At 36.0% G+C, this 72,089-nt stretch overlaps 1 protein-coding gene and 1 pseudogene across 2 annotated transcripts; both read right to left on the bottom strand.

The window, feature by feature from the left end:
* Nucleotides 1-13,735: 13,735 nt before the first annotated feature.
* Nucleotides 13,736-17,365, bottom strand: LOC143612358 (uncharacterized; annotated as a pseudogene). Its single transcript, XR_013149933.1, has 5 exons — nt 17,064-17,365; nt 15,418-16,337; nt 14,806-15,330; nt 14,250-14,714; nt 13,736-14,124 (listed from the first exon to the last, which is right to left on the bottom strand). The product of XR_013149933.1 is annotated as an uncharacterized LOC143612358 (transcript).
* An 890-nt stretch (nt 17,366-18,255) lies between these two features.
* Nucleotides 18,256-21,464, bottom strand: LOC143612361 (E3 ubiquitin-protein ligase AIRP2-like). The gene is made up of 5 exons (XM_077086365.1): nt 21,388-21,464; nt 20,607-20,757; nt 20,456-20,522; nt 19,232-19,466; nt 18,256-18,451 (listed from the first exon to the last, which is right to left on the bottom strand). The coding sequence occupies exons 1-5, from the start codon at nt 21,450-21,452 to the stop codon at nt 18,256-18,258; spliced, it is 714 nt and encodes a 237-aa protein (XP_076942480.1). The 5' UTR covers nt 21,453-21,464.
* Between the last annotated feature and the right edge of the window lie 50,625 nt (nt 21,465-72,089).

A 72,089-nucleotide genomic window follows, 5' to 3' on the forward strand; every position in this document is an offset into this window, starting at 1 on the left:
ATGCCTTAACTTCATCGAGTGTTTGGCGGGGGAGTCTTGTTCGTTTCTCTAACTGGGCATCGGTGAATCCCAGTGAGCGATTATTTACTGCACTTGCCCCAGCTTGAGTAGCTGGGGTAGTGTTCGTAAAATTTACTTCACTTGCCCCGGCTTGGGTAGCCGGGGTAGTGTTTGTAAAAACTGTGTTGCTGGTACTCCCCCCAGTAGCTGGGGTTGTGGTTACCGGAATTTCTTTAACCATCTTAGAAGTTTGAAAAAACTGGAGAAAAATGGAGTTCTAGCTTTATGCACGGATGGCGCCAATGAAGAAACACTAACTGGACCCCGGGCAGATTACTGGTAACCTGGGGGTTAGATAGCTGTTTCCCACGAGGGGTTAGACCCTGAGAAGATGGTTCTTCTGATAACCTGCAAAACAGACACCGTGAGCTTGTCATTGAGAAGGGGGGGGGGGTTCCTCCTTGTGACCACCCTCCGGCGTGAGAATCAGACTAGATTGCTCTTTAAATATAAGTGTATATTAAGAGATTGCTAGAGCAGATATCAGGTATAATATGATGATAATATGTTAAGATCAGATGGTCATACCATTTGTGGTATTTATAGCCGAAGGTAGGTTTCCAAGGAGGTGTGGCCGGCTGCTACAGTGTTCCTGTTCCACCAACAGTGGCCTACGCACGTGCCCTGCTGGTAGTTGGTGGGTAGGCAGCGGCTGATAGTGACCAGGCCTGCTGTGTACTATTCCTTTTCCACCAACTGCCGGCTACGCACGTGGTATGGTAGTAGTTGGTGAGTAGGCAGCGGCTAATAGTGACACAGTACAGGAGCATGCTGCTCGCCATACTGTTGTCAATAAGCTGTCGTATCTTTAGTCAGATCTTTTTCCCATACCTCGTCAGGTACAGTACAGAAGATCTTCCTGTATCGTACGGACTGGCTTATTTGGGCGGGAGTATTCCCCCTCCCGCCCTTGTGCTGGATTGTTCCCGGCTTTGCTCATTCCTTCAGGTGACACTGAGTGATTGAGAGTTAAGTGCCTTGTGCGTGTAGCCTTGCTGCGCGGGTGGCCTTCCCTGATGGCTTGTATCCGAAGCTGCGGGAACAGGCGGAGTCCTTCACCATCGGGAGGCATTTCCTGCGGGACCAGCTTGCGTACCGCGCGTAAGGACGTCACGTCTCTGAGCTTGGTTGGTCCTGCGGATCCAGTTGGTTTCTGCGCAGACGTCCCTCTTCAAGGTGAGTCTTGCGGGTCCAACTGGGCTCTGCTGGGACCTACCTCTTCACACGTGAATAGTTAAACTTAAACGTGTAAGCACATGTATTTCTTGCTTCTTTGCATCAATACAAGGGTATTTTTGTCTTTTCACACTTCTTATAAAAGATTTGTCAAGGGAGAGCATAAAATGTTGATGTGATCTTGCCAACATAAACCGTGGTCATTGGTTTCTCAGTTTGAGCTATGGCTAACTTACAGGTGGCCTCGCGATCGTAGGGACTGCTGGGCTCTGGAAGCATTTGCGGATATATTAGATAAGGTCATTCTGGCATAAACAAACTATGCAAACTTGTTAGATAAGGTCAAAGAAATGAGTCCTTTTACAAAAGTCTTAAATTCAACAAAATAAAACACCCGTTAAAGGGAAAGTAGACTACTAACAAGATCCTACCAAAAGATATTATGATGAAGAAAGATAGGCAAAATGAAAAAGATCTGTAGTCTCAAAATAGGTTTGAAATGAAAATTTGTATAAAACGTTGTGTGTGTATTTGAGAAGTTGCATATAAAATTCCAATCCAGTTAGTTAATCTGGCAAATAAATAAAGTGTCAGCCTTCAACACCAAGAAAGAAAACATCTTATTAGTCATCGCTACTAGCTCCCTACACAATTGCTATTGACCAAAACTTATAATAATAAATCCACACACAAACGTATCATATAATTGGCCTCTGAATCCACAACAACAATTAAAATATGCTACATTCCAAATAAACACAATCAACAAATTAGATCAAAGGCGGCGGCATCATGACACCTGGCGGCGAACTAGTGCCGGAACCACGGCGGTGGATGTGGTTTTGGATTTGAAAGATCGATCAATGTTGATGAACAACTTTGATCACTTTAATCCAAACCTCTACACAACCAATGACCAATGTAAAACTTGGTGGCTTTACTGTAAAATTAATTAAATGGTTTTCTTATCTTATGTTATCTTTTTTGTTTATCTGCTAGGGTGTGCGGGTATATATTTTCAAAACTAATTTACTAATTCATTTGGTATTGGTTCGATTCATTATAACTATTTATTTCATAACATTGCTCTGATCTTTTAAGCACAGATAATGATACTTAAGGGTAGGTTTGCGTTCATGTCGTGTTTGACGGGCTCGTTTTAGGTTTTCGAGTTCGTCTCAAGTTGGACACGCGAGCGCGACCCTTTAACACCCCAACTACCAGCACATCAAAGAAAAACTCTACATGTCCAACGTGTCGGTCTAGGTTCAGCTCGCGAATGCACACTTCCTTTTAATATAGTTGCATAGAAAAACTGCATAAAATATCTTGCAGAAGTCTATACATCTTATTTATGTTTATATTTAGTGAACTTATAACATTAATCATAAATCAAAATCTAAAAACTAATATACCAGGTTTTCCAGGCTCGATCTTCTCTTTCTTGTGGTTTCATTCAGAGTTATACCTGCATGACAAAATTTCATTTATTTCAATGGTAGACTAGGTTAGAGCCTGTGTTTCACATGAGTGAAAATATAATAAAAATAAAAAATTATTATATGTAATATTTAAATTCAGTTATTTCATATTTTAATATTTATTTATGACTTTTTTAATATGTATTTGATATATTATACGCTATAATTTTTATGTTGAAAACAAAAGGTTGGTGTTAGATTTATTTTAAAAATAAAATATTAATACCGATGTTGTTAGATTAAATATTGTGTGTATCTTATTTTTATGACAAAATTTGTCATAGATTTAAAAACTAAATTTACGAAGACTAAGGTTTGGTTGTAAAAGAAAATAAATAAAAATATATTATATTTTAAGAATAAAGTTAAAATACAAAGTACAACAAAAATAAGAAGGGTAAGAAGTAATCTAATCCATTGATCTTAAATTTAGATAGTGGAGATTAATTTGATAATAAAAATGATAAGAAGGGCATTAAGGTAATAACCCATTTATGATGACTTTCTCTCTCCACATGAAAGACACATGTCAATTCTCCCATCATTTTAAAACGTCCATAACTTTTTTATACAACATTTTAAAAAAAAAAATTCACCATAATAACAAGCGTTTTTTTATCTTTAATATGAATATCATATTGTTATATAAAAATGGAAAAAAAAATTAGTGGGTTTTTTTATATTGTGTTATTTGGTTGTTCATTGTGTTTTTTAATTGGGTTTTTCTATGCATTGTGTTATAGATTTTAATTATTGTGTTTTCAATTGGTGCTCATATAAAAGATAAGAATTAAAACAAAGATTACGTCATTGTGTCTTTGTGCTCAACATATGTCTTTCTATTTATCATTGTGTTGTAGTCATTGTGTAATACGTTCATGGTCTTTTTGTTCAAGTCATTGTGTTTTACGTTTCAGGTAATTGTGTTATATGTAATGATCATTGTGTCTTATGTTTCAGGTCATTGTGTTATACGTATTCATCATGTGTTATGTTTCAGGTTATTGTGTAATTGTGTTTTGGGTATTAGATAATTTGTTGTTATTTTATCATTATATTTACATATTATTATTACACAACGGTGTTATTAGTATTAAAAAAAACACAATGATGAGTTGAAAGACACAATGACAAAAAAAAGACAATGGCAAACAAAAAGAAAGACACAATGACGAAAAAAGACACAATGGTAAGCAAAGACACAATGACATAATTTTTTGTTTTAATTTTTATAAAACAAAATGGTACTCATAGTAAAGATAAAAAAACGTTTGTTATTATGGTAATTTTTTTTTTTTTAAATATCATATGAAAAAGTTATAGATGTTTTAAAATGATAGGGGAATTAATATGTGACTTGCATATGAAGAGAGAAATGTGTAATATTACTTTTATACCCTTTTTCCTTTGATCCCCACTTGACACATGTTAATTAACTATAGCTTCTCACACTTTTCATTTTTGTCGGCCTTTGTAGAATAACTCAACCCTATATTTTAAAATGAAAAGAGAAATGATAAACAATCTTAAATGGTTGTGTTAAAGAGATATGGGAACACAATGTGATATTGTGAATTATGGAAATGTTAACAATTAAGTATAATTTTGGTTAAGTCAGAAATTCTATAGTGTTAAGTCAACAATTCTTGCACAATTATCACTTTAGCAGGGTTGGTAAGCACATTTGATTTGAAACATGAGGTCTTGGATTTGAAACCTGTATCACACAATAATTTATTTTTCAAAACTTTATAAAGCCTTATGGGTTATAGGCTATAGTAGGTAAACGGGTCATGTGTCATGATATAATAGGAAATTGTGACATGGCATCTACTTGACATCCTATGGCTTAGTTAAATAACATGTAAACAACTTGTTTTGCTTTAATAATATAGTTAGATGCTAAATTATGTAAATGCCCTTGGCTTTAAAGAATCTCTATATTACCTTATTTGAGGATATTCTAGTCCATGTTCACCTTTTCAAGCTCATAACCCAACCCGTATTCAACCTATCCGTTCCACCTAAATAACCCATAGTTGAACGATTCAGTCTTTGGGTTAGATTTCATTGCGACCCGTTAATGAGACTAAACCAAAAAACCCGATGATCAAAAGCTCACCCCGATTGACACCCGCTCGCTCTCAATTGCCCAATTTCCCAAAGTCACCTGCATAAATCAGAACAATCATAAAGGAAACTGTTAACCTCTAAAAAATCAAAATTGGCCAAATAGAAAATTTTGACAAAGAAAAAGGTCAAAGTTGTTTAAAAATAGATTTGAGCTAGAAAAGGCGGAGGTCAAATCCGACCAGCAAATCCATAATGATCAGTAACATTTCAAATTCTTAAATTCCAAAATTCTCATGAAATCAATTACCAAAGACATTGGTGGTAAATGAGACATGTTCGAATAGTATTTTACCTCATGCTCCTAACTTAGCTCCAAAATATCGGCTAGCTCATTCAGGTGGTGCTTTAATAACCAAAGACGATATTAGAGTATGAAAGACCTGAGTATGCAAACATAAAAAAAAAAGTATTAGTTGGAGTTAGCAAGATTCAATAAAGACATGTGGTCCATTTTGGTGCTTAAGTTGAGTTCTAGGCCCTAACCGGTTCAGGTTGAAACCAGGTTTGTTAAGTCAAAGAAAGTCAAACATGGTTTTTTCTCAACCGCTTAGTGTTGAAACTAGTTTTTGAAAGGAAAATGATCGGGTTTGCCCAGGTTAAAATCTGTCCTGCTCCGGTTTTACCAGGTTGAAACAAGTCTGGTTCGGTTTTGACCATGTTGAAACTGGTTCGGTGCGGGTTTGACCGGTGTCAAAGTATGTGGTGTTACGAACCGGTAACAACCTTGCGGTTCGTTTTGGTTTCAGGGCTATGAATCAAATACGATTTCCTTATTTTGATAAAAAAAAACCCTAAGGATAGACTCCTATAACTCAAAGCAAATTTACAATTGCATATTTACTTAAACCACTATTTAATATTTTCAACATGAAAACCAATTTTAAATTTCTAACCACACACACAAAGTAACTGAGGATAGTGATCAGTGAATTGAATACCTGTGGAGCAGCACTAGTTTAGAGTTACTTGCTTACCAATTTCTCATTGACAATTGAAGGTACGTTTTCATAGGGGACATCAACTAAACAACGAACCTCGGTGTTACTAATAGGATAAAATAACATGGTTCTCCAAAATCAAGCCCGCAAAGTAAGATGTTACTCTTACCTGTTACATTATATAAACATGTATAAGAAAATAAAAAGAAATATTAATGATGCTAGCAAATTATAAATACCTTAGGCTTGTACATGCTGATTAGAAAAGCAATCGTCTGAAACTCGGTCGATACACAACCCGCACATTGCAACAGGGACACAACTAGAACTCTACATCGGTTCGATTCGATACGGAATGCAATCCTAAATGATATAATACAACATAAGGTTCTAAGTATTTATAAATTACATCATAACAATAAAAATTTAAAAAACATGCATAAATATAGATAATATGAAAACTTTACATTTTGATTTTTGAAACATATACAAGCTGATAGTTCAAACAATAATAACAAAATATAACTATGTAACACAAGTTCTTACGAATTAACCATAAGGGGAAAGTTAACATACAAATGAAATTAATACGCTAATTGTGAGAAACAAGTAGAGTAATTATGTAATTACATTATAGAGTAATTATGTGGGGTCCACAAGTGGCGCGCATAAAGTGTAAAGGGTGTTTAGTAATGTGAGTGCACACAAACATGGAAAGTTGTTCAGTTTATCTATGAGTGCTGAAACTGATAACATAGATCAACTTGAGATGTTGCTGGAATCCTACTTTGTTGGAATCGATAGCACTCTAAACCTACTCCTAGAACCACTAGTACCCCATATGCTCAAACCGGTGTTCCTAATACCCGTGCTTGCTACCATTGTGGAGATCCTAGTCATCTTCGCAATATGTGCCCTCAACTAATCCATGTTCACCAAGCTCAAACTAGGACTGCACCTTGCTACACTACCAATGCTTATCAAGTCTAAACCTATCAGTCTTACATTCTCCAAGCTCTTCCTGTCAACCAAGATCCTTCTTACTTAGCTCAAATTTATCAAAGCCCGTACCCGCAAGCTCAAGTCTACCAAGCTTACACCACTCAAACCTCACTAGTGTCATCCTTTTGAGCCAACCTACCCAAACTATTCCAAATCCACCTGCATCGACTGCTCAAGTTATTATGGATCCAACTACCTCAAGTTCTCCAAGTCAAGTGAATCAAGTCAACTACAACTGAAGCTGCTTGAAGACTCTAAATATTTTGCTTTCGTTATTCATATCTTAAGTTATCTTATCTTTTTCGTTTATGCATTGCATAGACTCTTTAGTTATTTGTGATATTGGATGTTCTCAATTTGAACTATTTTGAGCGTTTCATCTCATGAATAAAGTTTCTCATATCAAAGTTAATTAGGACCTTGTATCTCTATCTTATCTCCTTATTCTCGATTATCACAATTCATAATAACATCTGCTCCAAGAAATATGTTTCCTTTTCATCTCCAAATTTTTTTTTATAAGCAAAAATGTGTTTTAGAAATTAAACAGATTTTTCAAACCCGTATTCCTTTACATATAAACCGTCCCGAGAACTTATTTGGATCCTTATTATTAATAATAACAATTATTTCAAAGTATTTAAAGTTTAGTATTTTCATTTTATACCCCTTACCTCTTCTAAGTTGTTTATTCTTTGTTTTAACTTTAAAATAAACAAGAAATATATATTTATGAAACTACAGGGACTAAACTTAAAAAAAATAAAACTTTCCTTCCCACACCCGGGGCGCCGCGCGGCCAAGACCCACCCTCACAGTCGCGCGCCGCCACCATTACTCTGCACAGATTTGTTTAGTTTATATGTTTTCGAGTTCGTTTTTGGCCCGAAATCGTTTATTTAAGGACTAAATCGAGTGTTTTAAGCCACAAGAAAAGGAATATAGCTAAGATACATGTCCATATTCATTACCCCTTGATCAAGCACGAAATTTACTGCATATAATATTGATTTCATCATTAAATGCTTATTCGGTTTCTTAAACGAGTAAATAACCATAAGTAGTTCGTTTTAGTGTTTCTTATATAAAAAACTCTTGTTTTCTCTGCCCTAAACTTTCTCTAAACCCTAATTCACATTACCCAGCCGTCACCTCCTCTGTTCATCAAAATCTTCGGTTTTTGCATTATTGTTGAAGATACACGTTTAATCGATTGACTTTGCTTGCACATCAACCTTTGACTCTTCGTTCTGGTTGATCCTTTCACTTTCCGGGTAAGTTGTAAACTAAGAAATCGTTCGTATATATTCCCTAGTCAATAACCTTCAATCAATTTCGGTGGTTGAAGGGTGTTGACTGGTCAATTCGTTTAAAACTCGTTAAACAGTCAACAAGTTTGACTTTACGTTTTCTCATACTTCTGGTCGGATTCAACGTTCGGTCCAAAAGACTTTTATTCTCGTAACGAAATTGTAAGACTACTGACCAAAACCCGACTTCCGACTCGCTGTTAGGATTCCAATTTTGTCCCCCAAACTTAATAATTCTAAAAATGTCATCTTCTAACTCATCTTTGACCATGCATTAGATAAAAATAAGCATGTCTCGTCCGTATATTTGAAATAATATAAAACTCTTATATTAGAAACTATAAAAAAACAAATATAAGTAAAATTAGTTATAATAATAGTATAATATTAAAAAAACAAACAAACGACTAACATGTCTTTGACTATATGTTTGATGCTAACACGTCGTTGACCATGTGTTTAGAGGCCTAACTCATCTTTGACGATGCGTTAGGAAATCCAACACGTCTTTGACGACGTGTTATACTAGCACATCGTTAAAAACGTAGTCAAAGATGAATTAGAAGATGTCATTTTTGAAATTATTAAATTTTGGACAATAAAATTGAAATCTCTTCTAAAAAATGTGCCATTCCAATATATTTATCTAACAAAAAGGATTTTTATTTATTTATTAAGTCCTTTCCTGCTTATTATTTTTACTATATATTGCTGCGTTCCCAACCTCCCCAAAACAAAACCCTACCTTACCTAATCGAAAACAATTGGTAGATCTAGAACGAACGAAGAGATGTTTGGATTCATAAACTACGTAATTAAGGATGAGTCTGCAAAAATATAATAATATTTAACCTACCCGTTCCAACTAGAACTAATTATTTACAAATATAATATACAAGTATATAAGCCAAGGTTACATGCATTGTCGTATAACTCATGGTTCACTAAGCCACTAAGGCTTGGGTTCAAACATTCTAGGTTTAACCATTCCCCACGGGTTCCCTCAAGATAGTAGGTTCTTTCAAAAGGGGGTTTTGGGTGGTGGGGTTGGGGTTGGGGTTGGGGTTGATTAGGGTTCTCATGTTTCTAATGTTAACGCAAAAGTTGGCCTTTTGCATAACCAGGGTTCACGCAAAATCATGCTCTACAAAAAAAAAAACGATTCTCGCATCAACCAAGTTCTCGCAAAAAGACTAGGGGGTGTTTGGTACAGAGAATGGAAAAGGAGAGAAAATAGAAATGGAAATGGAATTGTAGAGAAAGAGAATTGGTATGGAGAATGAGAATCATTTCTCTTGTTTGGTACACGAGAAAATAAACAGAGAACTCTACCATACCCAACCCCACCTCCACCCAACCTGACACCACCCACCACCACAGCCCCACCACCACAGCACCACCACCACCACAGCACCACCACCACAGCCCCACACCACCAGCACCACCACCACAGCCCTTTCTTCAACCACAGCCCACCACCACCGGCTGCCGCCACCAAATCCCCTTCTTCAACCACAGTACACAAGAAATTAAAAAGATTCAAATTTTTGGAACATAAGATATAGAAAAAGGAGGCTCAGATCTGTCATCACTGCCTCTTTGGAGATTTTGTGGTGGTGGTTGTGGTGGCGATGATGATGATGATAATCAGAAGCCACCTGCGACCACCGCCGATTTCCACCACCACTGTCACCCACCTGAGACCACAATCACCCGACCATCTGAAAACCCTAACCTACCACGAACCACCACTTGAAACCCTAATCTCCGTTCACCCGTACCACCTGCAACCTACAACCGGTTACCATCTCTGTGTTCACCACTGCGAACGGCGGAGACGGGGTGGTGGTTGCAGACTTGGAGACGAGGTGGCGGTTGCAGACTTGGAGACGAGGTGGCGGCCGGAGACGGGGTGGTGGCCGGAGACGGGGTGGTGGTCGGAGACGAGGTGGTGGCCGGAGACGAGGTGGTGACATGCTATGAGGAGGCTGCTGAGAAATGGATTTCTCTTTGTTTTAAAGAGAAATGGAATTCTCTAGTTTTAGAGAAATAGAAAGAGAAATAGAAATGAAAAGTGGAAAACAAACAAAAGAAATATTTCTAATTCCATTTCTCCCCAATCAAATCCCTCTACCAAACACCCCCTAGGTTCAAAAATTAGACATCTTGGAGCGTTATATGGTGTCCATCTTTTAGAGGTTGAGGGCTCGACTCAAGTCCTTTAGTGAATTGCGGGGCAAAATCATGAGTAGTTTAATCGAACCATTTAATAAACCGGTTAATCAAACCGACCCGAATCTGAAATTCGAATAGAAACCGAACCGGTTTGAAATCATTATGCAGTAACCGGTTTGGAACATATTGAAACCATAGGTTCGAAACCGGTTTGCAATTTTCTCCACCAAAACCGGTTCTAAACCGGTTAACCGAACTGAAACCGGCCACAATCAAGCAAAAACCGGTCAAAACCCGACCGAAGCAAATCAAAACCCGAACCGAAACTGATTGTAACCTAGTCAAGATACCGGTTTCAACCTAAACCGAAACCAGTTGTAAACCGATTTTGACTTTTGTTGACCAAACCAAACCGGTTTTGAGCTTTAAACCGATTTGTGCACCTCTACTTCTATCCACTCCTGACAATCTACTTGTAAATTTTTTTCATAATTCTTTTATCTAATATTGATGTACGTTTATTTCTTGCTATGATTGTAAGTTAAATTAACCATATTAATGTTTGATGAATGTGAAATAACTTTTATCTAATTTATCACTTAGGTCTATCTCTTGTGGCTTAGTGATAGGAAAACTGGTTCTTCAGTAGAGACCCGAGTAATTTTTTATGGATTATAGCAATTAAGGATTTTAGCTAACTCTTTTGAGGTTGTTAGTTTGAATCACGAGCCCACCCATGTTTTCGTCCCACCGTGTGTTACGCTAGAGAGTTCTATTGTTGTGGGTTCTTTAGTAGAGACCTAAGTTCGATTCCCATGTCACTTTTGATGGATCATGACAATGAAGGATTTGAGCTAGGCCTTATGATGTTGTTAGTTTGAAGCCCGAGCCCGCCCAGGTTTAGTCTCATCGTGTGTTACGCCAGAGAGTTATGTTCTTGTGGCGCCACAAGAATTGTCAAGTGGCAGCCGGCGATATGATTTTCCGAGTGAATAGTCAAACCAAACTTTGAAGCTAGCATGAGGCCGGTTATAACAATATAGTCTGACCAGAGTGGGTTCAAAATCACGATCAGTTCCTTTTTCTAGGCGAATACGATATTGAGATTTTTTCTCGGAACGCAGAGACCTGTGTTTTTGGTAAACAGTCGCCCGGGCCTGGTCACTGTGACCCCCTTTGTGAGGCCACAATTGCTGCGAGCAAACATATTAATGACGAAGAACGCGTTTTTGTTATGCTACTAATACGGCTTTCAACAAAAGGGTACTTGTACCCGAAATCGACACAGGTGGGTAGGTAGAGAATACGCTTCGGTCGTCGGCTCCCCTGTCATCAGGTCACCAACTTCCTTGACCTTCCGACGGGTATATTGGGATCTCGAAATATTTTGTGATGAATGTACAGGAAAACCCTCTTTGGATTTGCCCAAGATCTTTGGAATACATTTATTTCTTGCATGTGTGGCTTGCTTTGGTTTCGACTCATATTCCCCAAAAAGTGGATCCCGCTCTAATAGCTCCGAATAAATTAAATACGTGCATTAAGATGCGAAGGCTCCTCTTTCACTGTAAAAAAAATGACTTCGAGATTCATGAGCATTAGCTCTCCCTGAAAAGGTGATCCAGCCGCACCTTCCAGTACGGCTACCTTGTTACAACTTCACTCCAGTCACTAGCCCTGCGACAACGGTATGATAATACGATATGATGACAATGCTACTTGTGATTGATCAAGAAGGAAATCCAAAAGGAACTCGAGTTTTTGGTGCGATTGCTCGAGAATTGAGACAGTTAAATTTACTAAAATAATTCATTAGCTCCCGAGGTATTATAAAACGAGACTTTTAATAGATTTGTATATGACGAGAAGAACATGACTCTCTAATTTGAAGAGTGCAGTAGCCTCCAAACACACACATAAAAAAGTAATCGTTTTAAAAAAATCTAATTTATTTCTTAAATATATTTTTCGAACAAGAAAAGTTATATATATATATATATATATATATATATATATATATATATATATATATATATATATATACATAGTAAAAAATTGGTTTAGCTTCCAAAGTAAAGACTACAAGTCCCGAAGTTTCTTTGCCCACTTCTTGGCATCTAGAGCTAAAGATCTTTAAAGAACTTAATACTTTTTAGATGACCCTAAGAAAAGAACTTAATACCATCATATCAAAGCTTGTTATTATCCTAACGTCACTACATTGGACTTTATCAACCTCATCATGCATATATGTTTGTTATGTGTTTCTTATGGACGCGTCTCTTCATCAAGGTCGACAAAGCTAACAAAATGCACGAAGAACTATACAATCTACAAAAGTTGTAAGGGTAGTGTCCACGGTAACAATTTACAAGTAGGAGATGTCTCGACCTCCTTATATCAACAATATTACTAAGACAATTCATCATGTTATTTTTGGAGGACACTTACGTTCACAATGTTGGACTTAATTGGGTTTGTTCACATGTGAAATCATTGTGAAACAGGCTGGTGCAAGTTAATTGGTGTACAAGGCTGTTAAGGGCCGAATTTGGTTGATCCGGTTTCGGTAAAAGAGCCTTAAAGAGTGTTTAGTAATTGATTGCAGTTTTATCAAAGATCCTAACATTATATTTCATACTATTTTCGTTTAACAAATATCAAGGAAACATGAAATTCTCACACCAATTTTTTTCTTGCTTGCACCCTCATATTAACCTTTATTTATGCCCTAATATCAAAACAAACAAACAAACAACCAACCAACCAAGTATATCAATAAGTCCCCATAGGTTAAAAAGATAGCAGCAATGGCAAGACCTACCAACCAATGGTCTTGCATAGCCATATTAGCTCTTATTATAGCCTCAATGTTCGCCATGGCTCATGCGGTCAAACCACTTCCTAAAACCACCAGACTGCATAACCTCCAGATGGACACACATAGCAAACCTGAAACCACCAACTTGCAAGCAAGTGACTCGAATAGTAAACCCACAGTTCAACCCAACCCCTCACGAGTGGATAATACTAAAGTTAGTGCTAGCGGTTGCAGTTGCGGTTGCGCTAGTGGCGGGGCAATCTATGGAAGTGGCCATGGCACTGGCGGCACCTCCTTCGGGTTCCAAACAATTTTCCCGTTTCCTGGTTTCCCATTTGGCATACTCGTCCCACAGGTGTCCACATGGGGTGAGGGTGATGGGTTTGGTGGGTCAAATAACAATCTGGATATGGGTTTGGATTCTACCTGTCATTGTGCCAATAATGGGTTTCCAATGCACTATGTCCTTACTCCCATCTACTTTCATCACTCGGCCCCTGCCACCCTAAATAATATGAGACGACAAAGTCCCACCAACGTGGCTTCAGGCCCGTCAAGTAACTAGTATGGATGCTTCATCGTTTTCCTATGAATAAAGTTTAAGGGGTATAGTATCGTGTATCGTACTATCTTTTATAGAGTTTCCATATAAATTTATTAAAAAAAAGTAACAATTTTAGAATTATATATTAACAAGAATTGTACATATGGTATATTCATTTGATGTAAGCAACTGTACAACCATAGTTAGTTGGACTTTCCTGTTCAAACTTAAGAACACGCGGGTGTTTTTTTAATATTTGTAATGCAGACTCCTTCACGACACCAGTACCCATCCCATGAATAATAAAGAGAACCGAACCTGGCCCGGACGTATTAATAGCCAAGTTAAGTTCGTGAGACGCTTCCTCGACTCGCATACCGCGTAAATCAACCGTGTTTTTCGATGTCTGCACCGCTGGTCCATACAAAACCTCTTCACTGTTCTTAATCTCTGATAGATTCTTAAGGCTTCTTATCCTCTGTCCCTAAAAAAACACATAAATAACTGTCAGCTGTTTTGCTAATTTGAGTATTAATATTATTATTATTATTATTATTATTATTATTATTATTATTATTATTATTATTATCATCATCATCAACTTACTACCTGCTTTTTGATTTGTGATTGTGAATTTGGTGGTGGTGTCATTGTGTCACTGCTTTGAACAGCTCTCATACTGCTTGCATTCACTCGAACCCTAATTTTACCATATTGAACAAGCGCAGTGCCATCAGTGCCAGGTGGCTCAACTATAGTGGCTAACTTATTACCAAATCCCCTCACAATGATTTGGTCCCCAAGTGTCACTGAAAGGGAAGAACCATCTGCTTGTGTTGCGGGTGAGACTTCAGTATAACAGTGAGCTTCTATGACTGACAAAATGGCTGACTCAGATTCCTTAAGAAGTGCATTAACTTGATCAATACTAGCAGTTGTAATTTTAGCTTCATATTCCTTCACTATTGTATCTAACTGTAATTTCACGGTTAGTATTTCTTTTCGGGTTTTTTGAGCTTCTTTTGCCTTTAAAGCTGCCTCACGCCTCGAAAGATCATTTGCCTCGTCATTAATCTTCATAACCGATTAATATAAAACAGTAGACAGATATGTTAATGATTCATGATATAAACAAGTTAATAGATTAACATAAAACAAGTCATACCTCATTATAAAGATACATAACATTTGTATATATATGTTCGGCTCGGTTTGCTTGAACTTCTAATCGGTTCTTTTCTTCCATTAACGACTGGTAAAGCAATCCTCTGCGCTTCTCAGCCATATTTGGCATCAACCTTTTAACCCATGTTTCCGCACGTTTAACAACCTTTTCATCAAAGCCTATTGATTTAGCAATATTCAATGCATTTGATTCACCGGTGCTTCCCCAAAGTATCCTGTAAGTAGGCTGTAAAGTCTTTAAAGAAAACTCCATTGCTGCATTCTCGTATTGAGAATCCTTTTCTTTCAAGAGAGATAAATCTGCATAATGTGTAGTTGTTACTGCTAAGTTGACTCTGTTTTTAAGATACTCTAATATGCTGGTAGATAGTGCCACGCCTTCTGACGGGTCAGTCCCACTTCCGATTTCATCAATCAGAATGAGTGATTGTTTTGTGGTCACTTCTAACATCTTGCAAATCCTTAAGAGGTGGCCACTAAAAGTTGAGAGGCTTTGTTCTAAAGACTACAATAAAAGGATAATATTATCAGGTTGTAATGCTAAAAAGTTTTTATATTTTTAATAAAAGAAGTTAAAAAGTAAGAGTATTACCTGACTGTCACCAATATCTGCCAGAATCAAATCAAACCATGGAAGTGTAGGGTGATTTCTAGCAGGTAAATACATGCCAGCCTTCAACATAATAGATGCAACTCCTAATGTTTTCATGGAAGCAGTTTAGCCACCAGTGTTAGGTCCCGAGATCACAACAACCCTTGTTTCATGGTCAACTTTGATGTCAATAGGAACAGGAAAAGTCAAAGGTTGACCCGTCACTCCATTTCCCTCGCACCACATAATCGAGTTGTTAGATTTTGATGTCAAATGACCGGATAAACTTCTCAAAGAGGTTTCAAGAAGCAATGGATGCTGAATACCTTCAATATTTATCGATAAACCATTATTTTTAAAGCCATTTGAGCTTATAACTGGACATACTGCACTCATCCACTGAGCATGAGCAGCTCGTGCAATTGCAAGATCAACTTCTAGAACCCTGTCTAATAAGCAGTTAATATCTGAACCCGATTGTGCAATTTCAGATGTAAGCAAGCCCAAAACGGCTTGCTCCGCGGCCCGTTCTGCATTTGAAAGTTTGACTTCCATGTTGTTTAAGTCAACTGCAGCTTTGGGTTCCATGAAGTATGTTGCTCCAGAGCTACTAACATTCAAAACAACACCATTTGGGAGCAATGACTTATGAGAAGCCTTGATACCAACACACATTCTCGACCGCCGTTTGGTCACCAACGGTTTGTCAATACCACCAGCTTGAAAAATCTTAGTGGATATATCTTTTAGGAGAGTCAAGATCATCCATGTTACTCTTCCTTTCTAACCTAATAATCTCCAAATCCTCACTTGCTCTATCGAGTATAACCGAGAACTTACAATCTATACAATAATCTATTTTCCGGTCCAGCTCCGTTAAGAAATTGCAATTCTGAAGAATTTCAAGCAGAGGATAGTACCTGTGTTAATGCAATCAAGATGATATCCAATGAAAATATCTGAAGCTTGAACTGAAACTGTTATTGCATATAGTTAGTTATACTCTGAATTCAATGATTCATTCAAACAGTTATTTAGGAGTAACGTAAATTGACTAGAAGTGTAAAGGAGCCAAGCCGCCTGCGAGGTACTCGAGACCGGCTCGCCAAAAGCTCCAATCGAGCCAAGCTTAAATGAGCTCGAACCTAAAAATAAGCTTATTTAATAAACGACCCCAAGCCTGAGCTTCACTTATTGAGCTTGAGCCGGCTAGCGAGTCTAAATGAACCTATTAGTTATATAGTTCTTATTTAATATATATTTATTTAATAATTATAATTATACATAAAAATTAAAATAAAGGTATCTCAATAATACATATTAAGTTATATATTAATAGTAATTAAATCATATATGAATATATATATATATATATACACACATATACATATGTGAATTAATCTAAATTAAATAGAAAAAAATACGCGAGCCGAGCTCGAGCCTACAGCTGACAAAATGACAAACTAGAATCAAATTCTGGAGGTGCATTTCGTACTTTAGAGAAATGTTCTCCAACTAAACAAGGCAAACCGCTGGCGAAAAGCTCGAGCCTAAATATAAGCTCTAAGCTTCACTTATCGAGCTCAAGTTGGCCTGTTAATTATATAAATTGGCAGAAAATAGAATAAAATTGACGGCAGGCATACCTTTCGGATTGCAGACAGATTTTGTGCAAGTGTTGAAACAAAACCCTAGCAGCTCGCAACGTGGCACAAATCTCCCTAACCGAAAGCAGCTGTCCGGACAGCGATGACTGAACGAGGTCCGAAACATCTTGAATTCCAGAGAAATCCGGCGGCAGAGGGAGCAAAATGCAGCAGATGTTTGATCTAGCAGCTTGCGACTCTCCAGGGGGGTCCGTCCAATAGGAAGGAGGGCGTTTCGGGCGGCAGATAGGCCCATGGTGGTGGAGGTGAAGGCGGAGATTTGAGTGCAGATGGATGGCCATTCCAGGATGTTTAAGGTTTCGTGTTGGAGTGACTCGGCGTAGGAAGTTGCAGAGCATTTGCATTTGGCGGTGGTGAGATTTGAAGATGATTGGGGTTTTATTGGAGAAGAAGAGGAGGTTCATGGTTAAGTTTTAAGATAAGAGACCCATCTTTCGTTGTTAATGCTTCTACTATCTAGTCTAGTGTTTAACATAGGGCTGGCGACGAGTCGAGTCAGGGTGGTTTTAAGCTCGGGCTCGAAATTAAATGTGGCAAATTAGCTAGACTCTAGCTCGATTTTGAAGTTAAACGAGCTTAAGATCGAGCCAACGAGCCAAGCCATGACTCGAGCTGAGCCTGGGTTGATTTTGGCTCGGTTACAAAAATGATCCAAATCAGCTCAGGATGTTTCAAATCAACTTTTTATAGCTAGTTTTATTCGAGCGAGCCTCGAGCTTTTTAATCATATGTTAAACTTTAACATATGCCCACAGGCCACTACTCCACAAGGAATGTATGCCAAAATATAGTTTTTATGAATTCTTAATATGATTCCAAACCAAACCAAACCAAACCAAACCAAACCATCATATACAATTACTATTGGATTGGCAAGAGTAGGATTCAAGTTCATAATCTCCAGGGCCAACAAATGAGATAACACTTTAGTATTCCAGCATATACATATATATTTACTACATACAATTACCACAACCATCAACATCACCACTTAATCTTGCAAATAAACTATCTGAACAAACTTCAAGCTCGGGCTGGGTTTATCTAAACGACAAACCATTTGATTTCTAAACAAACCCAAAAGAATCTCAGGTTCTCTTCATTTGACCAACGGGGTAAATTAGCGCGAATGCAGGGGTTAATTATATAATACAGTCACATCAAATGCGAGTCATGTGTCAAAATGTGAATCAGGAATAATAACCAGAGGCAGCTTGTCTATGTACATGAATAATCGTTTCAGATTCTCTCTTGTTATTGTGGCCATGTCAATTGCTTCTTTGTAGTCAACATACACCCACAGCTCACTCGAGTCAACTCTCTTTAGGCTGACCCGACAAAACGGGCATGAGAGGGATCTTGTACGCCTGTCATAAAGTGTTATTTGTGAGAAAAACATGAAATCTTTATGCTTATAACAGCTAAGTAATCCTGCTCATCTTAATATATTGTTTTTGGCAATTGCCACAGGTCCAGAAGCACTCTTTACAGTCCCTCTTGATTCGTTAAGCCAATATGGATTGCTGGGATTTATCTCCAAACTCCGTAATCCTTCATATGGAAGATGATTAATGTTAAGGAAAACCTTCTTCATTCACATGTGGGAAGACATCCCTCATCTTCTTGCTACCAATCAGAGAAACAATTATCACATTTACATCACCAGAAGGTTGGTTTGAAATGTAACCAAGAATTGAATTTGGTGATGTGGAGATTCTCCAAGAGTTAAATTAAGTTGTTGATTAAATCTGTCAGCTCGGCTTTCTAATCAAAACCAAACCAGTGGGCATGCAAATGTAATGAATGTTTCTCCGATTGGGAGACAGAAGAGGAAGGACATGTTCCCACATGAGAATATAGATCATGCCTGCTTAAAAGTCAATCATCCTCCATAAGAGTGATTACTGAATTTGGAAGTGAATACGAGCAATTCATACTGGTTAAACGAGTTCATAGGAGTTGTGAGGAACACTTGTGGACATGTGACAACTGCAAAAGCAATTAAGAAGATAAGCAAGGCTACTACAAACTAGCTCTTTAAAAGGTTAAAGTCAGATGGTGAAACACTGAAACACTACAAGAATGTAAAATTTAAGCATATTACAAAGAAGAAACTTCAATTGCCGATAAAAGATAGACGGTCATACCAGTCATTATAGCAACTTGAGCACATGGCGTGGTTACACTCAGGTAAAACGAGTTTGCTATTCATCTCCATGCAAATACCACATTCTTCTTCGCGTTCAATATCAATAGCAGAACGATGATTAAAATCTCCATCTTCTCGTTTTCTATATCTTTCCATGCATACTTTCTTTTGTTTTCTTTCTTCCGAATCAGTCACACCACTTTGAAGTTGCATTAAAGATGGATATATGATGCCTATTCGTTACATCATCCTAAATATTAATCCCCTTGAAACAATAACAAAAACGATATATATAATGGATCCGATGATCCCCTCTTACAGCCAACTAGGCCTTTCAACAAAATATTAGTGGATTAATTGACTATTCTCAACAAGTCATTTGATATATAGCATCATATTCTTGACTCATGTGTAAACATTATCTGATGATAATTATATTTTGTAGGCTGTAAACGAACCGAACGCTCAGTGAAGAGTTCAGTGGGAGGCTTGTTCATGTTCGTTTATTTAATAAGCGACAGAACATGAACGGAACATTTTGTTCATTTAATTAAGCGAACGAACATGAACACATGTCTTGTTCGTTCATTTATATTCGTGAACGTCCGTTCGCTTATGTTTGTTTTAAGCTTGTTCGTTTATTTAACAAGCGAACGAACATGAACGGAACATTTTATTCATTTAATTAAACGAACGAACATGAACACATGCCTCGTTCATTCATTTATATTCGTGAACGTCCGTTCGTTTATGCTTGTTTAAGTTTGTTCGTTTACGTATTCATGTAATTTGTTAGGTCCCTTACAATTTAATCTACTTTCACTAAACTGAAATATCACCTGTTACAATTTAGTCTAGTTTTATTATTTTTTAAGACCCAAGTTGGGTCACCCAACAGATTGATATTCACGTTAACTTATAATTTGTGTTTGCTCAGTTATGTTCTTTTATATTAGTCCATCCATGTCAACTATATCCATTCGCTTACGCACATGAACCCGTTTAATTGTTTGTGCTTGATCATTTGTTTGTTAAAGTTAAGCGAACGATATGCTCCATTTGTGTTCGTTCGTTTACAGGCCTAATATTTGAATGACTTTATGTGTGTGTGCTTAGTTCCACATAGCATAATTTAGAACAATGAAATAAGGCAACACTTGAATCAAGAATTGATGTTTGACTTATGCAGAAAAGTCAAACTGTTTGGGCCTTTGGATCTTACCATAGAATTCTCTTATGCTTGCCTTCCTTTCGTGTGTAGACATGGTGGTGGTGCCATCTTCATAAACCTGTAACAAGTGCAAGTCAGAAACTTTATCAATAAATACCAAATCGTAGAAACAATATTACTCGAACAAGTTTGACTTTTTCACCTGAAAAATGAGAATCCTCAGGAGTCCAAGAGCACCCGCGAGATGGTAATCAGACCACTGAACAAAGAAAAGAAAAAACTGTGCAGCCGGGCTATATGACATCCTCATCTGCACACACGCACCGTCATACTCCCTTGGAAAATCAGATGCCCTACATCAAACATGCATAACAATCACAACATAATCATCATAAAAGTCTTACAAAAAGATCATCTTCAATCTTGATTACACCACAAAAGTCCAAAGTGTATATCTATACATACTACACTAACAGGATTCAAGAGCTCATGCTCTTGCTGTCAACCTCACTCTTTCACAATAACATAACGCATAACATAAATGTGTGTTTGAATCTACTCAATAATGACTATAGACTATAGTTTTTTAGGTTTTTCACCATGTTCATGGGCGAAGCTTCCACGGGACATCTCCCCCGAAACAGGGTCCGTGACTTTCGGCCCCCCCTATATCCTGAGTCTATGGTATAGTCCGAGTATCCACAAATTAGACAACATAGGATCTATGCTAATCAATATAAGTTAAAAGAAAATAATCTAAATTTATGAAAAAAACACCTTAGAAATTCAAAATTGAGGGTATTAAATTAAGAATTCAGAAATCAGATTGAATTAAATACCCCCCAAAAAAAAGAAAAAAGATACCTTTATCGCTAATAGAAGGAACCAGTAAAGTCAAAATACACAATTTATAGGAAAAAAGAAACCCTAGAATCGTGAATAGATGATGAAATTGAAGGAAAAAACATGAAAGGGGTTCTTACAGGGTATTCGCGTGTTGAAGATCAGCTTCAAGAATTTTAAGGGAATCCTTGAACGATTTTCTCATCGATCCCAATACAATTATAATATTTCTTCTTCTTCTTCTTCTTCTTCTTCTTCTTCTTCTTCTTCTTACGCAAATTATTATTCACACACCATCTACTCACTGATTCTCTCTAGAAATAGAAATAGAATAATTGTTCTCTCTTTAGAGATTGAATAGAAACAATGTTGCTGTTCGTCTCTGTTCTCGAGAGAACTAAAGAAGAAGAAGAACAACAACTGTGTCACTGTCAAGCTGACACGTGGACAACAACCTCCTTAAAAGATTTGTTTTTAATATCATCTAGTGGTGATTTTTTTTTTTTTTATGTCAGACTTGCAAAAGTTGTCCCTCAAAAGTCAAAATTATAGCAGTAAGAGAAAATGTTTTTGTGATTAGGTTATGATGAAGTGGGTATCCTACCGATCTATAAGTTAAAGAAGCTTAAGAATAAAGGAACAATAAATACAAGCTTATAAGCAAGGAAAGTTTGTGAACAAGAAAGCAATAAGCATAAGCTTTCAGACGGGAAGCTTGACACTTGCCCAGCAAGGTTTTTAGATTGACCAGGAAACTCCTGCTACAGTAATGTCAGATAAAGTCATGGCTGACAAAAGCTGATGCCTGTCATAAAGTAAAAGTAACAAGAAAACAAATAAAAGCTGAGCAAAGCTTATATGAAAATGACATACACCCAGCCTGCATAAGTTGAAAGGAAAGTTGACATTTTTCTCTTAAGAGGCTTCAGTTTCCCCTAGAGAAGCTTCCGACTGCCTATATAAGGAACACTTCACCGAAGGTATTCTCATTATATCTTTACTCCATCTTCTCTTAACTCTCTCTTCATACTCCTACAACCTTATAATTAGGGATGTTCTTCGGGTCCGTTTTTCGGGTTTCGGGTTTTTCGGGTCGGGTTCTTTGGGTTTCAAAGTTTTAAATCTTAACCCGAAACCCAACCCAAATCTCTCACGGGTTTTTCGGGTTCAGGTAATTCGGGTTCGGGTTTTTTTGGGTTAATCGGCTTTCGAGTATCATGAAAATGAAATGAAAAACAAAAAAAATTAAAAAACTTAAATGCTAAAATTAAAACAACATATTCTTCTTTGCCCATAACGCAAATAATCAAATAATAAACAAACATTACTTGATAAAGTCATAAAACAATTCAAAAAAAAAGTAAAATTAAGTAACTAACTCGAACCATAACCGTCTTCAATTTGATTTGATTTGGTTATTCGATTACAGTTGCTATTAGTAATAAACGGAAAACATAATTAGCAATAAACAATCGATCCATAATAGTTGGAATGACAACAGTAGATTAGACTCGGATTCTGGTAAATTTAGTGGCTAAGACTAAGCCTATTATACCTAAAAATATATTTAATTTCAAGATTAAAAGTTTATTCGGGTTGACCCGAAACTTATAAACCAAACCCGAGAACCAACCCGAATTACTTCGGTTAGGGTTCGGGTTAGCCTTTTCTCGGGTTTGGGTTTTTCGAGTCGGTTTAGTTCGGGTTCGGGTACGGGTTTTTTCGGGTTGGGTTTCAGGTAAAAGTGACAGCCCTACTTATAATCATATCATATCACTGATTCTCACGTCGGAGGTTGATTATAGGAGACCCCCTCCTATGGTGAGACTAACCGGTTGTGTTTTCGTTGTTGATAGCAGGTATAGTGGTTCGGATATACTCTTGGACGACCCATATTCTTGTTGTTAGCTACATCGTTGTAGCAACAGGTTATTTTTGTCATTTTCATTCAAAAGTTATTTTCTTCATTTTCATTCTTATGGTTTTATTTTTTTGTCAGTTCAATTCAATTCAATTCAATTCAATTCACTAACTCTGTTAAATATTTTTGTAACTAAAGAGCTTTTAAGTCTTTCTAAACTTATGTACAACTTCTTAATGCATATGATACAATCACATATATAAATAATTAAAAGAAATATTAAAAAATAAAAACAAAAATCTCTCTCTAACCTTCTCTTCGCCATAATCTGCCCCATTCTCTTACTAGCCCTTATCAGCATCCCCTTCACATAAAGGCAAAATCTTCAATGCCCAAAGTGATGTCCAACTACATTGAACATCTCCATAAGCTTCCAACCCCAAACATTCGAGTCTACCTCTCTTAGTAGGAGTAATAAAATTAGCAAAAAAAAAAAGAAGAAAAACTTGAAATCATATGTGGATCTAGGGATAAGCTCAGTACAGAAAGTCTCAATCCCAATTTTTTCAAAATCTTGGTACCGGTATTGAAAATATCGATTCGGTGCCAAAGGCAAAAATTCATGAAATAACAGTACCGAACGACCTATATTGGTACCCTATAGAACCCGAAACATCAAAAAGTCGGTACATAACCATCTTTAGAGAGAAAACTTAAAAACTCCTAAATAATTATTTTTAATTAAAAATAAAAAATATTTTTAAATTTCTGCTTTTGACATTATTCTTATATTTTCTTACCCTTTACTCGAAAAAATAAAAAAAACAAAAAAAAACCCGCTGTAATGTACATACGTATTACTGTACGATACCCTTGTATTACACATGTGCATTACTATGTATTTTTAAGTTAAATAGTGTTTAATTGCATATATTCAATATTTATATATTGTATATGTGTAGTAGTGTTGTATTATATGCAAAAATAATAATAAAATAAAAGTTGATATAGTGCACATGTGCGTTAATGTTGTATTACACATACGCACTAATGTGTATTCGATGTGCGTATTAGTCTTATATTGTATGTATACAATAGTGTTGTATCAAATCTGTGTAATAGTGTTGTATTCTATGCAATACAACACTTTTGCATATATGCAATGCACACTATTACATATGTGTACTACACCAACGAGGTTGCCGACAAGTTTTTTTTTGGAACCAATAACAACATATAAGAATAATGGAAAAAAAGAAATTTAAAATTCTTTTTTTTTTTAAAGTTAAAAATAATTTTTTAGGAGTTTTTTAAGTTTTCTCTTTATAAGGGTGGATTAAAATAAAAAGAGATAGCTTTCAAGGAAGAGTAAGAATAGATCTAGGCCCTTGGATTTAGTATCTAGTGGTTGTGATTAGTAGTTTTCAAAATACCAAATAGTTTCCTAGGATCTTGGATTTAGTCTACATAGTTTCCTAGATATGCTCAAATAGTTTCTTAACTTCAAATTTTACGCCCTTCTTACGATTCGTAAGAAATTATTTATTTTTATTTGAACCCTCCTCTCTTTCTCTCTATATCTATCTATCTATCTATCTATCTATATAGCATCACATGTCCTTAATTGTTTCTTAACTATCTCTTTGGGTTCTTTGATGTGTGAATTGAATTTTGATGTGTTCGATCCTAGGACGGTGGTCATGGATTCTCTTGAAGTTGGCTGCGACCATGGTGACTTCAGTTTTGCGTTCAATAATAGTAATTTCTCCGATGGTGTTCTTCGCATCTATATATTTTCCGAGTCTACACAGTTCCCATCAGGTATCCCTTATTTTTTTGATTTTCATCAATGATTTAAAATAAAAACTTATTCTAGCAAAACCTTAGTTTTTTTTTCATGAAAAAACATTAAAATCATGAGCTATGTCTTGAAATACACGAAAGTAACTAGGGTGACATTTTTTTACATGAGTTGAAATACACAAATAACTAGGTTCTTGGTTGTCGTGTCTAACCCTGTTAACAAAACTGGTTGTCTTCGGGTTTACATGTTTAATACTACCTACCGTTATCTCTTATTTTTTGGTTTGCATTTGATGTATGTTTAAATTTTGACTCTACTTTATTTGATCGAATTGCAGTAAGAGTTAAAACGTTACATATTAGCTCTCCAATATTAGCTGCAAGAAGTCCATTTTTCTACAAGGTGATTTCTCCTAGATTCTAACTATTATTTCGTAATTTTTTCAGTTTCTCGTTGTTTCTTCATGCAGCTCTTTTCGAACGGGATGAGAGAGTCAGAACAACGTCATGCAACCTTGCAAATCAATGCCTCTGGTTTCTAGTCGTCTGTATTCCGTTTCTAGTAGTTTCTTGTTCCAATATTACAGTTGTTTGTATTTTGTAAGTTTAAGCGTTTCACATCCGGTTTTTGAACAGAGGAAGCTGGCCTCATGGAACTATTGAAGTTTATGTACAGCAACAATTTGCGAGTTACAAGTGCTAATGCTATGCTTGATGTACTAATGGCGGCTGACAAATTTGATGTTTCTTCATGCATGAGACACTGCAGCCGGTTAATAAGAAATCTACTGATCACCACCCCCGAATTTGCACTCATTTTTCTTGATTTCCCTCCCAATCTTTTAATGGCTGAAGCCCTGCAACCACTAATCATTGCCGCAAAGCAGTCATATGCTGTCCATTACAAAGACATTACCAAGTAAATAAGTTTCCTCATAATGTTAGTATACAATATAATAGAGTGTTGACCACTTGGCTTGTCAAGAAAGCTCTGCAGCATGTTGTCTAGTGTTGCAAATTGTTTAGTTTTTTCATAGTTTCTTATATAAATAGGACCTTATTGAAAGAGTGAAGTGCAAAATATTTCTCCCCGGTTACTGGGTTCACAACAAACGTTTGATTATTAGTGAATAATCTAAACTTTTTTAATAATGCCAGGTTTGAAGATGAGATTCTTAGCTTGCCACTTGATGCTGTGGAGGCACTTATAGCTAGTGACGATCTCCAGGTCACATCTGAATACGCTGTTTACTTGTTTGTCCTCAAATGGGCCTGGTCTCGGTACCCTAAAATTGAGGACCGTCGTGAAATCATCATGGCCCGACTTGCAAAGTTTATTCGTTACTCTTTCATGACATATGGAGAGATTAAGGAAGTTTGGAACAGCAATGAGCTTGAGATCACTTTTGCTATTCTTGTACTAAAAGAAGCAATTGCTTTCAAGAAAAATGCCCTAGACCCAGATTATATCATGGATGATGACGCCCATAGGTTTGTAGAACGAGGGGCCTACAAGTTTGTTTCCATTGGGAGTCGTTTATTACGAGCCCTTTAGATTTGGTGATCATGGGTTTAACTTGTATGATCACCGGTTTATCATGGGTGATCCAAGAAATAATTGAATGAGGGAATGCAAATGAAACTATAATTTATTTTGTATCTTTTATTTTTTATTTTTATGTTTGTTAAGTAACTAGGGCTACATATATTCTTTTAAATGCTATTAACCATCATCATCATCGTCGTCGTCGTCGTCGTACTCAGTATATCCCACCAATAGCAAAGCTATGGTAGGGTCTGAGGAGGGTAAGATGTAGGCAGCCTTACCTCTACCCCGTAGGAATAGAGAGGCTGCTTCCGGTGAGACCCCCGGCTCGATAAATGCTATTTGAATTATACTTAACAAATAATATTTCATGTAAATTTGTTTAACTTCTTTTTTTCAAAGTTTACTAGATATAAATTTCTATATTTGACCTAAACCTATCTTAGGAGAAAGCACAATGCAGGAATGCTTTCATAAAAATTTTCTTCTTCAGGTGATATTCCTTCGTTCCATGTTTGGTTTCAAATTATTCACTGTTAGGCTGTTAGCCATTAGGGATGAGCAAATGGTACCGGTACCGAAACATGTTCCATTAGTATCGATTCGGTAAGCTTGTTTGATGATTGGGTACTGGTATCTACCAAATTTTTGCCTATAGCACCGTTACGAAGAGCATTTGGTTTTCTGAAAATTGGGGTCGGTACCAGTATGCTACCAAACTAATTTTTTATCATCCATTGCTATCTTCGTCTTCTTGCTTGGAATGTATTGATTACTCTTGTCTTCAGTTAGGGGTTTTTTGTGTAACATATTTTCCAATATTAGGGGTCCATGATTTTAGCTTTTGGTACTTTGTTTTTTATATTTCTATTGCAGGACGATGTTCCCTAAACGCGTTAGTGAAATAGTTGCCTGTGGATCTCCAAGAGAATAGATTCCACACATAAAAAAAAATAAAAAAATAAAAATTTTGCGACCTCTTTGTAGATGTCCACACAAGATAAAACACAAAATACAAGCCCTTACCACAACAAATTCAGCATTGATATGATCCGGTTATTGATACCAACGAATCACCACGTGAGCCGACCCACAACGGGCCCGTTTCAAAGACTCTAAAATTCTTAAAGGGATAAGTTGCATGATTTAAAAGTCCTATTAGCTTGCGATCCTTTTCTTGAATGAAATTTGATAAATCTAACATTTCTAAAGATGAAACAGGCCTGTAGAACATGTTGCATCTTTATATGGAGAGTTGAAGAATAATAATAACTGTTCGATTCAAACAACAATAACAGTCGGAGCTGTGCTAGTTAATCGGCATTTTTGTTTTATTGTATTTATAAAATAATAGGTTGAATTAGTTAAACTAGTTTTATACCCGTCAGTTTAATTTCATAATAACATAAATATAGATTTCTTTAAAAAAATTATATTTTAAACAAAAAAAACATGATTTGTTGAAAGTGATGTTTTGGTATGAAAGGAGATATAACAACCAAATATTAATGATTCGATAATTTAGATTGTTAGTTATCTCAACTTAATAAAACGAATGCCAACTCATCTCAACCTTTAGCACATAACTAAAAATGACGTGTTTAAAACTGAACCATTTGACCCATTGATAGGCCCACTAAATCAACCAATCTCACAATAAGAAGTGAACTTAACTAAAAAGTGGTATACATATCTTGAGCTCATTGATTAGCTAAAGGGCTGGTCCAGCCAATGAGCCATCTGGTGCACTCATGTTGTTAGGGTCAAGAACAAAGAGACCCGATATTCTTACCCGGTTCAGGCATTATCTAGGCAGGTTTGACATTACTAACAAACGTTATTGGATGGCAAGCTTTCTTTGTGAATTGTGATCAACAGTCTAGGGATATTTTAGGTTTGAGTTTTTTAATTGAAACTTGTTAAGACATTGCTTGTAAGCTTTCTTTGTGAATTGTGATCAACAGTATAGAGATATTTTAGGTTTGAGTTTTTTAATTGAAAGTTGTTAAGACATTGCTTGTAAGCTTTCTTTGTGAATTGTGATCAACAGTAAAGGGATATTTTAGGTTTGAGTTTTTTTAATTGAAACTTGTTAAGACATTGTTTGCAATCTGTAGGATTTACAGGAGCTGGTGCTTTTGTTCTAGGCTTCTTATGGTTTGTGTTCTTTGGGTTAGCCATGATCAAGCATCTTTGTTGTGGAAGGAGATTATATATTAAAGGCAAAAACTCCCAAATTTCCCAAATAATATGTTTAATTTTACTTCTTATACTCATATGTGCAACGTAAGTATCTCAGATCTCATATTTCCCAAAGGGCAAAATAAAATGGCCATTGATACTTTACCAAGGCAAAACAGACCAACTACAAATAAAAATGACCATTGTACTACTTTGACTTTTTAAAGTCAAACACACAAACTACAAAATAAAATGACAATTGTACTGCTTTGACTTTTAAAGTCAAACACACAAAACACAAAATAATATGAACATTGTAGATCCATCAGTAGTAACAAACAACAAACATCCATTCATAAGAAATTTCATGCTTTGCGACCCTGATGCTTCATGCCATGCATTGTTGCATAATAACACAAATAAAACAATTTGTATATATAAATAGGACCATTCTAAACTCTTACCGGACAAACTGAAAAAGTAAGTAACCTATTTTCACTTCATTCATAATTTTGTCATTTTAGATATTCTAGTAAAATTACCCAAAATAATCAATTTGAAAAAGTATAGTGATTTAGGTGCTGTTTGTTTTTGCAGACATAAACTGTCTGCAAGCTGATTTCATCTGTTTTCATGTCTGCAACTGAAGATGTGGTCTGAAGATCTGCAAGCTGAAAATATAAGACTGTTTGTTTTTATAAGCTGATACTGTCTGCATAACTGTCAAACTTATCTCACAAGATAGAAGTCATTTATTCAAGTTACATAGAAAATATAATAATAAAATTGTGGCGGCGGACGGTGGGTAGTGGCGATGGATGGTGGTGGTGGACAGTGGGTGGTGGTAATGGACGGTTTTGGTGGGTGGTGGACGGTGGTAGTTGACGGTGATGGCGTCCGACAGTGGGTGGTGGTGGTGATGAACGGTTGTGGTGGGTGGTGGACGGTGGTGATTGGTGGTGGCTGTGATGCATGGTGGTGGTGGTGGTGGTGGCGGACGATGGGTAGTGGTGATGGATGCTGGTAGTGGCGGCGGACGGTGGGTAGTGGCGGTGGATGGTGGTGGACGGTGGCAGTGGGGGATGGTGGTGGTGGCGTACGGTGGGTGGTGGTGGCGAACGGTGGTGGGAGGAGTGGATGAGAGGGTGGCTTCAAAGGGATAAGAGTATGATTTTTTTGCGAAGATGTTTTAAGCAAGATTTCTTTGCTTTTCTTTTAAGATGAAAGAAGATAACTTAAGATCTGTTTTAAGAAAAAAAAACAAACAGTCTTCAAGGGTAATGTCTGCGCGCGTGCAGACATTAGCTCCCTTGAAGATGTTTGAAGAAAAAACAAACACCCCCTTAGTAACAAATTTTGAAGTATAACAACCAAATTGTAAGTTTGCAACCAAGTGATAACTGACAACACATTAAGGTGGTAATAAGTTATGTATAATAACCTTCACTCCACTCTCTTTTCCAATGCATTCAGCAAGGTTCATTTTATTGATCTTCTTCACCTAAACATCAAACAAATCTCTTTAGTTAAGCATCGCACAAAAGAACACTGTTACTACAAGAGAAAGAAATCTCGACAGGTTTGCTTGTAAAGGAGCTAATTTAACTTTATTTATGAATGGATGAAACCTCCTAAATCATTTTATTCAGAAAACGGATAATTATTGAAATAATAAAAACTTTTGGTAATCATATTTAACACAGTAAAGTTACCCATTTTGCCCAAACCCAATTTGGCCCAGATCTTTATCTAACCCACCCGCTTTCCCACCTCCAGCAAAACGTTTCTTCATGAAATTGTAGAAATTTAAACTTTAAATTACCCTTATCCATTCTTCTTGTAGCTCAAAATATGATGCATATTCTCTAAGACCGGGTAAGAGGTTAATATCACAAATCTAGAATTCTATTCCGAGAGTGCATAGAGAGGGATTGCTTACAACAATCCAACGAAGCCAAAGTGCAAAAAATAAATAAATAACAACAATAATAATAATATGCCAACATATTAGCTATGAAACAATTCAAGAAAAAAAACATATTAGCTATGGAATATTATTTGAGTTGCTCCATACGTTTTGTACAAGAAAAGTGAGCAATAGCGGTGACACATCCAGATACGTGCCAAGACTTATTCTGGCCATCGATCTGAGATGAATCTAACAGGCAGGGCTTCATCCTACATAATATCTACCATGGTCGGTGTGCCGTAAATAAAATAATATTGGTCTAAATGAGCTGAACTCGAGACATGGTCGGTTTGGCTCGTGACATGGATCGGCTCATGACTCGGTTTGTAGATTATGAGTTTTATGAACACAATTAGTTTATACAAGATGTTTTAGATTATGAGTTTTATGAACACAATTAGCCATGGATCGGCTCATGACTCAGTTTGTAGTTTATGAGTTTTCTTTAACACAATTAGCCATGGTTGGTTCGGCTCGTGGCTCAGTTTGTGTATATAAAATTATGATGATAATAATTATGAGTTATGATTTCATGGTTAACCAGAATAAATGTAAACAAAAGTTTTTTAAACTTTGCTGCTTGAAATGGGCCATTTGTTAGTACAGATCAAAATGGGCGGAGTGAGTTTCCCAGCAAAACGCTGATAGCCATTCGAAAAGAAAACTATAAATAACTAATGTGTTAATTACTATAGTAAAAACAATCTAATAATAGAAACAATCTAATTATAAACTGACTCGGCTCGTTTATAATTTAGTTGATCCCGAGCCTGAGCCAAGGGAGAGTCTGATTAAAAGAATAGTTTGTTGCAATAGATAACTTGAATCATATTATATTTTTGTATTGTACATCTTATAACTTTTCAGATCATGGTGGATGTCATGCCTCGAGACATGGCGGTGATGGTGCCGAGGATTTGCCACCTCCAGGCGGTTTTGGGCGAGGTGTTCATGAGGAGGACCGTAAGTGCTATTATAATTTATATATTTATTATATTTTATTCATTTATTATAAATATATACTGTGACCAATAATTTTTAATTATGTTGTAGTTGTCCGTGCTCCTGCTCGATGTAAGGTACGAGTAAAAATTTGGCAGTGGCGTTGAACATGTAGTCTCAAAGCGATATAGAGACCGAAAAAACAAAGCAAAGTATCATTATAACGCTATGAACGGAAAGATTGAACTAGAGTTAACAAAGAGTAAACCACCCAAGGATATGGGCGAAGAAAATTGGAAGAAAGCTGTTACTTATTCAAGAATGAATCATCCTATAGGAGCTATGGCTACAAAAATGTACTGCTTTATATATAATATATATACACACACATTATATAAGTTTTTATTTATTGTGATGATTTAAGTTTTAATATTATACAGAATATGAACGAGCTCCAAGTGTTTAAGAAAGCTCCTTGTCGACATGATGGAACTTTTGATTGTGAGGTGGCCGAGCAGCAATATGTAAGTATTTATTAAAGTATATATTTTCAAATATATTTATATTAAATCATCTTTTTGTAAAATATAGGATGAATTAAGGAGAGAGTTGGAGGAGCTAACCGAGCCTAATAGCGAATGTGAGTTTGAAGAAAATACTGAGCCGATCCCAAATGTGGTTGGAGTATTTGAAAAGGTGATGGGTCCTCGGCGCGGATATAGTAGAGTATTGGGCCTAAACCTTCTATAGCCGCATCGTTGAGTATCGCTGATCAACGTGAAGAGGAGCAGACACAACAACCTTTCTTTACACTTGTAAAAATATTTTATTTTTATGTTGGTAATTTGGTTTGTGTTGGAAAATGTATTAGATGAGTCAAAGTGGATGTGTTAGTGAATCAGAGTGGGTTTGGTAATTTTCGACCCATGTTGGTAAATTGTTTACTTTTTAACTTATGGCGTATATCTTATTTTGTAGGCTCAACTTGATAGAATTTTTAGCAAACCGGATTTTCTAGCTCGCATTTCACAGCATATGGATTCGGCCACATTGAACAAGGGATCAAAGAGAGGCAACCAAGAAGACATGGACGAGGAAGAAGAATGATATTTTGGACTTCCTACTCTTATGTTAAGTTTTAAACGGTTGTGTTGTATATTGCGTTAACTAAGCAAGTTATCCTATCTAGATGATGGTTATGTAAATTTATGATAACAAGCTATCCTCTCTAGATGACGGTTATGTAAATTTATGATTATATCTATGAAAACCAGGAGTTATAGACGTGTATACTAAACTCGAGCATAAGTCACAAACATGAAGAATGATATAATAACAAGAGAGCTTTGACCTCAACCGTACAGTCAACTTCATTGCTACAACAGCTTTAGCTTTAGACAAGGGCGTCATTCCCGTATGCACTTTTTTCTTCCAAACTATATGTAAATCCCCTTTCCACTTGCAATAGCCTAATCACTAAATTGTTAAAATACAATATAGTAACTAAAGACTACAAATTGGTGAAAAAAGAATAGTGATGAGGCGGCTTGGTTGGTGAACAAAATGGTAATGAAAATTGGTTAAAAAAAAACTCCAAAATGATGGTGAAGTGATGATAACTTAGTGATATCATATACTTCAAGCACAATGAACAATATGATTTAAGTATGCATGATAAATGTCACTTATTCATTACGCACGCAGTCTACTATGTTTTCCAAAAGTTTTAAATAGACCCTAGATGTCTTACTTTAAGTCCCAACAATGTTCATTATAAGCCTGAAAAAATGATCAACAAAAATTAAGCTTTAAGAACTTCATCAATGGTTAAAATGGTTTTAGGACTTATACATATGAAAATTAGTTTGTGCTTTATTAATTTAATCTAATATCAAAAGGTGACTTACTTGAAGCAATAATGCTTTCTTAAGTTCTCTGGCAACGACTTTCATTGTTGAACGTTGATCTTGAGTTTCTACCACACACTTATGAGCGATTTCAAAAAATGTGTGCAAAGAATCCTTATCGGGCTTTCTATTTGGAGAAATATTGTTTTTCCTGATTTCTTCCTATAGTATAGGATCTATCATATCCTCTAGTGTTCCCGAGTAATACCATCGCCTTGCCACATAGGCCAACCCTTTGTCACTTTCCTTATAGTAAATTGGGTCAATGGCTGACCTCCCAAATAGGATTTCAAACAAAACTACTCCAAAACTATACGCATCTGATTCTCTTTTTAACCTATAGGTCTTCTCATATTCCGGATCTGTGTATCTGTCAATCCAGTTGAGATAGAGAGCTTCGTCTTCTTGATTAGGAGGCAGAAACGGATCCCAATAAGAAGGCTAAGAATAAATTATATTCAAAATCAAACAATATAACATATAGCATTAATCTACTCAGCAAGCAGCCATCCCTTATAAGTTAACCAAAAGTCACCATGACTTATAATAACCTAACTACAGTTAACATCGGATTAGTTCTATATGATTTGCATGGGCATAGTTATTAATAACCTAATCACCATCACTTATAAGTTAACCAAAAGTCAACCTGAAAGCATATACAATTTTCAGACTGTGAGCAACAAAGTACAGAAATTTAACAACTTGTCATCAACAAGTAGAAGTCACTACACAAAAAACCATGGGTAGACATTTCAAACCGACAGGAACTATTTATCATTTCAAAATCATAAACAAATCCAAACTTATCGGCAAAGCATCACAGCTTAATGAAAGCAATGTTAACACAATTAATCACAAGAAAAAAAACCAGAAAGCACTAAAAATAAGTACTAAAAATAACAAAAAATTCCTTCAAATTCTCATAATGTTGGGATTATTATATGATACAGAAAAAAACTTGGAAATGACCATATAAACTTACTCATGAAAATCAAATTAGAAGATTAATGAGATCAAACTTGCATTTTTATTGAAAACTGTACGATTACAACCAAAATTTCTAAAATCAACAATGTCTCTACTCTCTATGATCACTGATTTATACAATTCAACACGTGTAATACAAGATACAGCACAACAAATGACATCATTCATTCATATGGAACCCCCGAACCCGCCATGGAGTCAGCGGATCCCGGGGCATGGGCCTGGGCAGGAGGAAGGGCTTGAGCGAGGATTTGGGCGTTGATGCCTGCATTGATTTGTAATACACTTTCCGCATTTGCTTGAACAAGACGAGGGTCAAAATTCTGAACATCGTCCTCTTCCAGATGTCCATTTGCTTCTTGATCCCCATTCAAATTACCGTTCAAATTGTTGTTGTTATCGGCGTCCTCTTGATGGGCCGCTTGATTTTCGGCTTGATTACCGTTTTCGACTGCATCGGCTGGGAGATTATCTTCATTTTCACCTTGGACAAACTTTATAACATTCTCCATTATATTTTCGGCTTCTTGGGCTTGGGCTTGGTTGGCTGGTTCATGGGCTTCGGCTTGTTGGACGTGGTTGGCGGCCAGGGGCGGACCCACATAGGTCCGATCGGGGTCCCGGGACACCGATGTTTTTTAAAAATTACTTAGAGACGGTATATTAAATTTTGTAAGGACCCCATAAAAATTAATACTTGGAACCCATACTATTAACATTGAACTGGTACAGTGGAAAGTCCCTTGTTTTACTTGTGAGAGGTTGTAGGTTCAAGCCCCATCATACTCCTCTTTTGTTGTTTTTTTAATATCCTAGTCTTAGTTATTCAGTTAGGGTATTTGTGCTTTTTGTTAGTTTCTCTCATATGGTCATTATCACCATGCAACATATATAATGTTAACATGGATTTTGCATATTCTTTTATTATTTACCTTGTGTATGTATATTATAATTAATCATTTATTTGTGTTAGAGTTATTTTTTCATGTTTTGGTCAATTATGTAAGACCATATATATAGATTACGTTCATGTTTTTCGGGTATGAATTAAAAGTGTATGTTTCATCTAGTTTGTAATTTAGATTCTTTCTACTTACTCGTTTCCAATGACACCATAGTTCTGTGTTTTATTATGTTCCTCGCCTCGACCCGACCCGAATAACGACCGACCCGAAAAATTTTGTAAACCGAAAAAATTGGGACCCCATTGACAAAAAATCCTGGGTCCGCCACTGTTGGCGGCTTTGTTTGCGTTCACCACGTGATGATTCAACGGATTGAGAACTCCGTTCGCGTCTAGCATGACGATGATACCTCCAATCGCATGTTGGTTTTGAACTCCATTTTCAATGCCCACAACCACGTTTGGTACTCCGATATTGCCTACTTCGTCTTGAGCGGCAAAAGCATCTTCATTCACTACTCCTTCACCTTGAACGGCTAGTTCGGCATTGGCAACTTCATGGCCAAGAACGTTAGTGTTTACTCGCATATGCACAATTTGATCAACGTGCTGTTGTAGTAGGGTTTGGAGACCATGAATTATGTACATGGCTAGGATCGAGTTACGTCGTTGTAGAAACATGAAATGGATCTGACCTGATCTATATCGATGTTCCTCGGTCTTCGAGATGAACGAACCACGACTTCGTCTTTTTCTCCGGTTGCTCGAGATCTGCCATGGAAATATGGGAGGACTGGAGATACTGCTAAGAGTTTCCTCTTGTTTACAGACACAAAAATATATGTGGAGGCCAAGTGTTCAAAAAGGGATCCCTTTAAATGAAAGATGAAGACCCCTTATATAGGAACTCTATGGCTACCATCATCAAACCCTAACCATATTGGGCCAGGCCCGGTTAGGGGTTACCCCCACAACCCCCCAGCCCATTGGGCATTGGCTAGTAAAAAATAATGATATAACTTATTGTGTTTTATATTATATTTGTATAAAATAACCCAAGTAAGTTTTAAGAACTTTAAGAACCGATAATAACAACACATTTATTTGTTTTTTGTGGTTGTGATAAATCATAATAAAATATTTAGAAATAAAAGAGAAAATATAGTATTATATAGAGAAGAATATAAAGGTAAAAATAGCTACAAGAAAAGACAAAAGAATTAGCATCATCATTTTATTAATTCTATTTTTATTTATATTTTGACGAAATTTTCAAATAATAAAAACAAAATATTTATAAAAAAAACATTCCAACATATATTTAAATATCTTAAACAAAAAAAAATGCCTAAAAGTTATTTCATTAGCGCTTCTTTTTCTTTTTCAAACCGTTTTAAAAGATTCTACGAGAACCATTTTTTCCTTTTCGCTCTCTACATACATGTAAACATAACTTACTAAACTAAATAAATTACCCAAATTACGCAAATTACAAAAATTACAAAGATTGGAAAAATTACCACAAATACACATGTTACCCAAATTACTACACAAATGACGTAAATTACACAAATTACATCTACATTAATAACACAAATTACTCAAATTACATTAATTACCCAACCACGAACTACACAAAATTGCATAAATTACCAATTACATATATTACAAAAGGTATGTAAATATTCCTTTTACATAAAACACACAAATTACACACACAATATACATATATTACATAAAATACATAAATTTTTGAATCATGAATTATAACAAGGAAGTATATTCAATTTAAAATAAAAGCTAATTAACAGATGTTCTAATCATGTCCCCCACATTCTCTTCCTTCGTAATTTTCTTTCAAACTTTGATATGTTTTCCAACGAAACAGTTCCAAAAATATGAATTAAAAAAATATAGCATAAAGTTGATTTTGATATCGTTATTACATCAAACCATAATTATTTTATAAACGTATCATAATTACACTTAAAATCCATCAAATAATACTCATTTAAAAAGAATACCAAAACTAAATCAAGGCATAATTGTCTTTTTTTAAATATTATTTTTAAGTTGGGTCATTCTAGTAAATATAACTTAATGTTTTATATTCAAAATCAATCAAACTTTCCCTGCAATCACAAATTTCAAATTCTGCATGCACTTACGTTTTATTCTAATTTTGCTTTGTTCGGTATTCAATTTTAAATTATTAAAAAGTATAAAAACTAAAAACTAAAATAAATATCTTAATTAAATTATTCTGAGTTTATAGATTCATTAAATCCTTATACACATCAATTTGATTGATTAAATCATCATTTTTTGATCAATTTTGAAGATTCATGATGTTCAACAACGTTTCATTTTGATTTGAATTGGTTTTTAACTTTAGACATATCATACTTTAAGCTCTGATTATGGTTTAGAAATTGGATGAGATAGAGCGATGAGTTCAGAATCTGGATCAGAATGGATTTGTAATCGATGAATTTGATCATGAACTAGTTTGGGTTGTTTACGAAACTGTCACCGCGTGTTTTTTAATCCAACGCTCTGGAAGGTCACGTACGTAATGCACGATAAGACATTATTGTACAATAACCCACCACATATTGTACCATTTTTTTGAAAGACAGAATCTTATTAAACCAAAACGGACTAGCAATACATTAGAACAAGCAAATAAAACAAATACGGCCATGACCAGCCAAGCTATTACAAGAAATCAAAATTACTCCACTTAATTCGCTCGGCTCTGTTAGGTCTCATATGTATACCTAAAATCCTAATGACCAACTTCACTTTGGCCAATATGTACTATCTATATGTATGGCAATAATAAATAATGTTACGATGATATTATATAAGAAAAATTCCTAAAATAGGTATTTATTAAAACAAATTTCAAGTTTTAGGTATGATTTTTAAAGAATTCCAAAAACAGGTATTATAAACTAGTCGTGACGAGTAGATTATTTTAGTACACGAGTAGTTTGCATGGCCAATTAAAACATGCCACGTGGCCACAAACTAACCGTGACGAGTACGTTCACTAACCATCTAGTCGTCATGACTAAAGAAGTTGCATGCCTCATAATTAACACCCATGAGTACTGCATAAATGGTTTAGTCATGACTAATAGATTGCAACTTCCCGAGACACGCGTAGTTTACTAAACTAACTATAACGAGTTGTTTTGTTGACCAAATTCATCGAACCAGTTTGTTTTACAAGAAATTAACTGGGCCGGTTAGTTTGAAAGCTCAAATAGTCATTACGAGTAGTTCTTCCTTATACATTCCCAATATGAGTAGTTATTCCGTAAACATATCCAATACGAGTAGTTTGTTCTAAAATGTACTCGCGGCTGTTTATAATTTTGTTAATATGCTCGGCTCATAACTTTCTACTTTAAACTAGTCGTTACAATGTTTTGTTGAAGTTATGGGGTTTATACCGTTTACCGCGCCATCTTCTTGTTGTTACGAACCTGCACATCAATGGAGGAGAAAATTGATAATATTGTAGTTTGTTATGGCGGAAAGTGGGAAGATACAAAAGAAGCTACTGAGTATGTTCTGTTTGATTCTGGACGGAAAGGTGTATCTCTATCTTTGAGGTTCGATTATTGTGAGTTTATAGATCTTGTTACCAGCCGTTTTAAAATAGGTGATATTAAACGATTATCTTATAAGTTCTCTAATTACTCATATCAGGTGGATATACACGACGACTATGACATGACGCCTTTTCTAATACTTGCTGAAGGAAGAACAAATGAAGTTGTTTATGTCTACGTTGTTGAGGATGACAATGGAGACTTTGCAAAACAAAGTTTGATGTTTAATGAGTTACTTACAAACGAAAATGAATCGGGGAAATTGGTGGGGTTTGTTTCGGTTATTGTTAGTTTATAGATTTTGTTACCAGCCGTTTTAAAATAGGTGACGTTAAACAATTATCTTATAAGTTATCTAATTACTCATATCAGGTGGATATACACGACGACGAGGACATGCCGCCTTTTCTAATACTTTCTAAAGGAAGAACAAATGAAGTTGTTTATGTCTACGTTGTTGAGGATGACAATGGAGACTTTGCAAAACAAAGTTTGATATTTACTGAGTTACTTACAAACAAAAACGAATCGGGGAAATTGGTGGGGTTTGTTCCGGTTATTGCGAGTTTATAGATTTTGTTACCAGCCATTTTAAAATAGGTGATGTTAAACAATTATCTTATAAGTTCTCTAATTACTCATATCAGGTGGATATACACGACGACTATGACATGACGCCTTTTCTAATACTTGCTAAAGGAAGAACAAATGAAGTTGTTTATGTCTACGTTGTTGAGGATGACAATGGAGACTTTGCAAAACAAATTTTGATGTTTAATGAGTTACTTACAAACGAAAATGAATCGGGGAAATTGGTGGGGTTTGTTCCGGACTTGAATACACCTTGGTCATCAAACGAAATGAATTTTTTGGTCGAGACAATGTTGCTATAATCAATGAAGATATTGAGCCTTCGGTTTCTAACAAATCCCTTTTAGATACGGATATATTCATGGAAGATGAACAAACTACTCGTATTGGATATGCTTACCGAAGAACTACTCGTATAAAAAATATATAGAAAGAACAACTCGTAATGACTATTTGACCGGTCCAGTTAGTTTCTTGTAAAACTAACCGGTTCAATGCATTTGGTAAACAAAATAATTCGTTATGGTTAGTTTAGTAAACTACTCGTGTCTCAGAAAGTTGTAATTTACTCGTCAAGACTAAAGCATTTATGCAGTGCTCGTGGGTGTTGATTACGAGCCATGCAACTTCTTTAGTCGTGACGACTAGATGGTTAGTGAACGTATTCGCCACGGTTAGTTTGGCCACGTGGCATGTTTTAATTGGCTCTGCAAACTACTCGTGTACTAAAATAATGTACTCGTCACGACTAGTTTATAATACCTATTTTTTGTATTCTTTGAAAATCATACCTAAAACTTGAAATTTGTTTTAATAAATACCTATTTTGGGAATTTTCCCCATTATATATACACCTAAAACATCAAACTCAACCATTCAATGTTTGATACATAAAAATAAATGTGTAACTACTATCACGATATTATCATTAACCTCGTCATACTTTCTATCCTAAGAGCATTCTCATCCGGTTCTCCAAAATTTTGTGAGGAAAGTTTGTAAATTATAAGGTGGGGTTTTGAGTGGTTGTAAGTGTAAATTATAGGATGGAGAGAGAAAATGTAGTGATTTTTTTGTAAAGTTAGGGAAAAAGTAATGATTTTTTGTAAATTATATGATGGAGAGAGAAAACTGTAATGATTAAAGTACAAAAAAATATTATTTAATTACACAGAAGAGGGATATGTAGTGTGTTTTAGTGTAATTATAGAGATGTGGATAGGGGATCGGTTGAGAATGATCTAACAATGATTAATAAAATCCGGTATCCATCAAACTGGTGTGAGTAAATGAAAAAATCATGACATGCCAAAAAGCCGAAGATGCTTTCGTATTTGGATCGAGATCATAACCGTGCTCTTCAACTCTGATGTGTCTGCTTGGAATCGGATACATGGAGCATAAGTGAAAACCGAACAAAATTTTCGGATTAAATTATTTTTTATAACCAAGGCGAGGCTTAGATCAGGGCCAGGGGTGGCTCCGACCCCCCTGTTTTTTTCGCTAAGTAGTGTACATTTATCCATTTTCGTCCGAAAATTTTTATACGCGGTGTAAGTTTGTTGGAGTTAATTCTCGAACCGAGTTATGGGTCGGGAAGGTGGGGCCGGTTCGAGCTAATGGATCGATCTTATTAATTAATTATTATAATTAGAGATAATTATCTATTTTATTTATTAGATAGAGATTGAATTTTATTTAATAGATAAATAGGAGTTTGTATTTTACTCTAATTGTAATCGAGCCTCTATATTACCCCTAAGAATTCATGTAAGGGTTATTAGAGATTTGATCAAGTTTTGAGTTATTTTCTTGATTAATAAAATTGGTGAGTTGTGCCAAAATATTCTCGTGTTCAATTCGATCTCAGCCATTAATTGGTATCAGAGCAAGGATCGAATAACTTGAAGATCGCAGGGGCAGACCAAGATTCAACTGGGTTTGTTCAAGAAGCGATACCAGGGCGTCAATTGAACATAAGGACCTATTCCAGTCGAGTAATAGCAGAAAGCAGGCGCGGGTTCTTTCAGTAGCGGGTCCTGTTTCGAGAGGCTGTTCTAATCGATTTCTAGAGGTGTCGATCACCAGGTTTTAGGGGATCGAACAGAAGACAGGCGCCGTTTTGAATTAGGGACAAGGTGGGTTCTTGGTTAGAATAAAAGGCGTGTGTTTTGGTTTTATTCAGAAAGTAAGATTTTGTTTTAAAAGGGGACTGAGGTATTCGAAGAAGAAGGAAAAGTCAAAGGTGGTTAAAGAAAAAAAAGGAAGTCACGTTTATTTAATTTTCTTTTAAGGAGCGAAGAATTCAAGAAGTATTTGTTGATTTGCACAGGTTACAAAAAGGGAAACAATATTTTGTTGCAATTATTAGTTTCTTTTTGCATAAGATTTGTTTTTTTTAAGAGGTAAACGTGTTTGGGGTTTTCGAGCAAACGGGTTCGGTTCTGAAATATGGTTCGGGGCTGATTTGTTTGTGATTGTTCCAACAGACCAGAGCAAGGGAGTTCAACACCATTAAGTGTTTAACGACGGAAGAAAAAAAGGGCGTCAATGGCAAGTGAAGAAGAAAGGCCGATAATCCAACCCAAAGCGACTGGGGGGATATTGTAACACCTCGGTTTTTCACATACTGATTCCAAACCCGTTACTCGACCCGTTTTATGATCGGGAAGTTTAACACTGAAAGGTATCACGTTTATCGATAAGATATTATAAGATTTATATCTGGTTTATTTTATTTATTTAATATATAATTAACTTTGGAAAATGTACATATTTAACCTAAAACTAAAGTTTAATCCTTTATAGTGTCCTCATCAAATCTCCAAGGACCAGAATGCAATTTTATATATCCTCTTATGACCCATTTGCCTAGAACCCGAATCCGTAATCCATTAACCCGAAACCTTGACCCGTATAGATTACTTGAGCCTAAATTAACGATCTAAGTTAGGAATTGGATTGTGTTTCTGATTCTTCTTGCTATTATCGGCCTAAACAACTCAAGTAATTAGGAAACACGATCATAAATTATGCGTAATTGATACATTCATAAATCGACATAACCTAAAAATTCATTATATACCTAGGACTAATTATAACTCAATACATCACGTCTGCACATCTATAGCCTCAGCGTCAACCGAAGACCTATGGTTAATTTCGTTAACGAAGTACGGGGATAGCCGTTCGTCATCCTTGTGTCGTCGGCCCTGTTAACATCAAATTGACCTGTGATTAATCGTCGTTTAAGGTAATTTAAATATGTATCCTACTCGTCGAAGATCAGTGAACATTAACCCTAACATTAATTCGACGAACGCTTATTGAATTGATCAATTGCATCTTCTAGGGTTTTTGACAAATTTGGTTTAAGTAATTTCTGTATATAAATTTCTGTTTATTAATCATAAACAGCTGATACCCTAGCGCAGTTGGCTAGGGTGTTTGCGCTCTACTCTGTCTGGCCATTAGGTCGCGGGTTCGAGTCTGGCCAGCAAAGATTTTTTTTATTTTTGTTTCTTTATTGTTTTAACTTATTTTACATGGTATATAATATATTATAAATAATATTAAATATTAAATAAACAATATTTTATTCAACCGACTTCATAAAGTTAAAAGTTTCTTGTCACTTAGTCTCGTTACAAGTTTGTGTATATATATATATATATGTATGTGTATATATATACACACATTATTAGTAATAAACAATCATTGTTTTATTAAAACCCGACACTAATATTAAGGATTTTCGTTGTTAAGTTGTTTTTATAAATTTCCTCATATTTATATATATACTATGTGTGTGTGTGTGTATATATATTTATATATATACATATTATTATTATTCGTTTTGAACAAACCATAATAAACGTATTAAACGTATTAAAGGTATTAATTATATATATTTTTTTACCATCGATTTTTGTTAAGGATTATAAGATATAAATTTTATGATAATATTATATTTAAACGTTTATAGTAGATCTCATCTCATATTTACTTAAACTACTTGTACATGAGCTCGATTTTATAACGAACAATGATTGTTATAATTAAATAATAATAACAATAATCTTTAAAGATCAATCGTTCAATCCATAAACATACAAATCATCATTGTAACTCAATCCACATCAAAATCCTAAATTCGTTATACATATTATATCCTTTATAATTCATTCATAATATTATTTAATTAGGATTCTTGTCGATAATTCTCAAGGAGCATGATTTCCACTTTCTTGTCGTATTCGTTCCCATTTGTCTTATTCGATCAGGTGAGTTTATCATTCCCTTTTTTATACATTGTTTTCAAACGTTTTGGGGACATATGCATACGTATTCGTATTTTTATACTACATATATATTCAAACAAATGCATACGTGTTATTGTGAGTGATTTAATCAATCATACGTGCTACTTGCTTACTTGTGTTACCATTCAATCATCCGTATGTTGGAATTACTATTCAATCAATCATATAGCTGGTGTTCCTGCTGGTGGCCAACGCCCGATTCCCTTGGCAACGGTCTACATACTTTTTTGTGTTTTGATTATATTTACTGCACTTATCACGTTATGCTTATTTATTGTATTGTGTCAAAACTGGTGATATTCTCACTCAACTTTATGTTGACAAAAAACTCCATTTTATACGCATATGCCGGTTGTTTATATTGAAGATCGAAGCTTGGACACGTAGACGAGACTTTAGGATATAAACAAGTTAAACTTTATTAAGCTTGTATTTGTTTATTTAAGTTATTTATGGTATTTGGATAATGTGTGTATAACTGAGGTCAAGTAATTAATTGGATATTGTCGCATTTTATATATGATAGTATCTTCGAGCTGTGAGCAATCGGATCACGCCCCGACATTTCCGCCTTAGGTTAGGGTGGACAGATGTCATTACAGGTTACAAAGTTGAACGGAACCAATTACATCACATGGGCGATTGTGGTGGAAGCGATTTTGGACGATCAAGGGTTATGGGAAGTCGTTCAACCAGAAGAAGGTGCGGCTATTGAAGCGAAGAAGAATAAAACAGCAAGGTCGTTTTTGTTTCAAGTTGTGGAAGGTGATATTCTTCTTCAAATTGCTTAATACAAGAATGCACGAGAAATATGGGCGGCTTTGAAGGCACAATATGTTGGGGCCGAGCGAGTCCAAAAGGCTCGACCCCTAACGTTGAAAAGTGAATTTGAGAAACTCAAGATGGCAGTAAATGAGACTGTTGATCAGTTTGTAGGAAAAATTACTGGTATGGTTTCAAAGGCAATGGGTCTTGGTTACGTATTCGAGCAAGATGTTTTGGCGAAGAAGTTACTTGATGCGGTTCCAGACAAATACTTCAACCTGGTAGCCTCAATCAAGCAAAATGTTGATCTCGATAGTATGAGGTTTGAAGATGCTGTTGGAAGACTTAAGGCATTTGAGGAACGTTTACGAGGGCGAGAACGCGCTTTTGAGTCTCAAAGTCAGTTACTTTTCAATCGATCAGAAAGTAGTTACAAAGGTAAATCGTATGATCAGTCCGGTAGCCGAGGTAGAGGTGGGCTAAGTTCATGGGAACGTGGAAGAGGCCGGGAAACCAGAGGACAGGGATCGTACCAAACCGAAGGACGGGTAAGAGAAAGGAAAGACCGCTCCCAGATTAAGTGTTTTTGTTTTGACGAGATGGGACACTTCGTGTCCTCGTGGTCCAGAACGAAGACGAGCAAACCATAAAGTAAATCTGGCTGAAACGAAAGAACAAGCGGATAGTGATCCGACTGGTTATTTAAATCTTCATGAAATGGTTTACTTAAACGAAGAATGAGTTAACCCGAAAAGGCTTGAAGCCGAGAAAGAGGAAGAAGGCACCTGGTATATCTCGACAACGGAGCGTCGAACCACATGACAGGTAACTAGTCGTATTTTTCCGAACTCAACAGAAATATAACGGGTAAGGTAAAATTTAGGGACGGGTCATTGTTGGTTGGGTAAAAGTTAGTTAGTTTTATATATTAATTAGTTAATTTTAGTTTAATAAATGAATGAACATTGGTACTTCAAGCATTGCTACGTGTTTTCAGGACATTGGAATTTAAGGAGCTTAAACGAGCTAATTCAGAGTCATCCAGATGAAGATTAAGCAAGCCTTGAGAAGATGGAAGTATGGGGAAACATATATTGAGGGTTAAGAAGGATTTGGGAAAGGATTGGATGAGAAACCTAAAGCCAAAGTGAAAACTGAACAAGATGGATTACTATTAGAAACGTCTAATGCAGCCCAAGATGAACTAATGAGGAAACTATTAGAAGAGGTGGCCCAAATTAAACGAGAACGAGAGAAGTTGGCTATTGGTGTCATGGCTGATGGTGAGGTGATAGATGAGGATACTATTGATCTTTTAGAGAACGAAGTTGAAAAGGATGTTGTGGAGACTCATACAACACCTACTCTATCAATTACTGAAGAGCGATTGAGTGGAGTGGTTGAGTTTGATGATTATGGTGATGTAAAGGGAGATAGTTCAGATATTTTAGGGCATGAAGTTGAGAGTTTAAACCTGGTTGAAGGCATATTGACCTTTGAAGAGCATGTGATTTAAGTAGCACAGGTGAATCCCAGTTAACTACCGAGCATTTGTGGGAAATTCGGTAGGTAAATGTTCCATTAGACCACCGTAACCGCCAAATCAGGTAATGGTTCGGCTGAAGACCTTAATAAAAACTTAGCTCTAACCGGGAGGCAACCCGGCCTAATATTCAGGTACTTGTATATTTTTGTTGTAGTTGAACTTTGTGGGTGTAGTTCACTATAAACCTTTACGAGACCATACTCGTCCACCCGGGCTACCGGGGGGGTTTAAAGGGCTTGTTGCATACGCTAAATGCAACCGTGATTCCTACGAAAGTGAGTTAGGTCTTTTAACATTTTTACTCGTTTAACAAATTTGGTTATGAAATTAATTAATCTTGGTTGGTAATTTAAAATTAATGGTTTTGCAAACGGTTTAAAAGACCTATATTTTTAACACTTGTTAGAAGCTTGCTTCTACATGTTTGAGAGTTTGCAGATTTTATTTTGAGAGTTGAAGAGGTAAGTTCACCGAGAGATCACCGAGGGCACGAGAGTTGCACATGAGAGTTTTTCTTATTTATCAGGTGATTTCGTTTCCATAACCTCATTTGTTTTATTAGTTTTGTATTAAAAGTGTAATTGTATTTGTGTAATAACCACCATCACATTAGGCCCGGTTTTTAAAATTATCGAAGTGAATTTTAACCCCGTCCCTATTTTATGTCTTAAATTTTAAACATTGAGGACAATGTTTGCCTTGAATTAAGATTTTTGCATAATAATGGAAAATGATAGAAAAATTGGGGATTATTTTTCAAAATTATTATATATTATGAGATAAATAAATCGGGAACACACGTAATTTGAGATGTGTCGGTAGGCTCAGCCGTGAGAATGAAAGGATAATTTGGTTGCTGACTTAATTGAACTTTAAATGCTTGATTTTTAGTGGGAAACGCCTTCACGGTTTTGTTTGTTTAGCTAAGCCTGTGTAAGGACTGGAATGAAAGATTAGGCTATACTCAAGCCTTTCTATTATATTTGATCACCAAAAATATATTTTAATATGAATAGTCTATAGTACAATGGTTGGATAGGCTTAACATTAGAGTATGCTAAATGGCTTGTGATATAAACATAAATGAAAAAATTGCTAGTTAAGTGGCTAACACTTCATAGGCGTATGGTTTTATGGCCTTAGATCCTGTATTGATGGGATGCCCCGGGGAATGGAGACCATGGGTCGGTATGCGGTTTATCATCTGGTATGCGTAAATCCTAAGTTGATTTATTCATATTAAAATAGCTTAAAAAGAGCAAACCCGCAGTTTATCTGCCAATTCATAAGTCAATAAACATGATCACAAAAAGTGCTTTCAAAGTACAAATTCATTACTGACTTGATCATCCACGCTGTTAGTCATATGGGATCCCCGTGCTCGCGTCTCATTACCATTAAGAAACGGACCACACGGGACACGTTATATGTAAGCCCTACAGATGAATTCGTGTCTACTCACATATGGTGATGGACTTCTGGGTATTGCTTGATAACGGGGGTATGTCATGTAGTGGGGGCTATTTACTAGTTGGTTACCTAATTGTACCTTAATCGTATCTAATGGCCATTTTGGTAGACTTTAATACTTAAGTTTGGATTTTGGTTCGATAAAAATATCCAAGATTGTCTTAACTGTTACATATGGGCTTAATTGTACGAATATGCAAAATTTTGATCGTCTAATTTTAAGGTTTAAGTCAAGTTTTGGTGGTATGGTTCGGTAAAACTATAATGGAGCATGGTAAGGCGGCTTCAGGGCTTTGAGGTGTGGGTTCCATTTTAATCATATGAACTAATAAAATTGTCGCACCTTATTTTTCCCGGTAAGTATTAAGGCATGGGTTTAAGTGGACAACAATATCAGCAATCGCGGTTTTTGTGTTCTTTGTGCTTAACTAAGATAATCTATGAAGTATTTTGAGAATGATCTCTGATTCTGATTCCATTACAAAGTCTTTTTCAGGACAAAAAAGGATAAGTGTGGGGATGTGATGGTTGGGTAAAAGTTAGTTAGTTTTATATATTAATTAGTTAATTTTAGTTTAATAGATGAATGAACATTGGTACTTCAAGCATTGTTACGTGTTTTCAGGACATTGGAATTTAAGAAGCTTAAACGAGCTAATTCAGAGTCATCCAGATGAAGATTAAGCAAGCCTCGAGAAGATGGAAGTATGGGGAAACATATATTGAGGGTTAAGAAGGATTTGGGAAAGGATTGGATGAGAAACCTAAAGCCAAAGTGAAAACTGAACAAGATGGGTTACCAGGAAAGTGTCTTTTAGTAAAACGGGCATATCTCGGCCTAGAAAATGAATTACGGAATCCATAATATATGAATTTCATGTTTCTCAATGAGACGAATATGAATATGAAGTCAGTTGCATCTTCGCGTATCGCGAAGATGCAGGAGAGGCAACTTCGCGATACGCGAAGATGCTCAATGTCAGCAAGAATTAGGGTTTTTCACTATATAAACGATTTTTCGACCCTTTTTGGCATATAACGACTTCCATATGCAAAAGAGGCTGCTTAGGACGATCTTTCATCATTCCAAGGCTTCCGGTTCATCTCGGGTTTGCATGTTCATCAAAGATAAGTGTGTTGACATTATAATTATGTTCGGCTAAGTCCTTTGTTCATTCTAGGCTAGGGTTTTGTGTAATTCCTCTGAAGACTAGATTTGCTATGCTTAAAGTTATGAACTTGATTCGAGTTATTGCTTTTATCTTGTTTAATTGATTGCTTGGTTGTTTAAACAATTTATATTTGTGGTTATTGATTAGTGCATCACTTGTTTGGTTTTGTTCATCAACACTTAGGGTTAGGCTCTTGTGTCATTGAACTTATAATCATCTGTTCATGCTACTTAATTAGTTGTCATAAAACATAAATTGGTAATTGTGTAGATCGAGTTCAATTGTGTCAACAATTCGGTTAGGGTATCGTTTGTTCGCTTGATTAGATGTGAATACCAAATGAACAATTGAACTTATAATCACTTTTTGTTCCCGAATCGTTCGCTTGATTCGGGAACAAAAAGTGATCAAAGAAAACTATTGTTCGCTTGATTAGATGACAAGAATCACAACCAAATGAGCGGTTATGCGAGTTCATGCAGCCGAGGGAATAGTCGGGGACATGGTCATAAAGGAGGTCGAGTTTGGGAGAGCCGAAAGAACAAAGACATGAATCAAGAGAAGTTCCAAGAGGTGAATACCAAGATGATGAGGACCAATATGGTTGTGAAAGCCGAGAAGGTTAAAATCGTGGGTCAAATCAAAAGGATTAAAAGAGAAGTGTTCGAAGTTAAAGGTCCGTTTATTCCGGTTCGAAAATTAAGGGGGTGATTGTAATTCCCAAACCGAGTTATGGGTCGGGAAGGTGGGGCTGGCTCGAGCTAATGGATCGATCTCATTAATTAATTAATTATTATAATTAGAGATAATTATCTATTTTATTTATTAGATAGAGATGGAATTTTATTTAATAGATAAATAGGAGTTTGTATTTTACTCTAATTGTAATCGAGCCTCTATATTACCCCAAAGAATTCATGTAAGGGTTATTAGAGATTTGATCTAGTTTTGAGTTATTTTCTTGATTAATAAAATTGGTGAGTTGTGCCAAAATATTCTCGTGTTCAATTCGATATGGGCCATTAAAATTTACTCGTTTTCGCCTGACATTTTGAACCCGGCCCCTTACGTTAATGAAAATTTATATACATACTGGATTCCGGCCTCCTCGCGTTTTTGTTCAAGCTTCACCACTGTTTATAACTCGAAGCCGTGTAGACGATATGACTAAAATACCCTTCTAACAAAGGAAAGGAAATTTGGAACTGTTTAAAAAAAATGAAATCAACCATTTAGATTTTCAAGTCGAAACAACCTAATAGATCAATAGTTCCAAAGTTCAATATACCAATATTAAGAAAACCTTTTTAGTGATTACTAGGTTATTAACCCGTGTATGACACGGGCGGAAATATAGAAATCGTCGAGTACACACATGTCATTTAAAACGACAAGATGTTTTTGAATACGTTTTTTAGACGACGACATCTAACTAATATATTAAAGCAAAATCATTTTGTTCACATGTCACCATTCTAAAGTATCCACATAGGATGCCATCTAGATGCCACATAGGCTATTGCTTAAAATACCAACCTATCCATTTAAGCTTCTCATAGGTTTTGGATACCCATTTAACCCGTTTATATTATGATCCATGACCCGTTTTCCTATTATAACCTATGACCCATAAGACTTTATAAAATATTGAAAAATAAATTATTGTATAATACGGGTTTCAAACCTAAGACCTTAGGCTTCAAACCAAATGTGCTTACCAACTCTACTAAAGTGGTAATTTTGTTTGATTTATTGACTAAACATATATACATGTGATTACAAAATTAAATTATTTATTTAAACAACATTTTGGCTAAACTTAACATTTAAAGTTTTGAATTCATAACTTAATATTTAATTTGACTTTATTACAAGAAGGCATATATTAAATTTGGTAACAACTAATGATAATTAACAAAATGATCACAAAAGTTTTTTTTTAATATTACTAAAATCTCGGTTTGATAATGCATTTTTATTTAAATTAGTAGTTCCTTCTGTTTTGAGTTTTTACTTTTAGTATCTCATATTTAGATATCACAATTACGATATATGCATTTTAATTGAATATTATTTTGTATGATTTTACATATATATTACGTTTTATATATGTTCTATCTGTATGTGACACGGGTACTATCCTAGTGATTTATAATTGCAATTCATATTCATACGGAAAGAAAGTATTGAAAATCATAAACTTACAAAAAATAAAGTTACATAGTAGAATGTAGGGGGAGCAGAAAACCGAATTAATCGAAGCGAAACCAAATTAACCAAAAAACGAACAGAAAAAACCGAACCGAAGCATTAACCGACTGCTAATTTTTTTTTTGAACAGAATTTTCAGTTACAACAAAAAAATTTTGTTGTTTATATACAACAATACTATAGTGGAGCTCTAGAACAAGGATGACGTTAGAAGTATGATGAATCCAATCTGAAGATCTTACAAGCCTATGCATAGTAACTTGAGAAAAGATGATATCACGTGTAGAGAATGCAAGAAATAATTATCATATAGTACCAATAATTATTATATAGTACCAACTTTTAGTAGTGACAAATTTTTAAAATTAATACATCTACTACAAATACCCTTAAGCAGTTAGCGAAACATATAGCATCATCGCCTGTATGATGCCTGTGTAATCAACAACCAACATCAGCAAATTGTTAGTAAAAAATACATACACGCACACACATTCATACATACATAAAGTATCATGTCAATCTCTACCTTTGCATGACAGATGTTAGTTATTGCCTCAACATTTAGGTTTTGGAGCTCCTCAAGTGAATTAATGTCCAAATCAGCAATATTATCACCCTGACAATACAAATACTATATTATATAACTATATATAACAAATACTCCCATGATGAAATGAGCATTTATGAAAGAAAGCGAGCACCTTCAATCTTGAAACCATAACATTCCAATTTCTGTCGCTTTTCTTTTTCTTTTACAATAATCTTAACTCATGAATTAATGTCCAAATCAGCAATATTATCACTCTGACAATACAAATACTATATTATATAACTATATATAACAAATACTCCCATGATGAAATGAGCATTTATGAAAGAAAGTGAGCACCTTCAATCTTGAAACCATAACATTCCAATTTCTGTCGCTTTTCTTTTTCTTTTACAATAATCTTAACTCATGAATTAATGTCCAAATTAGCAATATTATCAGACAATACAAATACTATATTATATAACTATATATAACAAATACTCCCATCAGACAATACAAATACTATATTATATAACTATATATAACAAATACTCCCATGATGAATTGAGCATTTATGAAAGAAAGCGAGCACCTTCAATCTTGAAACCATAACATTCCAATTCCTGTCGCTTTTCTTTTTCTTTTACAATAATCTTAACTCATGAATCGACTGTGTCTCATCATCTTCCACAAAAAACTTCATACTATTTTTTTATTATTTTCCATGTGGGGCTGAGAATATAAAATCAACCTGTCACTAAATAAATTAAACAAATGTATATTCCTAAGCAAAATTATATTAATCAAATGAAGTTAAAAAGAGTAACCTCAACCTGCTCAACACCATTAGCATCCTTCCAAACCCTATAAGGTATTTGTTGGCGAGCTGCTCGGTTTCTACTTTCTTAACCCTATCCAGTATTAGGTGAGTCAATCCTAACCCTAACCTGATGCCCATGAATAATGCTATATTTATTCATTTCTTGCTTTAAAAAAAAGAGCTAGAAAATGAAGAAACCCTAACCTAGTGTCCATGAATAATGTTATGTTTGTTAAAAACCATGTACCTGATTGGACTAAAAAGAATCAAAATCAGTAAAATAACAAATACAAGTAAGAAAATATGAAACTTATGCAGCAACAATGTAAGCGACATAAATCATTGGCTAATTGATCGATGACCAGAAGATTGAATTTAGGGTTTGGAAAAGTGAAAGAATAGAGGCAATAAGAACCATTACATGTTTGTTAATTGAACGAATTGGAAGAGACTAAGAATTGATGGTGGGCATCACGATTTAAGGAAAAAGATGTTGTGAATGGGAGTTATAGGAAAGAAGAAGAAGAATCAGCGTGAGAAAAGGAGTGGGAGCGTAGAGAGAAACCACACTGTAACTGTTATGTTATAATGTTGAGATTTAATTTCAGAGAATTACTAGAGTTAGAATTTAGAGGAAAGAAAAACAGTTATAAAGGTATTTTGAATTTAATTTTGAATTTTGTTAATGGATATATAGATGTAGGTTTGAATTTAATTTTGAATTATTTACATGATACCAAATTTTAAGGTTGTAAGATATAAATGAAAATTAGTGAATTGAACCAATCATAGTTGGCTAAAATAAATTTTTTAATAGATATATAGATATAGATTTGATGACATGATAAATTTGATCTTAAAACTTAAATGTCGAAGTTTGTGCCGACGTAAAACGTCACAAGCAAGCCCAAAGTTGTAGGTAATCTGCAATATAGTGAATCTTTGTAAATTGCGCATCCAATAATTTGGAAAAAAATAAAAGAGTAAGAAAGATGCAACCTTTGCCCAAAGAAATACCGACTTTTGCCAACTTATATATCCGATTGTCCAATGACAAAACCTACAAGGTTAGCCATCTGTCATAATAATAATAATAATAATAATAATAATAATAATAATAATAATAATAATAATAATAATTAGGGGTGGCAAATGGGTTGGGTTGGGTTGGGTCGAAACGGATCATGGGTCGGAGCAGGTTAGGGTCGAAATGGGTCAATTAAAAAATGGTGTTTTGGTTTGGGTCGGAACAGACTAGGTTCAACAGGTTCGGGTCGGAACGGGTCAGAATCGGAATGGGTCAAAACGGGTTTCGGGTCGTTTTTTTGTTGAACGAGGACCACGGAGGAACAGTTATAGTTTTTTTACTTTTTTCGTTTTTGATTTACATTTTGAGTTACGATTTTTTATTAATTTTTTTGAATTTCTTAAGGGGTTTTTATTAAGATAAAAAACCTCTAATAAAATAATAAAAAAAATCATAACTCAAAATATAAATCAAAAAATGAAAAAAGTAAAAAATCTAAAACGTTTCCTCCGTTGTCCTCGTTCAAAAAAAAGAAAAGAAAAAAAACCCGAGAACGAAAACGAAACCAAAAATCAATACCGAACCTAATTGATCGAAACCGAAAAAATTGATCAAAACAAAACTAAAAAACTGAGACTGAACAAAATGAAACTGAAAAAACCGACCAAAACGAAACAAAAAACCGAAAATGAATCCAAAATCGACCAAAAAGAAACAAAAGAAACCGAAACCCAACCCGTCCAGTGCGAAAACTTGTGTTAGCTCGAAACATGATCCGAGCCAAAACCTAAACCGAACTTGTTCCGATCCAAAACCCGTTTCAATCTGAATTTGCCACTTTTCCTTAAGACACTAACCCACATCAAGCTAATTCTTTAAATTTGTCGACCCATTTGACCCGAAAATAAGAATAAAGAATTTCAAGTGACCCATTTTGACCAATTTAGTAAAATCTATGACCCAAACCAACCCATATGATTTTTAAAACAACTCAAATTGATCCATTTGAAATTGTTTAGCCAAGATTACCACCCCTGATTTTCTGCAATGAAATATTCAAAAAAAGGATTTATTTTTCTTGTACTATCACCGGTCAAGTGTTGTAAGGAAGAAGGAATCTGGTATCATTTGTGGAGGAATATATATTAGAGCATTCTCAATCTATTCATCATCCTCATCTCTATAGTTACACTAATAAACATTACATTTCTCTTTTCTATTTAATTAAATAATTTTTTTTATATTTTTATCATTACAGTTTTCTCTCCACCCTATAATTTACAAAAAATCACTACATTTTCTCTCTCCACCCTATAATTTACACTAACAAACAATCAAAACCCCACCTTATAATTTACAAACTTATCTCACAAAAATTTGATGGATAAAACGAGAATGCTCTTACTCACCTAGCACGATCTTATAGGATCCGTGCTGATACATTGACAGTTTTTCATCTTACATTCTAAGGTGGATGGAAAAACTATAAGATTTACATCTCATAGTTTTTCCACCACACATTTTGATGTGAGGTATCGAGCTAGGGCATGGGCTACATTGCACGTGACAGGTGGGAGTACAAGAAAAACAAATCCTTTTTTGAAACCACCGACCTAGTCCCCTTCTTTTCTAAAATGAAATTTGTGATTGCCCGATGGATGTAGCGGTGCAACGGGTCTTAAAACCTTGTGCTCTTAGAGTGATTGACTTGTCAAAACGTAAATGGTGTTGATTTGTCAGGGAAATCAATCAATCCTCCTAGAAAAGTGTCCCTTACTAGATAGTTCATCATCTTTATATAAGGAATGTGATATTCGTACACCATTTGGTTATCCACACACCTTACATACAATCGTATAGAGGTTATACGATCGTATGAAACCCCACGTTAAAGGGTGTGTGGATAGGTCAAAGGTGTGTGGATAACCAGAGCCTTATATAATCCCATTCGTGTAGCAAACTTAGCTTGCGAACATTTTCGAGACTTTCCTTCCAATCTGAATGTCAATGCTTTCCCATCCATGTAATCTTCACATGGTATAATTGAAGCTTTCCTTTTCAATTCTCCTCTGCCGAAAGAATATATTATGCTGAACTTTATAGAAATTTTGGGTAGAATGATGTTTAAGATAATTTTGGTTACAAGATTTGAAATAAGTAATTACGCGCTAAATAACATTTAACAACATGGGCCAAATTATTCTGTAAATGAGGACAAAAATGAAAAGAATTGAAAAGAAAAACCCTAAAAAAAAACCATAACTCAAATTTAATAAAAAAATGAAAAAAGAAAAAAGTAAAAACACAAAAATGTTTCTACCGTCTTTCTCGTTCTGAAAAACAAAAAAACAAAAAAAAACACAAGTTTGAATGAAAATGTAACATCCTGAAATTTCCAAAATAATATTAATTGTATTACTTAATAATAGAGGGAAAGTTTACTCGGGTTATCGGGAAATAAATAAATAGAGTAGGAGGTGGTATGGGTCGGGCTAGTGTTGGGTAATGGATATGGGTTATGGACTTGGGTTATGAAAGAAGGAAGGAGAGTCCATGGGCTTAAGCCCATGATCCCTAAATATAAATACCATTAATCACCCTTTAATCCTCATTCTCACATATTCCATACACCACCAAAACACACACAACCTGAACCAAGATCCGAAGGTGAAAACCCGAGCTTGTTGGTGCTGGAACGTCGTGACGGACCAAAACAACATCAAGGCTTAACCGTGTTCGTAGTTCGACTCGTTCAAGGTACGTTTATAGTTAGAAATCATTCGTATAGGTTCGTTTGATTTTAGAAATGATAGATCTGAGTTTGTATGGTAAAAACGAATCCAACAAAGCTAATCTTACTGAAAATGGTTATGATTTGATGGGTTAATCGATTGATAAAAAGAACCCGTAACCTATATGCCTAAATCGCACCCTTTAAACATCGATGTTAGGTCGATTTGATGGTTGGGGTTTGTAGACGCTGGTCAGACGATTCCGTGGGTACCTAAATCGAGTTATTTGGTTAAGAAACGAAGGTGATTAAGGGATTTAAGAACGAACAGTAGATGCAGACGTCAACTTCGCCTGTAAGCTAAGTTCGCCTGATGAACTTCTCCTGTAAAGCTAAGTTCGCCTGATGACAACTTCGCCTAAGCTAAGTTCGCCTGATGACAACTTCGCCTAAGCTAAGTTCGCCGGATGACAACTTCGCCTAAAACTAAGTTCGCCTGATGACAACTTCGCGTAAAGCTAAGTTCGCCTGATGACAACTTCGCCTAAAGCTAAGTTCGCCTAAGGTTTAACTTCGCCTAAAGCTAAGTTCGCCTAAGGTTTAACTTCGCATAAAGTCAAGTTCGATTAGAAAATAGATTAAAAACGATAAGTAAAAGTAAGCAAATACTAGGCCACCAGATTAGATCAGGCGAGTATTGATACGTGTAACTTATACAGTCAGCCGAGCTCAGCTAAAGAAGGGATTTACAACTATCGGAGGAAGAAGCAGAGTTCAGGTGAGTTTCTAGCCCCATTCCTTGTTATGTTTTCGGGGCTGTGTGCATACTCGATGTGTTGTTAATACATTTATCCTAAGTGATAAGTGTATGCCATATGTGATATATGTGATGGATATGAATGATCGCTTGTCGGTACGCGAACGATCTTCGGATATTGCGCGTACTGTCAGGTTAAAAATAAAGGTATGAATATTATATATCGAAGATGTATGAATATTACAAATGAATACTTGTCAGGGCGTGAACGACCTTCGGATATTGCACGTAACGACAAGGGGTATGGTTGTTAAATGAAGGATGTAAAGAACGCCTAGAGTGTTCTTATGCTATAATGTAATTATTGTATATGTGAAGTATGTGTATACAGGTACACGAATGGTATGTGAGTTCTACGTTCGACATAGTAAGTTAGGATGGCAAATCCCTCTAGCTTCTGTCGGACATAGACTCGGCTGGTGATGGCGTAGTTAAGGACTGCGGGCCTTATACGTAATGTAGATGATAGATGTAAACGTAGATAGGGACGGTGGGCCTTATACGTGTTACAGATAATAGACGACAACGTAGTTAAGGACTGCGGACCTTATACGTATTATAGATAGGCATCAGCATAGGGAAGGACTGTGGACCTTATACGTGCTGTGGTAGCATAGGGGAGGACTGCGGACCTCGTACGTGCTATGAGTTAGGTTGCAACATAGGGAAGGACTGTGGATCTTGTACGTGTTGTGGAAGTGGGATGGTATAAGGAAGGACCGCGGACCTTGCACGTACCATGAATGGTGAACATAGGTAAGGACTGCGGACCTTTTACGTGTTCACGACCTTGAGTACAGGTATAGACGGCGGACTATGAACGTACTCTCGGTAGACTGAGGTTAGTGATTGTAGATATGTATGTATGTATGGTAGCAAGTATGTATGAAGAACAGAAGGGTAACTAGTTAAGTATGGATATGTATCTTCGGATATGTATGTATGTGTATGTATTGTGTGGCGTCCGATTAACTAGAACTCACTCAGCGTAGCTGACTTTTAGTATGCACGCAGGTGAGTAGAATGAGACAGCTAGCTTGAGCGGGCACATGGTGGGCAAATAGGAGACTGGCATCTGAAGACTCAAGATGTGTTAATGTAATTGACGTTTATTTTGAAAGACAATAATGTTTAATTAAGGAAAGTTTTGGATTGCTGTAACGTTTCATGAAAGTTTTTATATTCCGCGAAAGTTTTAATGAACTCTGATTTGTAAGAACTGTGTTTATGAGTAAATCCGACGCTAAAGTAAGGCTACCGGGTTCGGGGCCTTACAGAAAAACATCATTGTGTCTTTTTGTTTATCATTGTGCTTTGTGTTTATTTTCGTCATTGATTGTGTCTTTTTCTCTTGACATTGTGTCTTTTTTTCTTGATATTGTGTTATATTAATTACCCAACATTGTGTTATATTTTGTTTGGCACTGCGCTATATTTTGCGATCTATTGTGTCTTGTTCTAGTTAAAATTGTGTCTTTGGTTCATTTTTGTCATTGTGTCTTTGATCTCGACGCGTCGTTTTTTTTGAACAGGAAAGATGGGGAAGCATTTTAGTTTTTTAATTTTTTTTGTTTTTTATTTATACTTTGAGTTATGATTTTTTTTAATTTTTTTGAATTTATTTTTAAGGTTTTTTTTGTGGGGAAAATTCCCAAAATAGGTATTTATAAAAATAAATTTCTAGTTTTAAATACCATTTGCAAAAAATTCCAGAAATAGGTATTATAAACTAGTCGTGACGAATAGTTTGTAAAAACCAATTAGAACTTGTCACATGTCCTAAACTAACCGTAACGAGCACGTTCACTACTAATTTACTCGTCACGACTAAATAAGTTTCATGCCTCGTAATCAACGCCCACGAGTAATTTATAAGTCCTTTAATCACAACAAATAGATTATTAGGTTAAACTAGTCGCGACGAGTAAACTACTAATAAACTACTTGTGTAGAGAATGTAAACAGAATAAACTAGTCGTCGCGAGTAAATGACTTATAAATTACTTGTGGGCGTTGATTACGAGATATCAAACTTATTTAGTCTTGACGAGTAAATGATTAGTGAACATGCTTGTGACGGTTAGTATAAGGACACGTGGCAAGTTTTAATTGGTTTCTACAAACTATTCGTCACGACTAGTTTATAATACATATTTCTGGAATTTTTTACAAATGATAACTAAACTAGAAATTTGTTTTCATAAATACCTATTTTGGGAATTTACCCCACAAAAAACCCTTAAAAATAAATTCAAAAAAATTAAAGGATGATGAATAAGCATGCATTACCTCGGTTTCTTTTTGTAGAGGAATTAAAGCAGAAACTAATGATCTTGGATTTGGGCGCTCACATGGCTCGTATTGCAAGCATCGTGAAGCTAACCGTACTAATTCGGTTCCGTCATCAGTAGAGAATTGATCTTCTTGTCAAGATAAGTGTTGTTTTACTGATTCTAACATCGGTGCTTTAAAATCATCTCTTGGTTTTAATAAAATGTGGTTTTTAATCCTTTGACCTAAAATGCAAGTTTGATTTAGTGTCGAGCAAATGGGTTTGTTTTCCACGTCATCCCTTCAAGATTGTCTTCACTTATCCTTTTCCTAGTTTAACTACCGAATTTTTTAAGGTTACCGGCTTGAGCTTTGCTCAACTCATGCCGATGGCCCGAAGGATACTTATGTTTTTGAAAATCTGATTCAGAATCATGATCTTGACTTTGGTGTCTCTGAACTCGCTTACTCGTAGTTCTCATCATTACCTTTTCAAAACTAAACCTGGAAAAGAATTCCTCATTTTAAATAGCATCCAGAATGACTCGAATTAAGCAGAGATTCGATAATCTATGGAGAGGATCTTCCGATTCTTTGGGTTACGAAGGGTAGGATCCTTAGATTTTTAGGATCCTTGCTTTTATACTTTTTTGATGTTGAACTCTATTTTGTGTGCAGGTATAAATTTTTCTGAACTTGCTCCTCCTCATGAGGATATAGCTACTAAGGTGAGACTTATGTGTTATCTTGAAGCTACTGAGAGGAGTTTCACCCTGAAGGTCCCAAGTGTTGAATTTAGCTCTGAATTCCTATAGTCTCAATCCAACATGTCTCAAGGTAAGGATCCTGCATAGTTTAGATAGTATTTATGAATGCATAAATAAGATACTGACCTGATGTGATCCTTGGCAGGATCCAAAAAGCCTAGCCTTGATTTAAGCGTAGATGATATCGACAACATCCTTTCCTTCGGTGGAGTGGTTATTACTGAAGAGAATCCTGTCCCCTTAATCCGTAAGCCCACAACTCGAAGCATTCCATCCATTCTACTTAATCCGACTCCAAAAAAGAAGCGAAATGCCTAGGATTCTTTTGAGGATTTGAATCATGAGGAAACCATGGATAAGCTAGAGACCACTCTTCGTTTGGGAAGTTATCCTTGTCCTTATACTTGATTGCTTCAATTTTCTCTTATTCCTTGTTTTTTTTTTTGAAAATGTTGTAGGGGATGAGTTATCTTCGCTCCTGCTATCAAGGCATGGAAAAACATGCTAGGAAGGATGTGCTGAATGGGGAGAAGCTTGCCCAAGCCAGAAGGGATAGTTCCACCATGCGATGCGATTCCTTTTAGCCATGCGATGCGATTGGTTTTGCATGGGATCCAAATTGTTGTATAACTCAACCCGATTCATTTTTCTGATGGATTTTTAATAAGGACTTGTTAATGAAAATAAAATTTTTCCAAGCTGTCCTGGCAGCTAGACCCCAGCCAGGGGCTCTACCCCTTGGACCCTGCTAGGGGCTGTCGCCCTTAGACCCCGCTACCAGGGGCACTACCCCCGGGCCACCCATTAGTTGAATGGTTCATTAACATAGATGTATGAAGTAGTAGTAATAGATAGTTGCTCGTAACTTGTTACATAGTTAGCTGTGCACAGCTAAGGAAGGGCATTACCATTAACTCATAGAGAAAACGACTACAGGTGAGTTCTAACCACTTTATCTGTTATGTTTTCTGGGCTGTGTGCATACTCCTATGTGTTTAGTGAATACACATACCTTAATTGGTAAGTGTATGCTACGTGAATGTCTATGAATGATATACGAATGGTATAGAAATAGTTAGGAGTATGTATGTGGACGCATATGATTATAAATAAATATATAACAGGTCAGCGAAGTACGTATGGATGTATGGTTTAATGATGGTATAGAAAGAAGGGACCAGACCCTTATAATATCTGTGATGATAGGGACCAGACCCTCATAATATCTGTGATGATAGGGACCAGACCCTAATAATATTTTTGATGGTTGAGATAGAATAGCTTATGGTATACCATAGGGATTTATAAAAGAGAATATGTAAGTACGTATGCATGTATGTAAAGTATGTATGAAAGAAGTAATAGTAAGTAAGGTATGAATCCGTATATTCGGACACATATGAGTAAGGAATGTAATGTATGTTAATTTATTAACTAGAACTCACTCAGCGTAGCTGACTTTTAGTATGCACGCTGGTAAATAGGTTAAAGGAGCTGGCTTGAGGAGGACACATGGTAGGGACCGGAAGGCTGGCATATTGAGAAGAAATGTGATGAACCTCTTATGTTATGCTATGTTTAAGACAAGATAAATTCTGTTTAAGACAAGATTTGATGTTCTGTAATGTATTGGTTGGTTGATGTTTTTAATTATTCTGCGAAAGTTTTAATTAGCTCTGATTTTAAAACTGTGTTTATGAGTAAATCCAACATCCAATGTAGGGCACCGAGATCGGGGCCTTACATTGCTTGCTTTCTTTTTCACTTTGATACTCCTTGTACCCCGCTTGTTTCTTTCGGTGTATTCACAAAGTGTATCGTCCATTTGTAAGCTTGGCATACCTAGATTCGAGAAGAAGTTCCCGAATTCGGACGACCTTATTCTTTTTTTTGGAATTACTACCCGAGTCTTCACCCATAAATGTCACTAAGGCCCATTTAGCATATGTTCTTACCATCTCTGACGAGTCAATGTGAGTGAACACGTTCGGATGTCGGGATTACGCCTTCTTCATCATATTAAGATCAGCACACCCACTTTCTCGTAAACCTTCCTATACAATAAAATATATATTAATACCACCATAATTTATATTGATGATATGTTGTGCATGAGCGTATAAAACTGTTGATGTTTTTAACACAAGATCGTGTTTTAAATTTATAAAAATGATTTATACTAACACTAAACCACACATAAATAGGCAAGTGTACCTATCGTATATGTATAATACTATTGGTAAGAACGAAGTATCGATCCACGGACACGGAGCATTTCTAATAATAAATCTTTGTTTTAAATTAACCGAAAGTAATAATCATTAAGGTTGTTTTTAAATTAAAACTTTGTTAAATTAAAGTAAAGTAGGTGAACAAGTAGACGGATTTTAGACGCGAAAATCAATATATGAAGGTTACCATCTAAATCAAGAATCCACTTAACTCTTCTTTGATTATTAATATTATGAATATGCGATTAACTTGCTTTAAGAATATAAGATAGAACAACCCCTCATTCCTAAGCGAATTACCCAATGACATAAAAGAAAGTATAATGCATAACTTCATTTTTACCACGAAAATGTCAATTTAATTAAACAAGTGGCTTTAGTGAAGTATAAAGATTGGGATTGACTTAGATTTCTCAAACATCAATCCTAACAACTTTTAGGAAATTATAGTTTAGCATACAACTCCCCTTAGTTGATTTAAGTAGACTATAATTACATATTCCTTTAGCATATGATTTCTTTAACTAGTATGACAACCTAATTAATTGTACTTAACAATCTTGTTTAGAATTATCAAAACTAGATAAATTGATCATAGCATATATCTTATCTTTTCAAAGTCCAACACAAGGAAATATGTTTTGGATAAAATATCAAGATTTTCTTTTTACCATTCATAGTCTCCAAGAACATGATGCAATCATTAATGATTATAGAGATTTGTTTTAAAGATGTTAATCATCAATCTTGAATTAATGGATTAAGATGACAAAACATATTTCATCAAAGGATAATTACAAAATAATCATTACTTCACAAAAACTAAATCACATCTATCTACTCTAATAAAAGACTACCACTTTCGCCACTTGTCAATCTCATAGCCCTCCTCACATTTTTTTCAACCAATTTTAATATATGGTCATTATCTTTTAAGCCATTTCAATACATGAATTCAATATTTTTATTAAATGTAAACCCTAATCGATTCATTTATTAACATTAATGGTGAAATAAGAAAATAAGAAAGTATAAAATTGAAGTTGCAGGTCTGTTAGAATAAAATTAAAGTCACGGGTAATTGTAAATAAAGAAAATAAAGGTGCATCATTGTCGAATAATTTGGATTTGTATGGTAAACTACAAATTGTTTTTAAACTGGGATTCGAGCAGCAGTGCTTAATTTTTTATATAAGATTGGTTTCAAATTTTGACTTAATAATTTTCTCATATGCATTTGAACTCAAGAAATGTGTGTTTTCTTAATTTTCTCTAAATATTTTGTATAAATATTGCAAACATGGAGAATACCTATTAAATATATCTTGGTGTTTAGCATTAAATTATTGAAGTTGAATACTATAACTATAATCCATATCTGTAACTATTTACTATGTGAACTATTTGCCATTTTGTAAGGGTTCATACGAAATCAATCCTTTATTTATGTTTTGGTCAAAAATTAACAATAGTGATTTTACAACCAAATTAGTAAAACGGGACTAGGTGCTTGTAAAAGTGGCTTGAACACAAAGATTTGTTGCGAGGAAAAAACTCGTTATCCTTAGGATAACAAGAAAAAAACCCCAGGCGGTGAAAACTATCACCACCGGTTTATTAATAATAAAAGTGATTACAAGTGTGGAGCTAAAACTTGATCGTGATTACAAAGAATGCGAGTACTATTAAGTCTCGAGTGCTAAAGTGTGTGTTATGATCAATGTTTAGAGCTCTATTTATAATGAATCAAGTCTAACAACTATTGCCTATAATTTAGGAAATGTGAGACCGAATCCAATTAGCCGTTAATTATTCAATCCAACACGTTTTCCTTATCGACCACGCTCCAATAACAGCAAGTGCGAGCCTTCGGGAGATCATAGCAACGGTCTTTGACCTGGTAAACAAGGAAAGTAGCTGACAACGTGTTAGTTATATAATGTAATTAGGATACCTGTCACCTTTGGAGGATACCGTATCCTAGATTACTCTGAATAATGTTTGCTGAGGATACTAAAAATCCAAGCCCTAACAATTGTCCTCAAATTTAACAGTTGTAGATATGGTTTACAGCTGTAAAATTTTTAAATCTTGAATTTTGAATTTCTGCATGTGTAGACGATCTTGGTTACACGTGTTCATCATCCGTGACTCTTGAACATCTATGTTTATCCGAGATAAATATTCCTAATTCATTCCACCATCTTCATAGGTAATATAATCTTTTCTTTTATCTCTTGATCTTCATCTTCTCAAATCAGGAGTCCAAAACTCCATAGGTCTAGTGTCGAAGATTTTGTATCACAAAACCTCATTGCCAGTCCAGTGAGTGAGATATGTATTTTTGGTGATACCGATATCACTAATCTGCAGTCTCGAGGTTGTTTTCCTCTGCAGGCTGTTTTTAGACCTTTTGAGACCGCCCTTTCTTCTGACCATGCTTCAAAAACCTGGATCTGTTTTCCGTTTTTACCGTTTAAAATCGGCTTTACGTACCCATTTCCTGCCTTTACCACAGAGTTCTTTTCCAGAACTGGTCTTAGTTTTGCCCAAACCATGCCCATGGTTTGGAGGACCTTGTACGTTCTGGAGAGATTGATCGCCGATCACGCTCTTGATTTCACCCTTTTTGAGCTTGCGTCCGTGTATGATCTTCGCAGCCACGGATCTTCAAGATACTTTCTTAAAAGTAAATCTGGCCGAACCCCGCTCGTTCTGAAAAACACCCAGAACAACGACCAATGGAAGAGACAATTCTTTTTTGTTAAGAGAGATTCTCTCCCACATTCTGATAATCTTCCTTATCTCTGGGTCTCCAAAAGTAGGATACCTTATTTTGAAGTCTTATGCTGATCTGTTTACATCTGACACGCTTTGTTTTGTTTTTGCAGCCTTGAAGCTTTTCTAGATTGCCCCTCCCACCAAAGAGACTGAGGCCAAACTTGACTCTTTCTTTCTCATCGATTAGGAGGAAAAGACGTTTTATTTTCAGCCAAGCCTCCAAGAACCATCGCCTTCAGCTGGCTCCGTTATGTCTTGTAAGGAACATTGAATTGTTAGTATAAATATTCTAAGGATTAGGGATACTAACCTGTATACTCGTAGGTAAATCTGCCCCAGTCTTCGCTTTGGACGATATTGATAGCATGGTCTCTACCCGTAGCACTAAGAAAAGAGAAGCCGCTCTTGTTCCCCAGTCTAAACCCGAGGGCAGTCGTGCCAAGGCTTCGAAAAAGAGGAGGACTCGAGATACCTCTGACTCCTTTCCTACATGTGATCTTGAGTTCAATCAGGCATGTCTTTGTGTTTTACCCTTGTATCCTGTAGATAACGTATGCTAAAGCTATTTCGGTTTGTTCAGGGGCTAGGATTTCTATCTTCCAAATTCAACGATCTCCATCATGAGCTCCTTGAGGCCAACACTCGTATCACCGAGATGTTGAAGATCGCGAATGCCAAAACCAACCTTCTTGACAAGAAGACGAAAGAGATCGATGACTTGAAGCAAGAACTCTTGTTATCCAAGGAGGAGCTAATCCACCAAGAGGCATATCGTCTTGTGCAAATCCAGAAGGTTACTGATGGAGCGTAGAAATCGGCTTCTGTCTCCATCTTCCAGTCCCGGCTTGGGATGGCTAAGGATGCAGGGCTGGAGACCCCTTTTTGGGATGTAGCTGCTTGGGAGAGAGTCTTGGCCGAGCTTAATGGTGAGAACGTGGAGGATGCTGGTCCTAGTGGAGCGGAGAAGGTTGCGGAGGAGGCAGTGGAGATGGCGATCAAGGACGCGGTGAAGGCGGTCGGTGGTGAGGTGCAATTGGGCGTGTTTGTTGGTTTGTGATGTTAGGTTGTAGTGGTTGTTGAACAATCTTTATTTTCCTGTCTTGAACAATATTATGCTTAGGATATTAGGATACATGGGTGGAGGGATCTTGACTTTCCAAGATGAAGCCCATGTTATCTTAACTTTTGGACATCTGGCAATATTCGGGTGGAGAGATCTTGGCTTTTCAAGACGAAACCCGGGTGTTGTCTTTTTAATATCCTGCACTTATGATTAGTAATAACATAATCTTTTGGCTTTAGGTATTGTGTTCAGTAACTTGTAAGTTTTAGTTTGAATATTATGTCTTTAATTTTCTGAAATAAGTTACTTCGAGGATAATGTATCCTGAAAACATGTTTCTTGAATATTTTGAGGATTATAGTTTCAGAAAATATATCTTTAAGACTCTTTATTAAAATATCCTGAGGATCATATATCCTGAACATAAAATGTTTTTAAATATCATATATTTTTAGAAAACATAATCAAAAGATTTATTAGGAACCGATATAAAATACAATATATCCTTGTGCCTTGTGTGAGTTATCACAATCAAATCAAAAGATTATACCTTGAAATATGAATTGAGTGATAAACTAAGGGTAAAGAGTACCTTCATGGAGATCATTTATAAATCTAATAAGCTTACATGTGACGCCCCCAATTGCTGATCTTTTTAAGCATCATGCTTCTGGGATTTTACTAAGTTAAAAATGACTTAGTAACCTTTCTATAATTAGGGATCTGGCCGATCACCGATCTGTCAAAACAAAGTTAGATTATCCTGGTGATAAAGCCCATTTACTGGTGATAAAGCCTTTTTACTGGCGACTAGGCCTTTACTTGAGAGACATGAAAATGTTTAAACTTGAGATAAAACTGGGGAAAGTCCCAAACGTGTGGGCATGATAATGCCAAGACTTGGATAACATGAAAATGTTATAAACCTTAGATAACATGAAAATCTTATAAACCATATGTGTGACACGTCTGCCACTTATCTTAAGGATTCGGTATATAACCAACAACAAACGGATTATCAGCTGGTCTGGTCCGCCTGCCTCGAACTATATCCGAATCATCGTGCGCTCCAGGCGGCGTTAGAAAGGTGAAGACCTTTAAAACTTAAAAGATATCCAGGATATCATATTCGTGCGCTCCAGGCGTTCGTTAAAAAGGTGAAAACCTTTAGACCTTAGGGGATATCAGGGATATCATATTCGTGTGGGAGGTGATCAGCCTCTGACTGTTGTAGAGATAACATATCCTTAGGATAACTGCAAAACACTAAGCTCTTGATGAGGGGTGGGTGTTAGCCTAGCTAACACCCCTCCGATGCTTAAGTCAGTAAACTTGATTTAGAGATAATAAAGTTAAAAAATGTAAAAATAGATGAGGACGTACCTTTATCCTAAGGATATGAACATACCAATTAAGGATATTAACAAAAATATGCCTTAAGATGGATAGCATTCCAAGCTCTTGGTATAGGAACACCTTCTATGTTGATTAACCTGTAGGCCCCTTTTTCTGCTTCTAAATCAATCAGGTAAGGACCTTCACACTTTGGAGCGAGCTTTCCGTCTGCTGGGTTAGTGGTATTCTGAAATGCCTTTCTTAATACCATATCTCCTGCTTGGAATCTTCGAATCTGAATATTCTTGTTGTAGGACTTGGCTATCCTTTGTTGGTATGCTGCCATTCTAACCTTAGCAAGATCTCTGAGTTCATCAAAAGTGTCAAGGTCTTCAGTGAGGCTTTGATTGTTGGACTCAGTATCTTGGATGCTGGTTCTTGCTGTGGGGATCACCATCTCCGTAGGGTTAACAGCTTCGGCCCCAAACACCAAGGAGAAAGGTGTTTCTCCCGTTGCATTTTTTGAAGTGGTTCTATCAGCCCAAAGAACAAATGGTAGTTCTTCAGCCCATTTTCTCTTCTTGGATCCCAATTTCTTCTTCAAATTGTTGATGGTGATCTTGTTACTAGATTCTGCTTGACCATTAGCTTGAGGGTGTACTGGAGTTGAAGTCACCATCTTGATTCCCCAACTTTCACAAAAGTTGGTTGTTCTACTACCGATTAACTGTGATCCATTGTCACAAACAATCTCTGCCTGGATACCAAATATTGTCAGGATATTGCGTTTGATGAATGAGATCACATCCTTTTCTTTAACTTGAACAAATGTCTCTGCTTCGATCCACTTGGAGAAGTAATCTGTCATGGCCAGCATAACGACCTTTCCACCAGGAGCCTTGGGCAACTTTCCCACAATATCCATTCCCCATTTATAAACGGCCACGGGGATATGATAAGATATAATGGTTCAGCTGGTTGATGCAATATGCTGCTATGTCTTTGGCAAGCATCACACTTCTTAGAGAAATACATTGCATCTCTCTTCATTGTTGGCCAGAACTAACATGTCCTCAATATCTTGGATACTAAGGCCCTGCCCCAAGTGTGGTTTCCACAATCACCTTCATGTATATCCTTGAGAACTTATTGTGCTTCTTGATATTCCAAGCATCTCAAGTATGGACCTGCAAGTGATTTTCTGTACAACACATTATTTAGGATAATATACTAGGTTACCTTCTTTCGGAATGCTCTGGGATTTTCTCCTTCTAGAATCTCGTTATCCTGAAGATACCGTATTATAGGACGGGTCCAGGATAATGGATCATCTTCAGTTTCTAAAGTCTCCATGATTTCATATTTCTCCTTTGTTGCTGGAGTCAAGATTGAACGATGGGTATCTTGATATCATCTGGTATCTTGAGAGCTGATGCTAAATTTGCTAAGGCATCTGCTTCAGTGTTCTCTTCCCTTGGTACCTGTATTACATCAAATATTTTGAAACACATAGCTAATTTCTTAACTATTTCTAAATACTTTGCTAGGTTTTCTGCATTCACTGCATAAGAGCCATTAAATGATTAGCTAGTAACAAAGAATCAACATAAACTTGAAGATACCTGACCTTCATATCCTTAGCTAATTGTAAACCAGCTATTAAGGCTTCATATTCAGCCTCATTATTAGTAGCCTGAAATTCACAAGATATGGATAGAGGTATAATGTCCCCCTGTGGCGATTTTAGCAAGATACCTAGACCTGTTCCTCTTATGTTGGAGGCACCATCAGTATGCAAGGTCCAACTCTCATTGACCTTCAATTGCTGAACTTCTTTTTCTACTTCTTCGAGTATATCCTGGCTAAAATCAGCCACAAAGATGGCAAGTGCCTGAGATTTGATGGCTGTCCTTGGCTCATACAAGATATCGTATGCACTAAGTTTTACAGCCCATTTTGCCATCCTACCTGACATTTCTGGTTTTCTCAAAACTGCCTTAATAGGATAGTTAGTCTTTACATGTATAGCATGAGTTTCAAAGTAATGTCTTAGTTTAGTAGAAGCCATTATAAGTGCTAAAATTAATTTTTCAAGATAAGAATACATGGATTCAGCATCTAGTAGACTTTTACTTACATAATATATTGGGTGTTGTTGACCTTCATGATCTTTGACCAACACAGCACTGATTGCATTCCCAGAAACGGCTAAGTACAAGGATAATGGCTTACCATCAACTGGCTTCATTAGAAGTGGTGCTAAGGATAAGTATTCCTTCAGAGATACTAATGCCCTTTGTTGCTTCTCTCCCCATTCGAACTTTTGATTCTTCCTCAGGATATCATAGAAGTCTTTACACTTCTCTGAAGATCTTGAGATGAACCTGTTAAAGGCAGCTATTCTTTCGGTCAACCTTTGGACGTCTTTGACATTTGGTGATTTGATATCCAGGATAGCCTTGATCTGCTCTAGGCTTGCTTCTATTCCTCTTTTGGTGACCATGTATCCTAGGAATTTTCCTGCTTTGACCCTAAAGTGACACTAGGCTGGATTCAACTTCATGTTGTATTCATCTAGGATATCAAATGCTGTTGCCAGGTCTTTGAGATGATCCTCGGCCTTCTTTGACTTCACCACCATGTCATCTATGTAGACTTCCATCGTGTCCCCCAGTTGGTCTTTGAACATCATGTTGACCAGCCTCTGGTATGTTGCACCTACATTTTTCAGTCCTAAAGGCATTGCAGTATAACAGTGTAATGGATATACCTGTGGGAGTCATGAAGGTTGTGTCTTCTTGATCTGAAGGCTCCATTTGAATTTGCTGAAATCCTGAAGATGCATTCATGAAGGTTAGCAGTTCATGGCCGGCGGTTGCATCCACCATTGAGTCAATGTGTGGGAGTGGAAATGGGTCTTTTGGACATGCCTTATTTAGGTCTATGAAGTCCACACACACTCTCCACTTTCCATTCTTCTTCTGGACTACAACTAGATTGGCCAACCATCTAGGATATTGGACCTCTCTTATCATCTTAGTTTTGAGCAGCTTCTGCACTTCTTCTTGTATGATAGCGTTTGATGTACCGGCCTGAAAGATTTATCTATACCAAGTTTATGAGTAATTATGGATTTAGAGATACCTGTCATATCTTCATGTTTCCAGGCGAAGGTGGAGGCTCTCCTCTTTAGGAAGGATATCAATTCTTGTTCGATATCCTCAGGCATATCTGATCCTAACAACACTTTGACTTTGGTATCCTGAGGATCCAGGGATACTTCCTTTACTTTTTGATCTCTAGCCTGCATGACCTTCCCTGGTTGTTTCTATAATTGCTATGCCTGAGTGGGCTTTGTAGTCTATTTCATTGATGAAGCATAACATTCCTTGGCATCTTGTTGATCGCTTTTAATGTTGATGACTCCCCAAGGGCTTGGGAGTTTCACACATTGATGATAAGTTGAGGGTACTGCCTTCATGCTGTGGATCCAGGGCCTGCCTAATATCACATTACAATAAGACAATGAGTCAATAACACAAAATTTTTGTAGAGAGTTAGTTCCCTCAATATATATTGGAAGTTTGATTTCTCCCAAGGTGTTCTTGGTCTTGCCACTGAATCCTACAAGGACTGAGGATTTTGGGATAATTTGCATCTCCGGGATATCCATTTTCTTCAAGGCATCTATCTAGATAATGTTTACAGAGCTTCCTCCATCAACGAGTATCCTGCGCACAAAACAGTTAGCTATACATAAAGTGATTACCAAACCATCAGGGTTGGGATCCACAAGATCACATCGATCCTCCTCATCGTAGGATATGATCCTTTGAGTTGTTAATGTGGAAGTACAGAGAGGTCTTTCTCCGTTGTCCATCTTTGTTTCTTTGGAACGTTTCTTAGCTTCTGAATACGAGGTTCCACAAATGTCAGATCCTCCCGAGATGAAGGATACAACCTTAGCTCCGGGTGGTGGAGACAGTGCCCTTTCAGGTATCTTGACAGGATCCTGACTTTTGTTTTTATTTCTTCCAAATAGTTCCTTCAGGTGTCCTTTGCTGAGAATGTATCCTATCTCCTTCCGAAGTGCTATACAATCGTCAGTGCAATGGCCAAAGTCTTCATGGAATGCACACCATTTTGACTTGTCTTTGTTGGATCCGGGCTTCTCATTTTTCTTAGGCCATCTAGCCTTGTCACCTAGATCCTGCATGGTATAAATCACACCACCAATATCAAGGTTAAAGTAATATTCAGATATTTCAGGATATTCTTTGTCTTCTTCCACGACGTTGATCTTGGGATTATCCTGCTTGGAATAAGGCTTTGGCCTAAAGAACTTTTGTGGAGAGTCTAACTTCATGTTGGTAGACTCATACTTCGGGATAACTAAGCTTCCATGAGCCTTCTTGTCATCCTCCAGCCGAATGTATCTTAATGCCCTGTTTCTGACTTCATCAAGATTCCTGCATGGAGTCATGACAAGGTCATCATAGAAAGAAGAATCCTTCCTAAGTCCTATCTTGAAGGCTTCAACCGCAGCTGCCATGTCGAGGTTGGAGATTTCCAAAGCTTCCCTGCTAAATCTGATTATGTAATCCCTTAAGGATTCATTGTTATGCTGAATAATTCTATGTAAATCACCTGTCATTTTCTCA

This window comes from Bidens hawaiensis, unplaced genomic scaffold (genome assembly GCF_021521415.1).
Source record: "Bidens hawaiensis isolate Kalapana, Puna unplaced genomic scaffold, B.hawaiensis_p1.1 tig00034437_1, whole genome shotgun sequence".
Taxonomy (NCBI): Eukaryota; Viridiplantae; Streptophyta; class Magnoliopsida; order Asterales; family Asteraceae; genus Bidens; species Bidens hawaiensis.

Bases quoted from the DNA above. Each gene is read 5' to 3' on its own strand.
- LOC143612361 (XM_077086365.1), bottom strand. From the start codon at position 21,452: ATGAGAAAATCGTTCAAGGATTCCCTTAAAATTCTTGAAGCTGATCTT. The intron at 19,467-20,455 runs GTAAGATCCAAA...TGTAACGAATAG, and splicing joins AAGCATAAGAGAATTCTATG to GCATCATATATCCATCTTTA. The intron at 18,452-19,231 runs GTATGACCGTCT...ACTTTATGACAG, and splicing joins TCAAGTTGCTATAATGACTG to GCGTACAAGATCCCTCTCAT.